Here is a 72,089-nt window from a genome sequence, read left to right as displayed (position 1 = left end):
GAAAAGAATATTTTAATGGAACATTAATAGACAAATGCACATCACCAATGCACAGGGATGTACAGTTTAGGAATTATAAAATTACGATAAAAAGGCCAAATAACTATTGTATCATGCGTGATGAAAGTGTCGTGATGGTTGAAAATATCACCTCAACAATGTTGCAGTAATTATTGGCAGAAAGTTGAAAGACGGGAAACCTTTTTTTCATTTGCCAGTGCCGTCGACGTGTTTTGGCATTGTACAATTTTCCCCAGAATATGGTAGCTTACAAGTATTCTCAATTCATGATATAAAAAATAAAGCTGTTCTTTTACCGATTTTTGATCCATCCAACCAAACTAAAGGCTGTCATAAAAATGTTGTGGCGTTTCCTCTCATCCATGGACACAATTAATATAGAAAATGTATATTATCATTATGAATCTACAGATGTCTTCCAAATTTTGTATCGTCAATTTTACGGACGATAAAAGTGTGGAGGTTGTACCTAATTTTTGGATATATGAGGACTTCAGCTTCTGGCCGCCACGTGATGTTATGTTCCCGAAATGTGTTAAAAATAGGATGGTGCCAAATGAGAAATGGCCTTCATTCAAATGCAGGATTCTGAATACTTTTGGTATGTAGTACTTAGTATATAGTTCTATTTCTGAAATTTTTATTTTTATTTTATGATAAAAGTTCCTCATTCTATCGTTATCTTTGAAAAGTTGCTTTTACAATACATATCTTCAATTTTAGCATATTATTTAGATTTAATTAAAAATATATTTCACATATTAAGTAAAATGGGGAAGTTATATAATAATATCAATATTTTTCACATCTATTTGAAACCCAGTAAACACAAAGTAACAGTAACATAACATCAATGTTATAATTTCCCATTCAACAATGTAACTGCGATGTAATATGTACATAAGTTACACTATTGAGTGAGAAGTTATAACATTGAAATTAGAACATTGTTATATTACTGTCACTTCCTATTTACTAGGAATATACATTATAATCCCCAATTGCGATTCGATATAATATACAGATTATTAGTGAATTGATGGCCTAAACATAATATGGAATATTGCTTGAAAAATGAAATACGAGGAATCTTATATGAATTTGCAAAAAAATAAACTGAGGCATCTGTTATGAAAATCTAAAAGCAAGAAAAGGAAGACTCCTCATTTCTTGGAAGATTACCAATTCTACAAGATTTTGTATATATTACATTCAAAAACAAACTTTTATTAATTTAGTACTAATATTTATTTTATTTCTAATTGCACAAATACGATTTAATCAAATAAAAATAAAATAAAAATATGATATTATTTTAGATGATTATGAAACAGCTCGGCGAAATTTACGATTGGCCGAATTAACCTCGGATTTTCCTAGTGAAGGCGAGGAAGAAGTTGTCGGTAAACGACAACATAAAAAAAATAAAAAATATTTTACAGAATCATCAGATTCCCAGGAAGACAGCATGAAATAAAAAAAATGTATGTCGCCAAAAATCGCAAAAAAAAATATTTGCAACAGCAATCAAAAATCGTCGAGTAGCTCAAATTTATCTGAGAGCGAAGAAAATGATTCCTCTACTATGAAAGGATACGGTCATTCTGAGCTGCCGATACCACAAAAACTTCAAAAAAAATCATAGCGAATTTTAAACAAAGTTTCTGCTCCGCAACCAACAAAAAGTGGCATACGTTCATTGTCGTTGCCTACCTACAAGAATCAGAATCAATATAAAAAAGGTAATTTTTTTTTTACTATTTTACATTTTTAATAGCTTTATTACACAAGTGGAATATCTAATCTAAAAAGTTTCGGTGAAAATCTATAATTTTCTTATTTTTAAGCTCTTTTATTATTAAAATGTCTCTTTATTTCTGAAACGAGTATGGAAAAACGAGTATGGAGTAATGAAACAAATTTTATCTGGCTTATCATCGCGCAACATAATAACATAGACATAATAACTTGGTTTTGAATTTCAATCTGACATTTAAATATATCTTCAAATAGGAATTAGAGTAATCATACTACTTTTAAAACTTACATTAAATAAAATATAGTATTGATATTACGATAAATTAAAACAGTTTTTTTATTTACGGTACTTTCCAAGAAACTTACCTGGATTAAAGCGAACATTTAATTATTAGTTCAAATTTATTTGATAAAGGTACAAGTCGGGCGGAGAGGAGAGATGAGATTTTTTATTTGGATGATGAAAGTAGCTTTTTTTTCATGAAAGGCTTGCCATAGATGTTAAATATGCAAATTTTAACTGTAAAATATGCAAATTTTAACTGTTAAATATGCAAATTTTAACTGTAAAATATCTCAACTTTTTAATATTCTGATAAAAATTAGTAAATTATTATGATTTTTAGTTAGTTTATATGAAACTTTACCTCAGTGCAATTTAGAGGATCAAGCAGTTCAAATTAAGAAATTGGATGTTCAACTTACTAAAGGAATTGAAACGTATGAAAATGAAAAAAAATCCTAATATACTGGACAGTCAGGTATTATGTTACTGTTCTGACTTACGTGATCATATTTTTTATATATAAATATTTTTATTTCAAAGTTATATGTATATTTTATAATTATAATTTTTTAAATAGAATTCGAGAAACAAGTAGTCCGTGATCTGACAATGATGAAATTTGAATTGCGTAGAATAGCGGAAATGATTACTAATTTATCTCTTAACTTGTCTGACAAACAAGAAGTCATCTCTATCAAACAAAATGAGAAACCGCCAGATGACAATATTCTGCCAGTGTTCCCACTGCAAAACTGGCAACATTTCTGTGATTTAGAAAACTTACTGCATTCAAATGAAGTTGCTAATAGACAACTTGTAAGTATATGCAGCATATTTCAGTTAATAGATGTTAATTATTATTGTGACAGTTTATTTCTATTTTCATAGAGCAAATACAAGTTATAGTTCTAAATAATTGTTTAAAAAAAATTAAATTGTTATAAACAATTATAATTTATAATACAATTATACATTAATAATTTTTTAAAGCAATTATTTCAAATTATAATTTCAGTAAGCAAATATCAACCTTTCATATCAAAACCTTTGTTTATTTTTTTATGTAAGGAAAAAATGCTATTTAAGCGTGGGGGACGAGACCCGAGCGAGTTCATTCGACGCATCCTGTCAAAGCTGTTTTCCAACGAATTAGCGATTGGAGTTTCGTGGCTTGGGCGAAAACAGAATAAGAGGCTGGAAGGCACTACAGTGGCGCGTACAATATTTGGTAAATTACATAAATATTTTTCTATGGCTTGATTTTTCTCGTTATTGTTATTAATTTCAGTTATTATTTTCACTATTAATATTTTTGTTTAAAAAATATTTATACTTAAATGTAAGAAGAGTAATTATTATGTATTTTCAATATGTGATTTTCTATTTACAGCTGTTATAAAACTGCGCTACAAAAATTATGACGATCGAGACATTGAAACAAAAATTATCGATTGGTTCAGGCGAGCAAATGATCGCATTCCAAAAAACCGAAATATTAATGACTGAATAGATTTTAATACATTGCTTTAATACATTGTTTATCTGACAAATATATCATCAGTGAATTATATTTTTGAAATATTATTTCTTAATTCAAGTAACTAATAATAAAAACTGCTTGTAAAATAATTCCTGTTTTTTTTGACAATATATTTATGCATGATTCAAAACTTGTTTAGTAAAAAATGATATTCTACGTAAAAGTAGTATTATTTATGTTCTTGTACAAGCATTATTTGAGAATATTAACACTATTTTTACTGTGACAAATATTATTTTTTACTAAACAAATTCTTAATCGCGCAGTGCACAATATATATCCAAACAATGTCCATAAAAAGTACATTTTACATACTGTCCAGACGTTTTAACAATGTCCATTGGACATCTAAAGGCGGTACATTGTACGTCCAAAAGACATTTGCTAGACGTCCTCGGGACATCTTTGGTACGTCATCAGGACGTCAGAGCATGCCGAACGAGACGTCCTATGGATGCCCGAAAGACATACATGTGTTATGTGGGTATTTGCTAATCTGGTCGCTTCCCAGATAGCACAGGACATTCTATGGACGTTCATTTTATGTCCATTTTACGTCCGCACATCCATGGACATGAAATGACCGTTCATCGTACATCCGATTCGGGACATCCCTTAAATCCGGCCAATATTTGGATGTCCACATGTCCGATCTTGGACGTCAAAGTTTCGCGCGAGCACACAAGGATGTGTTAGTTCGTTTGTTTACCGCTATGCGACGTGCGATGCGCTATCTTTCTCGTATTTAAGTTTTAGTTATGAGAATTATATTATTTAAAGTTTGCAAAGAGTAACAAATAAAATTAAAAATATACTGTCCAATTTAATTTCTGATCTCAATACAAGAGTTTCAGATATTAAATTGATTTTATAAGTCGGACAAGTAAATGTCCGGCAAATGAACAAAAATAATCCGGTACTTATTTAAACTTGCTTGTTGCACTTTACATTTTAAGTTACCTATTTAAAATGTAGAGTGCAATAAGCAAGTATAAATGTAAATGAAATTTTTACATGAATTTTATGTAAAGTTCTATATGAAATAGATAAATTATACTATTTTATTATATTATTTAATTTTATTGAGCCAAAGAAATTTTGTTTTATATGTTATAAAGGATGCATAATACGATTTATTTATGTATAATAAAGAATAATTTTTTATATATGATTAAATTAGGTCAAAATCCATACATAATTATATCTACACAATTATACATAATTAAATATACATTTTTTTCTGAGTTTATGAATTTTTGATGTTTATTCCAACAATAATTTGGAAGAGTAAGACACTGAAAATGATGTCCATTTTAAGTCCTTTTTTGAGTATTATTTTGAACGTCCGAAAGGCGTCCGAAGTTGTAACAAACCTTATGGACGTTCAATGGACGTCAATGGGACGTCCATGTGCTATCTGGGTTACGAACTGTTTCAAAAATTTTATTAAAGACAGATTTGCAAACACGTAAATAAATGATACAAATATCTGCAATTATATGTACCCAGGTAGCAAGCACACGTTATTTTGACATTCTAAACTCATTTTTGGTTATATGTCGTCAAAATGATTGATTTGTTACATAACTTTATATTGACATTGGCTGTATTCAGCAGAAAAAGCTGCTTTTCCTCACAACACATCAACATTCTAATAAAGTTACGGTAATCTTAAATTGTAAGATAGTAACATTCCACGAAGATTAATAAACCTACCATTAACTTCCCAATAATATAAAAACGTTCGTTCAAATTCATTCCATTAACAGAAATCTTGTAAGGCAATGTTGTATTAATATTCATGCAATATGCTAGGAACCTTCCAATATTATTTTTAATAAATTATTCTTGCAATAAAATTATATTGGCCTATTCAACTATTGGCCAAAAATCAATTGAACATTATTAGTTTTATTATATTACAATAATTTTCATTATTATATTAGTTTTCATTTGTTTTTTTGCCAATAGTTGAATAGTTCAAAATTAAATGAGTTTATAAGGAATTTTGCAATCTGTAAAAAAATCTATTAAATTATAGAAAATAAACTTTTATTTGTATTTTTGTATATATATATATATATATATATATATATATATATACATACATATTATATTATTTATTATCATATTATCATCTCATATATTATTTATTTATTATATAATACTTTTATGTTATTGTAATTTTGATGCACTTAATATTTATGTGTACTTATATATCTTATATATATGTGTATATATATATATTGTGACGTGATGCTTTTTGAGCTCCGTCACGGTTTCCCTGCCGAGGAAAACAGCGTGCGCGGGGTCGTCTCTCACGCCTGAGAGGAGACTACCGTTAGTTATTATTCATTTGTTTAGCCCTATTTTTAGCGAACTTTAAGATCCGCGATTCGAATACGGCTACCGTGCGTGCGTGCAAGATCGACAAGTTGTAAAGCAAGCTACCGCTAGATATCGAGGATACCGAAGATACCGAGGATACCGAGGATACCGAGGATACCACAGGAATAAGGTCACGTAGTAAGATCCCGCGCCACCGCGCTTTATAATGTAATAGGAGATTGAATCTGCATTATTTCAGATTGTAACAGAAACGGCAACCAATTCCGACGACGGTGATGAAGGCAACTGTCCAGGCAGCTGACTGGGAAAAACGGGAATCTCGGAGGGAGACGCGGAGACGGCCTAGCCAGCCGGCCGCGTCCCCGAGGATCGGCATCACGAATTACCGTCGGTCACAAGTACTGGGCCCCTGCGTAAGGGCAACGCCGTACAACAGCAACGTTCGAGGGGGCGGAGAATCAACCCCGTTTCCCCGAAATCGACAAGATGCGCGGAGGATCGGCGCGGGATTCGAGGGCCTTACGAGCACAGACGAAGATTGTCACTGTACGGCGAACTAGTGACCTGTGCACAGCAACCAGGATCTAGAAGAGACGACCCTGAGGGAGCAGCCACCGGAATAAAAGTGTAAGCCGTCGCACAGGTAGCTGGTTAGAAATTTCCATCCGGGATCAGCTGGTGCCATCGTGCCGAGATACCGTCGCAGGGCGGCTATCATATCGTAGTAAGGGTTACCGTTTGATATTTGTACCGTAGTTGTCGGACGCCAGCTGTCCCCGGAGTCGCGGATTTATCCCTCTCAGGGGTGCTCGTGCCGTCAGTCCGTGGTTTCATGTAACGTCTCCGTACCGTGTAAAATTGTATCGTTCCCGTTGACGTTTTTGTTGTATCGATACTCCGAGCGTGACGCGGAGATTTTTGATCAAGTATATCGCATACCGGAAGGCGGGATTTGAGCGAGTAATTTCTTCCGGTGTTACCGGAAGTAAGAGAACGGCTCTGCAAGAATATTGCCCTACGCGAAATCTCCGCCGAAAAGTAATTAACGTACCGCTTGTTCGAAATTTCCGTTACGCGGACGTTGTGATATTGTTAACGAAACGAAAGGTCGTGCTGCGACCGTTACATCGGGTAAACAATTTCCGTCTATCTCCTTGAAACTACCGTTAGAGAAAGCTTTTGTTTTCTATCAAGACTTTGTCGAAAGTCCTCGTTAATTGCCGTAAGAAAAGGTTCGATTCGAGTTATATCGAACTTTTATAAAATCCGTATACCGTATATTTCGGGTTAAAATTCCGTTTATTTCATAATTATCTATTGTTCTTTACCGTTAATTGTCGTTGAGCGTAGAAGTTACCGTCATTGTATGAAAATTCAGGTTCGATTTATATCGATATTGAGCACGAGGCTCGCGCCTCCAGAAGTGTTCGTAAACCATCCGCGTATCATCATCTGTTCGTAAAATCCCTGTACACTCTGGTTACCGCTAATTACGTGGGTTACCGCCAATAAACTGGTTGAGAATTATACCGAAATTTGTTAGCGCGACGAACGTCTCGGCGTACGAGCCGAAATCAGCCGTAATTCGTTCTCGAGTCTGGGAGAGACTCCGCCGCTAATGTTCACGGCCTCCGATTACCGTCATTATTGAAAGGCTAAAACTATTCTAATACCGTTTTTTTTTCCTTGTCTTCTTGTATTTCCGACTCGAAGTCAGTATTTCAAGTAACCTCTCTGAGATTATTGTATCTGACCTTCGCATCAGTCGTTATAATGTGTCCATTGTTTCCGCGGTTTATAAGATAACCGTTATATTTCAAAATTTATCTGCTTTCTTGTATTATTTTATCGTGTACCTCGCGTTCTTGTATATTCACCGGTATATTTACCGAGTTTATCGCTATTATATTGAATTTATCGCTCTGATATTGAAGTTACCGTTATTATATTAAATTTTATCGCTATTATATTCAATTTACCGTTATTATATTAAATTTACCGTTATTATATCAAACTTATCTGTATTATATTAAAGTTATCCATCTTATAGCGAAACCGATTATACGATTCATTGTGTGTATTCTAACATTTCAATATATGTAATTAATTGTGACCAAATAACTGAGTAGTCATTTCTCTCTCCTAACGATATTCTAGCGCTCTCTGTCCCGTACGATAAATACTTCGCAAAGAACTCTGCCCCTCTGCCATAAACTGAGCTTGCCGTTACCGTTTCGATATCGTGGCGCGGAAATACCGCGCCTGGCGCCCATATTCTATCTCCTTTTTGTTGGAGGGTCTGTTACCGTATTTTACCGCCATTTTAAGATACCGTACCGCCATTTTGAGATCCCGATACCGCCAATTACCGACACCGCCAAATTTGCACGCCACCTCCTCGGGAGCGGCGTTCCCGAGGCGGGCGACGGCGTCGCAATATATATATATATATATATATATATATATATATATATATATATATTATACAAATATATTATAATTATTTAAATATTATTCTTTATAATATGTTTATAATATGTATGTGTATACATATATATACAGGGTGACCCATTTTAACATAGGCAGTCAAATAACTCGAAAAATAAGCACACTACGAAAAAATGGTTAGAATCAAAATTTCGTCATTTCGAGGGGGACGTACAATGACGTTAAAATCAGCCCCCCCATCCCTCCCCCTGGGCAGTGAGGGGGGGCAAGTTTGAAATCTTAAATGGAACCCCCTATTTTTCATTGCATATTCTTGTAGCTTATCTCGAGAGCTTTCCAAAACACTATAATTAAGTACCTTTTTATTAAGTACTTTTTGAGTTATAAGGCTTGAAATAATTTCTTAATTTTACATAAACCATAAAATATCTAGTAAATCATTCATTTTTCGATTATCTTACCTTCATACTTTTATGTACAAAATAATGAGAGGAATCAATTGGTGTAAAGAAAACACATAGTTGTTTCTAAGAAAAAATATGTAATTTGCAATTAACAATTCCATATTTTTTCTTAAAAACAACTGTATGTTTTCTTTACACCAATTGATTCCTCTCATTATTTTGTACATAAAAGTATGAAGGTAAGATAATCGAAAAATGAATGGTTTACTAGATATTTTATGGTTTATGTAAAATTAAGAAATTATTTTAAGCCTTATAACTCAAAAAGTACTTAATAAAAAGGTACTTAATTATAGTGTTTTGGAAAGCTCTCGAGATAAGCTACAAGAATATGCAATGAAAAATAGGGGGTTCCATTTAAGATTTCAAACTTGCCCCCCTTCACCGCCCAGGGGGAGGGGTGGGGGGGCTGATTTTAACGCCATTGTACGTCCCCCTCGAAATGACGAAATTTTGACTCTAACCATTTTTTCGTAGTGTGCTTATTTTTCGAGTTATTTGGCTGCCTAAGTTAAAATGGGTCACCCTGTATACAGATACATATTCTAAACACATTATACAATAAAAATGCTGTAAAAGAAACATTGAGCGCATATCGAAATATCGAGGAGCGTGACGCGTCGCGTGTTGCCCGTCTTTCGATAGGAAGGAGACAGAAGACTGTATTCTGTCCTCTTCTTCTATCCGAAGTTAGCCGAAGCGCCGAGCTCACACGTATGCTTACGCTAACATCCTCATTACCCCCTCCACGCCGTGTTGCATGTTGCTTGCGGCGGAGATCTGGCAGTTTTGGTGCTGCCTCCGACGAGTGTTCTCGTTCGCACGGCGGAATCCCGCGACATCCATCCCCCGCGAAAAAGTTTAGAAAACGATTAATTTAAATCAAAGCGAAATCCGAACATCTCAAATATAGACCGTTATACAAGCCGAGATACGCGCCGCGACTCGCGAGGGCATTGTCCTCAATCAAAATAACAACACAGCTGACGCGCTGGTATATACGACGGGCTTTAAACGCATTCCGATTCCCGAACTTTGCGATATATTGACGATACCGAATTACCGCATTATATATAAACGATATCGTTCTACCGAATTATACTAACGATACCGAAGTACCGCATAAACGCTACCGAACTACCGCTTTTATATAAACGATACCGAGCTACCGATTGTACCCCGGATACCGTTGCCCTCGATTGATTCTCACGCGCAAAACTCATACCGAAAGTCACGCTGCACACGTTCTCGCATTTGCGTACACAGGCTCTCGCATTTATACACACGTATTCTCGCACTTATAAATACACGTTCTCACATTTATACACACATTCTGGCAGTTATACACACACGCTCCTGAATTTATTCATTTATATTGCGCCCACATCTTTGTATTCTTTTCTTTTTTTTTTAATAAAGACATTTTCTTTTTTTCTCTGAACACCGCGCCTGATCATTTAGCTTGCCTATCCGAAATCGCGAATCCTGATCCCGACTGCGTCTATCCGATACCGTTTTCACGGAAGTCGTCCGTGACATTGGCGCCCGAACAAAAATTTCAATAGAGGCAAGACGCGATAAGAAGGATGAAAGCGTGGGTGTATAAACTTAATAGAGAACAGTTAGCCGCATTAGCAAACTCATTCGAACTAGACGATACAGGATTTCTGGAGGAGTTACGTAAACGTCTACACCGATTCGCGGACGCTCACCCCGAGAAATTCGAGGGAATGGGAAAGGAGGCAAGTACATTGCCCCGACTAACGGTGACATCACCGGGAAACATGGATTTTCGCACCCTCACTGCGGTCGAACCAGATTTTTTCGAAGGAAGGGCGATTAATCAAATCCGGAAGTGGGGATGTCACTTCGACGGAAAAGACCCAGCCGCGTTCTTAGAACGGGTGGAGGAACTGAGAGGGGCGTACGGCCTTTCACGAACTCAGTTACTACAGGGCCTACCAGAACTACTAAGGGGGGACACGTTATTATGATTCCGTAATTATCGAGAAACGTGGGGACACTGGGAAGAATTCGAGCGCGATTTCCGGCAGCAGTATTTACCGCGCCGATATGCAGCCACCCTACGCCGCGAATTCATGGGTCGACACCAAAGATCGACCGAGAAATTTGTACCGTACGTCACGGTAATGATGACGCTGATGCGCCGGGCCGGAGGATACTCACGGGAGGAGCAACTCGATCTCGTATACGAAAATATGCACCCGGCTTACAAACACTATATAAGGATAGACGACATAAGGAACATGGCCGAATTACAGGCAAGGGCAACAGAATATGAAGACATAGTACAGGAACAGGAGGCGTTAAAACGAGAAAAGCCAGCAGCATCCGCCGTAGTGACCGCGTACAATATGAGAGAATGTTGTTGGCGGTGCAAACAGAGGGGACACACAAGAGCACAGTGCCAAAGACCGGCAAAAAAATTCTGCTCATGGTGTGTGGTCGCGATGGAGTTCTAACCAGGGAATGCCACCCGCGGCAGGGAAACGCCAATGGGGCCGAGGCAACTACGCCCGCGAAAACCTCGATCGCCTCATAAGATTCATACCGCGACCACACACAAAAATTAAGATCCAGAACAGAGAATACGAGGCATTAATAGACGGCGGCTAGGAAATATCATTAATAAACCAGGACACGGCACGGGAATTAGCTGAGGTAGGATTTAAAATCGAGGAAGGCGGGGGACTAATTCAACTGGCCGACGGATCGGAGGGAGAAACCGGCGGGAGTATAAACCTGCGTCTATGGAACAGGACCACAAAGCACGAGTTTTTCATCCTACCAAATATGGAGGACGAGATATTGATAGGGATAGACCTCCAAGCGAAACTACAGATAGGAGTCCCACCACCACCGAAGAAAATAATTCGGAAAATCTTGAGATGTAATGCAGCCAGGGGGCTAGCAGTACAAACAGCTAGAGAGAAGGAGGAACTACAACAATTTCTGGAAAAGGAGCTGAAATTGTTCAAGGAAGTTCACGGGGCAACGAACAAAGTGGAACATGATATACGGCTCCGCAATACAACGCCGTTAAAACAAAGATACCGACCCCGTAATCCGGCCATGCAGGCCATCATCAACGAAGAAGTAGGAAAAATGCTGGCAGACGATATTATTGAACCATCGCATAGCCCATGGAGCTCGCCCATAGTACTCGTCAAGAAAAAAGATGGAAAGCATCGATTCTGCATCGATTTTCGGAAAGTCAATGACGCTATGCACAAAGATGCGTACCCGCTACCGCAGATTCCCGCAACATTAGACAAATTAAGAGGAGCCAGGTATTTGTCCACGCTGGACTTAAAAAATGGCTATTGGCAAGTTCCCCTTACACCGGACAGCAGACCGATCACGGCATTCACAGTCCCCGGAATGGGACTATTTCAATTCAAGGTAATGCCATTCGGATTACATTCGGCACCCGCCACGTTTCAACGGTTATTAGACAAAGTACTCGGGCCGAATTTGGAACCGCATGTTTTCGTATATCTCGACGACATTATCGTCATCAGCGAAACATTTAACGAACACCTCGAGTTGCTCACCGAAACGTTCCGCCGCCTTCGAGAAGCGCGACTCAAACTGAACCCTGACAAATGCAAATTTTGTGTCGATCAATTGCGCTACTTGTGGGACACATTGTCGATCGCTACTTGTGGGACACATTGTCGACCGCGAGGGAATAAGAACCGATTCGGAAAAAGTCAGTGCCGTGGCAAACTGGCCGGAACCGCGAACTGTCAAACAAATCCGCCAGTTCATAGGGATGGCCTCCTGGTATAGGCATTTCATCGCGAACTTCTCCACGATCACTGCCCCACTCACAGCGCTCACGAGGAAAAATGCACGATGGGTCTGGGGCCCGGAACAAAGCAAGGCATTCAGTACAATAAAAAATAGATTAAATTCCGCACCAGTATTAACCTGTCCAGATTTCTCACAACGTTTTTACCTGCAAACCGACGCCAGTACATCGGGATTAGGCGCGGTACTGACGCAACAATATGAAGAAGGCGAACGAGTCGTGGCGTACGCAAGTCGTACTTTAAACATCGCAGAGAAAAACTATAGCGCCACGGAGCTCGAATGCTTGGCCGTCGTGTGGGGGATTCGACGAATGAAAAATTATTTAGAAGGATACGCCTTCACTGTAATCACGGATCATCAAGCCTAAAAATGGCTGCAGAAGCTAGAATCCCCGACCGGACAACTAGGGCGCTGGGTATTCGAGCTCCAGCAATATAACTTTGACGTCAAATATCGAAAGGGCGTTCTTAATAAAGTAGCGGACGCGCTATCACGCCCCGACCGTCAGCACCGCAAAGAAAGCAAACCGCTGCCAATGGTACGACCGCATCCGAGAGGAAACGCTACGAGAACCCGGGAAGAGACCAGAGTACAAAATCAAGGAGGGAAAACTGTACCGACACATTTTACACTCGCTAGATTTCAAGGAAAGGAGTAGCGACGAACAATGGAAAATCTGCATCCCAACGCCAGTGCGAAAGGCGGTAATACACCAGTATCACGACGAGCCCACGGCCGGACATCTCGGGATCGCGAAGACCATCGCCCGAATCGCCGAGAGGCACTATTGGCCGGGCATGTTTAGAGACATCGCTAAATACGTTCGACGATGTGAAACATGCCAAAGCTTCAAAGCAGCACAACAAAGGCCGGCGGGAAAGCTACACGCCATGGAAGTAAAGAGACCATGGGAACAAGTCAGCATCGATCTCATTGGACCATTACCGCGATCAAAAAAAGGGCATACATGGCTACTCGTCATGCAAGACCGTTTCTCAAAATGGGTGGAACTCACGTCGCTGAGAAAAGCGACCGCCGACGCGGTGACTCAGGCAGTAACAAATAATATCATTCTAAGGCACGGCAGACCAGAAATTATCTTATCTGACAACGGAACCCAGTTGCGTTCAAAACAATTAGAAAACCGGCTAAAGGAGTGCAACATCCGCCACGTCATCACGTCCGCATATGCTCCACACTGTAACCCGGTAGAGAGAACAAACAGGACAATCAAGACAATGGTGGCACAATTCGCCGGAGCAGATCAAAAAACATACGGGACGAGAAACTGCCGGCCTTACCTGAAAGTGGAGAGCATATTGTCCAGCGTCCCGAGTGACGCACATAACACATATATAAATAAAATAAAAAAAAAATTATGACAGCCCAAAGTCTCGAACCTGGGATCCCGGGATTACTAGTCTTGCGCTCTGCCGCTGGACTAGCGGCAGCGATCGAAAGTGTGTCTTTTTTTAGGCCTGATAACGAACCTGGCAATTTTTCTACACTTCGAGAAAAAAAAATTTTTTTACAAGGCGGATTGGACGAAAAGCTCGAACACGGATCAACTTTTTTTCGACGTAGATTCACCACACCAAAAGAGATCAAAATCGGTGATGAGTCAACCGCGACCTCCCCTTGTAAGTATACCTTCAACACTTATATTTTAACTTAATTATAGGTTTACAATAAGATATTCACAATAATTCACAATAAGAAATTCCTTTATATTTACTTTTTTTGATTGAGTCATTGTTGCTCTGTTTAGATTATTTTCCTTTGAAGATGTACTTGGTACTAGGCTATCTGTATTACTATCTGTGCTTGGTATCTCTGCACTATCTATATTACCATTATTGGTATTAAATATCTCAAAATCATCAAAATTATCTCTGTTTGCTATTGAATTGTCTATATTGCTATTTCTGTTAGCATTTCCATAAGTCTGCAAGAAATATTTAATAAATAAACGACACAATCTAATTATATTAATATAAGAAATAATGCTTATTTTATTATTATAACTAATTAAAGATATTATTTACTATATATTATTGATAAAAACTATTAATTTATATTTATATCATTATAAATTAACATCATAAAATTAATATTTACATTAATAATAAAAAAATTAATATTTATGTACTTACAAAGATATATTTTTCCTTTGATTTTCTCTTATAATTAACCCTTCACTACCACACACAGCCAATGGCTCTATATTATGTTTCGACCCTAGCAATTCAGTCAATTCTCTATAATAATGATATACAATTTTATTATGCATATTACCTTTGTACATTTTATACTTTTTAGAATCAATTTGTATATATATATATATATATATATATATATTTATATTTATATTTATATATACATATATATATATTTATGTAAATATTTATGTAAATACTTACGTTTCAAAGGTACATGACATACGACCTCTCCCTGTTTTTTTATTATTTAATTTCATATTCTTATATGATCGTTCAAGTGATTTGTATTTATTTTCTACTTGTAATGAGGTTGTGTTATATCCGTTCTTTTGCATTTCCAATGCTATTTTGTTCCACATCATCTTTTTCGTTTCAATTTTTCTACTTCGTAACAATTCGTTGCAATTTTTGTATAAACTAAGAAATAATTTAGTGCTTGAGTCACTCCAAGCAAATACATCTTGTGTAGCTTGTTCATGTGTAGCTTCGTTTTCCTTATTTAATATTATATTATTATGCAATGGTATAAAAATAGTTTTGTCATCTACACATAATTTTAAATTTTCGCAATTAAAATCTATTTCATCATAATTGAGTTCATATTCTATGCCACCTGTAAATATATTATATATTTCAATATTTTTTTTTGTTGTTTAAACATTTCTTAATTTTTAGATGAATTTTTTATACCTTCAGTAACACAGTAACAGTTCCATTGTTGTTAATGATGATGTTGCCATCCGAATCTTTTTTTAAAAACGCTAATTCCATATTTTCTTTTATAATAATTATTACCTTGAATAATTATGACTTTTTTCTAAACTTTCGATGGCGTATTTTTAGTTATGTTTACAAATCACTCTGCACTGAACAGACGGCACTACCTCACGACCAGTGCAGGCAGTACAATGAACTGCACTACACGCTATTACCCTTCGAAAACGAACAACATATCTGACGTCATTTTCGGAAAATCGAACGCTTCGGTGTACACTCTTTGCACTAGTGTACACTAGTTCAGAAAGTTCTTCGAAAACGAACAAACTTAATAATAGACCTCGCTTCGCACTCATCTTCGCAACTCATGGATAGTATATATATGGTGCCTACCAAAGTTCTGGGACGGATATTTTATAAACTATACACTTTAGAAAGAAACTTTCCAATGAAAGTTGTATCGCTTGAAGGGGGCCATAAGATGATGTCATTGGTTTGATCTTGAAAAGTCATTTGAAGGTTACGTGAAGATCACCTTCAATTTTTTAAACGGAATTACCTATTTTTTATTGCATATTCGTGTAGCTTATCTCAAGAGCTTTCCAAAACACTTTAATAAAGTATTTTTTTTATTGAGTACTTTTCGAGTTATAAAGCTTGAAATAATTTCTTAATTTTACATAAACCATAAATTATCGAGTAAAATATTCATTTTTCGATTATCTTACCTTAATACTTTTAAGTACAAAATAATGAAAGGAATCTGTTCAGGATTCGCCCTGAATTTCGAGCGAAAATATCACCCCCGGTAATACTAGCGCCATCCGTGCGCGCCAAAGCGAACTCACGAAATAATTCCGTACGGTATATTTTCAAAATCAGCCAGGATCCGCGTGATCGTGGAATAATACATGATCCTGGCCAATTAAGTAATCGGAAAATCACGCGATTCGACGTGCCTGAACCGGATAGGCTCAAATCGGATCATCCGATGCGCCATAAAATCCTTATTATCCGGGAGAAAGGCTCTCTCTCAAGCAGTCTTCGTCTAGTTCATATCCGAGCGATTACGAGTCATTGCGAGCGTCAGAGAGAGTTCTAACAAATTTTTACAAAGGTCATTGTCGGATTATCGAGCAGCGAGAATCGAAAGTTGCAAGCGCGTTTGAAACAGTGGAACGCGCAAATCGCGATTATATTTGATAGACGAATTTCTGTAACAGATATCGCGACGGATCAACGGACAGTTCAGTGAACGATAATCGATTCCGTTCAACACGTGAACGTTCCGAGCGCGAGTGGAATTCGTTTAAGCGTCTTCACTCTAAGTCAAAGGTGGAGCCTGTCTCTCATTGAGCCTCCGCTCATTCGTCGAACATTGGAAAGTGCGGTCTCGCTCGCTCTCACAGACAGCCCGATAGAGTGCTGTCTCTTTCTATCTCGCGCGTGCAGCCGTGGAAAGTGCGGCCTCGCTCGCCCTCACAGACAGCCCGATAGAGCGCTGTCTCTCTCTATCTCGCGCGTGCAGCCGTGGAAAGTGCGGTCTCGCTCGCTCTCACGCGAACCGTGAATAGTGCGGTCTCGCTCGTTCTCGCGAACAGCTGAAAAAGTGCCGTCTCGCTCGTTCTCACAGGCAGCCCGATGGAGCGCTGTTTCTCTCAGTTTTGCGTCGAACCGTGAATAGTGCGGTCTCGCTTGCAATCACGCGGACGGCTAAAAGAGTGCCGTCTCGCTCACTCTTACAGACAGCCCGATAGAGCGCTGTCTCTCTCCGTTTCGTGCGTGCACCCGTGAATAGTGCGGTTTCGCTCTATCACGCGGACGGCTGAAAGAACGCCGTCTCGCTCACTCTTACAGACAGTCCGATAGAGCGTTGTCTCTCTCTGTTTCACGTCGAACCGTGGAAAGTGCGGTCTCACTCGCTCTTGCGAACGGCCGATAGAACGCCGTCTCGCTCTCTCTCGCAGACAGCCGTTGAAACGCTGTCTCTCTCAATCTCGTACGTGCAACCGCGAATCGTGCTGTCTCGCTCGCTCACGCGGACAGCTGATAGAGCGCTGTCTCGCTCGCTCTCACGCGAACAGCTGATAACGCGTTGTATCGTTTTTATCAAGTAAACCAATGTATAGTGCGATCTCACCGATCGAGCGCGAATCTCGACGTGCTCATAGATCCGAACTAGCGTCGCATACGCAGCGAAAGTTCATAAACTCCGTACATATCGTGTATTTTACGCAATAAACTTATCACCACTTTTGTGTGGCTGTCACTGTGTTACCATCAAAGGAACAAATTTACGTTATTGCATCCCGTCACTCATCCAGTGCGAAATCACGTTAATTGCAAACTCGCGATACCCTCTCGGGTGTGTTCCAGCAAAACAAAATCGCAACTCACAGGTGCGATCCCGAATAGAATCAATTGGTATAAAGAAAACATATAGTTATTTTTAAGAAAAAATATGAAATTGTTAATTGCAAATTACATATTTTTTTTTAAACAACTATTTTTTCTTTACACCAATTGATTTTTCTCATTATTTTGTATATAAAAGTATTAAGGTAAGATAATAAAAAAATGAATGTTTTACTAGATATTTTATGGTTTATGTGAAATTAAGAAATTATTTCAAGCCTCATAACTCGAAAAGTACTTAATGAAGAAATACTTTATTATATTGTTTTGGAAAGCTCTCGACATAAGCTATAACAATGTGCAATAAAAAATGAGGGGTTCCATTTAAAAAAATGGAGATGACCTTGAAATCTCTGAAGCGCCTCCACTTACAAAAAAAATATTAGTAGCATATTACGGCCTTCTTGGTACCGTATAACTTTTATAAGTACAAAATTGTTGTATTTCTAAAAATAACGGAGATATTCCAGGTGCACAGAGTTATTGGTCCACCCTGTATATATATATATATATATATATATATATATATATATATATATATACATAGGGTTTTACAGACAATCCGTATTAGCCGAATATCTCAAAGACTGAGCGCGGCAGACAAAAATATTTCACACAAAAGTTGCAAGGTTTCAAATAACGCATTACATGGTAATATCAGTATAATCTTGAAGAGTGTTGTCAAGCTCACGTAAAGGTCACCTTGAATTCTGTAAATGGAAACCCCAATTTTTTATTGCATATTCTTGTAGCATATTCTTGTCTTATCTCGAGAGCTTTCCAAAGCACTATAATAATGTTACTGTGCGTTAAGTATTTTTCGAGTTATAATTATACTTGAATAATTATACTTGAAAGTTACGATGTTGACGGCTTCTGTTTTTACAAGTAAGTACACCGCGCTAAGATTGCACGGTCAGGGTTTGATTCTATTTTATGTTGTCTTTGTGTGTGTATGTGTGCGCGCGCGCGCTCGCGAGTGTGTGAATATTGCATCCATAGAATGATGATACCTAAAATCCGGATATGATTCGGCCAGTCAAGGCAAGATCAAAGTGGTATCCAGTCAGTCAAGGCAAGATCAAAGTGGTATCCAGCCAGTGAATGCATGATTCGGGTGTGATCCAGCCAGTCAAGGAATGTATGGCTACATGTGATTAGGCCTGATGTTCGAAATGTTCACTATTTGTTTCAATACAAGCGAGTACTCTTTTCTGAAAATTATTTGTTGCATGAAGAAAGGCATTTCATTAGCATCTAGAAGACGAATAACGTCGCGTATTCTACGAATCATATTATCTCTTTTCATAGGGCAGTCGGGGTATACCAGATCTTTTACTCTTCCCCACAAATAGTAATTCAGAACACTAAGGTTTGGTGATTGTGCTGGTCAATGATGTAGGCCATACTTGCCTATTCATTTATCTGGAAACATATCGTTCAATCATTCACGAGCAACTCTAGATGTATGCGTTGGATATCCATCTTGCTGAAAAAAACATGTTTAGGCGCAATTGTAAGGGAATATTTTCAAGTAAGGGCGGAAGATCACTTTCAATGAAGTTAGCATACCGAATACCGTTTAGGTCCTCTTCAAAAAAAAATGGCCCAACGACATCTTTTTCAAAAATTCCGCACCAAACATTGACTTTCCAAACATGTGATGGTCAATTTCTCAGAATCAATGAGGATTTTCTGATGCCCAATAACGACAGTTCCGTATTTACAGATCCGTTATTTTTAAATGTGCTTTCATCAAAAAATAACATTTTCTTATAAAAGGTTTACGGCTGTTGACATATCCAATTGCAAAATTCAAGTCTGTGCCTAAAATCGGTAATCAAGGTTTGGTGAAGAGTCATTCTGTATGGATACCACTTGTGTTCATGAAAAGTCCACCGGATCGTGTCACGACTAATACCAGAATCTCTTTCTGGTACGCCTTAGTGAATCGTGAGGATGCAATTGAGCTGATGCAATTGAGCTGATGCGTCCTTTCGTTTTACTGGGCGTCGAATTCGTCTACTTTTATTATGATCCGATTGAATAATAGCTCTGTTGGTAATTCGTTTAGCTAAGCGAGAAAAAACATTGTATGAGTGAGGAGCACGATATGGATATCGTTCTCATCACAACCTTGCAGCTGCCCTAAATTGATGATCACATCGCCTAAAATAAACATCATATCCAATGCTTCTGCGTTTGAATATGACATAGTTGGTTCAGAATTTCATGACGTATGGATGTAATGCTAGAAGTGATCTAGCGTTGTGTTCGCAATATTCAACATATGAAAAAAGTGAGTACGTGAGTTTGTGCGTTTTTGGTGTGTGTAGATGTCAAGGTATGTAAAAGTATTGATGTGAACGTGGATGTGTGATAAATAATTAGGGAACAAATAAAGACTAGTTATCCTTTCTCCTTTTAATGAATAAAAACTTTCTACTCCGTGTGGACCGTACAAACTCAGCGCGGTGTACCTACTTGTAAATGCTGATGCTGTCAACATCGTAACTTTCAAGCGTTATAACTCGAAAAATACTTAACGCACAGTAACATTATTATAGTGCTTTGGAAAGCTCTCGAGATAAGCTATAAGAATATGCAATAAAAAATTGGGATTTCGATTTACAGAATTCAAGGTGACCTTTACGTGATCTTGACAACACTCTTCAAGGTCATATTGATATTACTATGTAATGCGTTACTTGAAACCTTACAACATTTGTGTGAAATATGTTTGTCTGCCGCGCTCAGTTTTTGAGATATTCGGCTGATACGGGTGATCTTCAACACCCTGTATACAGGGTGTTTCTAAAACTATGTCGGAGATTTTAAGGACGTATTCTAGGGGTTAAAATAAGAAAAAGTTCATATAAACATGGGTCCAAAAATGCTTTTTTTCCGAGTTATAGCCCTCTAAAATTGAGGGGAAAAAATGGTCAAAACCACATAAAAATGAAACTCATTATTAATTATTACGCTGTGCAAAACTTTAACATTCTATGAAAAAGTCTCCGAAAGTTACAATACATTTTTCGATTTTTTCTCTCAACTTTAGGGGGCTATAACTCGGAGGAAAAGCATTTTTGGACTCATATTTATATGAGCTTTTTTTCTTATTTTAATGCTTAGAATACGTCCTTAAATTCTCCGACATAGTTTTAGAAATACCCTGTATATATTGTGACGTTGCCGTCACGACGGACGTCCACCCTCCAAAAAGACCGCGTGACGCGAGCCGAGCGGGCACGTCGATCGGGAAATCGATAGCCCCGCCGGGATTTCCAGAAAGGCGAGCGCGTTCGTTTGTAATCAAAAGTATTATTATTAATCATATTTGTCGAAATTATATTGTTTCGGATGCCATAAATCATCGCCGACAATAACGAAGAATAACCAGGAAGCTGGCAAGAAAAGCAACATCGCCGAATCATCACCGATCAAAACATCGGCCGAGGAAAACAAGGATCGGCGATACTCGCTCAGCCTCGCACGACTTCGGTCCATCGGCCCAGCATCCCAGGGCCGGCCGGCTACGACAGGCGCAGAAAACACCCCGCGATGAGTCTAGGCCTCGTCTGAAGAAATCCGGAAATTCACTATCCTCCACTGGAGAGGGACGGAGGCAGCAAATATCGGCCCCGACGGGAGAATTCCCGACCACCTTGCGTTGAAAACACGCGCAGGAACAGCGGACCGTCGAAGGCGCGGGACCGCGGGCGCGCGATGCGCCCTTGCACCGCGCTCGAAAATCCGAGCGCGCTAGGATGGGCCTAGCACCCCTCTCAGTAGTGATATAGGGCGAGTTCTAACTCAGGTCCTCTCAGGGGGGGTGAGGCGCACGGGGGATTACGATGGCGCGGGGGAATGACATCACGCGGGATGGAGGGGATTTCGGAGGCGGCGCGTGTTAGATGATTATCGCAATATTATATTACATATCCGGTTGATAAAATATTTATAAACAATATAAACAGCAGCATTTCTTTGAATGGCAACGCGTGCGAGAGAGAGGGAGCGATGGCGCGAAGACAACGTGTACAAAGAAAGAGAAAGAGATAGACTTAAGATTAACGTATGGGAGATAACGATACTTACAACTAGCGCAGGGATGGGAACGCAAGGAGAGGCATGCAAAATAAGTAGATTTTTTTTTAAATTAAAATATATGTAAAATTTATTTTAAAATGTGTGTGTGTGTGTATTATACATATTGTGTGTGTGTGTGTGTGTGTGTGTGCTTAAAATTGAAATAAAATATAAAATATAAAAATATAAAAATATGAAAATATAAAAATATAAAAATATCTAATTAAAATAAAAAATATAAAATAATGGGGGGGATGACCGCTTCTGTAACAGAAAAAGGATATTAGGTTAATATAAGCACAGTTAGAGTTAAGATTTATAAAAAATACTTACATATATCCACATTATGTACACCATTATGTACTCCATTTTGCATAACATTAGGTACCCAAATTTCTCCGGGCACCCAAATCTCCTCCTCTATGTAGGGTTCTTCTCCGAAGAGCCGCCGCAGCTCGAAGATATCTTCCTTGTCCTGGGGACTCTCCGGGGCGTCGCCCCACATATAGGAGAGATTGTATTTTCTCCACCGCCGCTCCATCCGCACCCTCTGGCGGTATTGTATATTCATAAAACCCGGGACTTCAACGTCAGTCTCGACCTGTATAAAAAATATAATTAATATAGATGCATATTTTTTTTGTTTTATAAAATATTCACAAATGTAACACTTACTTCCCAATGGAAGGCCAGCTTCATTAGTAACACGCACAATAAATCTGAAAATCTCCTCTTCCACTCAATACAATTTTCGAAAATGTGCTCCATTTTTCTTCTTAACTTTCGACTTTACTTCTCAACTCGATTACTCTCGGAGACTTTCTGATGCGGCAGCGAGATCTCGGTACGAGATCGTATAATAGAGATGCGGCATTATTGCCATATCACCGTAAACACCTCGTAAACGCTTCGTAAACGCTTCGTAAACGCCTCGTAAAAAATACGCGCGGTCCCATATATTTATCGAAAGTATAAGCAATATTGTATTGCATGCCCGGTTGATAAACAATATAAACAAATAGTACCTCAGAATCATCTTTCACGATTTTTTTCTCGGAAGAATTTTTAACGTATCAGCGCCGATGTTCGGCTGCTTCGTTTCCTTGCTTTCGCGGTACACCCCTCACCCCCGATATAAGTAACTCTATATTTTTTTCGTTCGACGTATCCATATCTCTTTCTTTCCTAGTGTTTGCTCTCTCTCATGATAACTCTCTCGCGAGGAGCTATGCATGAAAGCTGGGATAGGCAAACGCAAAGAAAGTACACCATGATATAGTAAACTTAAAACTCTTTATTCATGTTTTTACATATTTTTTTCGTCTTACATATTATATGAACTAAAAGCTAAAGCCGCCAGCTCGCAATCGACGAGTTGATGCTTTTTGAAAGCGTCACTCGCGCGTATTACATTCGATACTTCTTTAGGATCCGTTACAGCGGACGCAATATTGGAGAATTGCGTAAATTTGACATCGACTGTTTGGATAATTTTATCTAATCGATCAAAAGTTACATCTATGCAACCATCGAGATCGAACATACGGTGTAACGTCGATTCGCCCATCATCATGCATACGTTCGAAGATTCGAGACATATGAGTTTAGCGTTATTAATCGTACGAACTCCCACTGTTAGCGGTCCAACGCTTATAAAATTATAGATGTCGTGAGAGTCGTTCCGAAGAAGATTTAGAATATCGCGACGTTGCTCGCAGAGTCCCTTCCACGTTTCGAGAGATAATATCCCTTTCCCCGATGATCTCCTATGACAATCTCCACGTATCTTGGCGGACCCACGTTGATACCGATTTCGAGGAATTTGAATTCCGTAGCTGTCAATGTGTATCGTCTGCCTAATATACGAACCGCACGACGCTCCGACGAAATGCTACGGGAAAAATTAAAATTAAGTAATACTAATAATACAATTTGTAAAAATAGAAAAATAGAAAAATAGAAAAAAATGTTAAACGAAACTTACTCGTCACATTTGTTCTCAAACGATGGAGTTTTATCACGATTCGGCACGTAATTATTCACGTGTCTTCCGATGCCGCTGTTACTGCTGCTTCTTTCAACGTAGTACATTTTTCTGGGAGGTTATGAAAAGTGAATCCACGAGCGGTTAACGCGACACTGATCGTACAGGAATTAATCGATTATACCCGATGTTCATCTATCAAAAGTATAATGTAGTGGTGGGGGATCAATGCTTCTACGTATAACGAATTTAGGAGAAGGGGGAGGCGGTTCTCGAACAAAAGAATTCTTAGAAACGCAAGCAAAGGATTAGGGTGGGGGAAATAAAAGATAACGCATATTAATGTTTACATATTTTATTTTTCTCGCAATTCTTTCTGGCGTCGCGACCACCAGTTAAATATTTTGAATACATTTTGTAATGCGCAATTCTTAACATGCTTTCCACATCGCATACTATTCGTATCATCTAATTTATTTAGAGCATCGATATCTTTGTAATCCGCATCCAAGGTTTCAATAATATAGCCGTTCCCCGCATCGTCTAGTATATCGGCCAGCCATTTTCGCTTTTCAAGTCCTTTGACGTACACGACAGACGATTCTTCTTCTTCTTCGTGTATCGTACCAACGACAGCTGTTGTAATCGCACGCTTAGCCAAGCCATACGGAACGTTTCCGTCTTCCCATTATAATCCGTGATGATTTCTAATCAACCATGAGACTTGACATCGCTCAGATTTTGTAAGCACGCTCCACGGTACGGGACTTGCGAAAAAGTAATGCGATAGAACATATCCCTTTCTCAAGATTGCCGCTTCCTTCACGAAGAATAGTTTCCCGATAGTAAATCCTTGCAGATCCACAAACGTTGGTACGGACATGACGAGATCTCTCTCTCTTCGATACGCCAGTCGAGAGGAATGACAAAACTCTAAAACCATCTCGCAAGACTTTGATTTATCAAATATTGAAAAAAGCTCTCTTCAATTTAATAATAAAATGGAAGAACATAGGCAATAGAGAGCATGTAAATAAATAAATATATTTATTAAAGATGAAGTAAAAGTAATAACAATTTAATAAAGTAAACTATAATTGATATAAACATGTTAAATACGATATAAATAGATCAAAATAATAATAAAAATGTAAGGTACGGACGTTTCTGGCTCTTGCTTTGAGCCTTCTTCAGCGCAATAATATAACATAAAAAATTACAAATAATAATGTGGTGTAAGAATAATAAAAATGAGATTAATAAAAAAAATTAGTAATGATAGGTGTTATAAAATCTTTGATTTATATCATGCTCCTCTTCCCCCTCTCTCTTGTGTCGATGTTGTCGCAAACACTTAGATGATTTTGTACAACGTTGGTCAACGGATTGTACTGGATCACGCGATCGTGTATGATGAGGCAGTACGCAGTGGTATTCGCCGGCACGTTCTCCTTACACTCGAATTCCAATCTCACATCCACGGTTGCGCTCTTGACCGATTCGTTTTGTCGAGAACAATCGATAATCACGAACGGACCGTAAAATAGAAACATCTCGACGGAGAGACTCGGCTCGAGATACTCGTATCCGTAATACTTCTTGCAGAAGCGCATATACGTGTCGTACAGAATGGAATATCTGTTTTTATAGAAATCCAGATTCATATCGTCGTACGGATAATATTCCGAATTCAGATAGAGTTTCACGTTGATCAATTTGCAGTCGTCGAATTGACTCACATCCTTAGACATGACATTCTTCCGACCTGTCTGCAGAGCGAAGACAATGTGGTTTCTCCAGCTGAGTCGCGGTCTTAATGGCCCACGAATGCTTGATTGTAAGCTGCAATAACGGATACTCGTACAGATCCCACGAGCGAAAAGCCATGCTGAGATATCGTCCGTTTTCCAGATCACGCAGCATCGACAACTTTTTGATTTCGCTCAACAGCACGTGAGGCATTCGCCATTGTATCTTGAATATGTTGATCACAGGCTCCTGTGCCGAATTTCCAAATAGGCAATTGTTGTCGTTGCGCGATCGTATCAAGATCAATTCGTGACGAGCGTTAATCACCACGCGTCTGTAATCCTCGCAAAATCCCAGCAACATGTAGAGCGGTACGCAAAAATTGAAATGTCCATTCGCGTTGGTCGACGCATCCCAACCGGCATTTTTCAGCCGGCATAATCACGTTTCTATCGGATGATACCGTTACATAGTTCTTTAGCGTAGTAGTTATTCCTACATTTCTATTGCGATCAATCTCAACGCCGTCGAGTTCGTATCGAATCTCGAACATGAATGCGACGTAATTATTTCCCAGTGCCAATTCATTTTCTCCTTCGGCTGCTGGTCTGTTTTTCGTTAGTTGTCCCTCGATGTATAGGAAACTCTCATGCGGCAGCGTATACAGATCCTGTTGTTGTATGGGTATTCTTATCTCGTCATTGTGTCCGAACGTTGTATTGGCGAACGGGTTGTACGTGTGAGTCTCGATCTTGACGATACGATCGTCAAAGATAGGTTCGTCACCGATGTTGAGAACGTCGGTCATCGTTCAGCTGTTTCGCACTGCGAATCCCAAAGATTGCAAAAACGCAACATTCGATGCGCTGAGTTTATTTTTCAAAAATGGTTGGATATTAGCGAACGTCGATGTTGTTGTTGTTGTTGTTGTCGCTGATTTCGTAAAGATTGCGTTATCTCTCGCGTCTTTCGATCCATTCAACACGAGCATCTCACACGTCGCATACGTACGTTATCGCCGCAGCCGTCGTACGTGCAATCTTACGGTGATCTCTTCTCCTCGAAAAGCAATCTCAAAACCTCATCGAGCAATCATCCGTTCTGGTCGACAACGCGTAACGTTAAATCCATAATGCTCCGCGCGATAATCGGCAGGTAAATGATCTGCGCCGGCGTTTCCGATATCTTATATCCCGGCGGTACCCTCGGTGAAAATTCGTGTATCGTATGAACGAGTTTTCCGTTGTTGTACGCGCCCGCGGTCACGTTACATTCTACGCGGATAATATTAACGTTGATAATGTTAATCGGCATGTTCGATTCGTACCATTTTCCCGGCTCGAGAATACGATTCGAGAATCCTAACAGCGATCCAATGTTGTCGGGTTTGCTAAAGTTTAATCTGTATGCGCATTTGATCTCGCTCCTCATCGTATTGTAATTAGTGCGGAGCACTATCGGATATTCGCCATCTTTATAGTCACCGCCGTCAATGTGTTTCTTATCGCGATGTTTCCGTGAAATTGCACGTTTCAAAAATTCATGTATATCTCGCAACTCGTACGATCCCTCGGGAATCGTAATTTCCGCGTCGTCTTTGCCAAAGTAAAATTTATTATTCGAGGAATTCACGTTCGGTATCGTGTGATAAGTCTCAAAATCCGTTAGACCGAGTTCGTGTTCATCGTCGCTCAAATCTACAATGGGAAAAAAGTTTGCCGCGAGAACGCTACTCTTCCCAGTCAACGTGAATGTCATAGACATATCGACGAAACTGTTTAACGAATACTGAGTTAAATAGAGCTTAGATATCCGTCTTTAAATTCGCACGCATCGACCGTTCGAAGAAACTGCAAGCACAATTGTCCGCAGATGCTCTGATCGTAAGTTTGAACAGATGTGTGATTGTACTGTATCTTCGTTACGTTTCGTCCGAAATATCCCACCAATTCGTTCAGTGGTCGAAAATTGCCGAAATATATAACCCGATTCCCCCTCTTTGCGTACGCTACCCAATGAGTACCCGGTCCTTCGACGCTATCTAAATTTACGATACTGTTCTCGTTTTGATAAATACCACCGATCGGTAAAGAGTTGCGCATGAAAACACCTCTAAAATATGGAATGCGCATACGTTTCGCCAGTTGTAGCAATTGTACGTTGGTAGTTGCGCCCTGCGGCATTTTTAACGTTTCTTTGACGTTTTTTTTTTCTCGTTGAGACTCCTCGTCCGTGTTTGTAAGGAGCGAGATATAATCCGCGACCTTCCATGGCGCGATTGTGACGTAGCATCTCTTGCATCAGACGTTGCGCGGTTCTTCCGTCGTTCACTACCTTCGCTACATCCGCCGCTCCGCCAATCAGGGATCGGAGCGCACCCAGCATTGGTAGAATCGACAATATGCCGCCGCATTTCGCTACCGGAAGTATCCGTTTCTTCGCAGTTTTCTTCTTCGTCTTCGTCTTCGTCCTCTTCAGGCTCATACCGAGCTTCGTCTTGGCTTTCATCGCCGCCCAGACAGCTGTGGCGGCGACTCTCTCAGCGAGAGTCGAATCTCTCGCACCGATACGATTTCGCGCTTTCTCGTCGAGTATCCTATCCGCCGCGTGTCTCTCGGTGAGATCGCTGCTCCGAGAGTACGCTATATCGTGTTCGCGACACGCCGCGTCCAATAAATTTATACCTCGATCACCTCTGGCTAATCGCTTCTGCAACCGCATGTCTGGACCGCAAAACTGATAGCCGGGAATATGGAATTCGATCGGAAGCGCGTTTATCGCACGATTTAAGAGACCGCTGTCTCTTACGATTCTCGCTGACATACGTCGCAATCTTTTATCAACGGAGGCGGACCGTCGATGTGCGTTCGCTGCCGCGGCTGGTTGTAATATCGCATGCACGAACGATATTGTCGAACCTCCGGATCAGCCTTTATATATTCTGGAAGCTTGTCGCACAATCGTTCAACGTAATCACCGAAATTTTGCAGTAAAAGAATCTTCGGGATATATTGCAGTTGTTTGGCGGTAAGCCTGAGAATGTCTCTCTCGTCCGACAGAAGGAGAAACATTTTTGATACTGAGCGGTTTCGAGTCGAGACACCTCTATAAATAGGTCTCCCCCTCGCGATCATTCGCAAAATTGGTTCGAAACAGAAAACATGCGGTTCGTACGACAGCCTTTGACGATACGCGTGACGAATTGCGACGACAGATTACGATCGATGAGGGACAACGCGGAGATGCGTAGACACGGTACGATGCTACCGACTACTATACGCGCGATCGTTTGCGGTCCCTCGAATTGTGGTAAAACCAACGTTCTGATAAGTCTACTGGAAAGTGCACACGGTGTACGTTTCGAAAACGTGTACTCGAAGTCGTTGCAACAGCCGAAATATCGATATCTGGAGAATTTATTGACGCCGATCGACGAAATCGGCTACTTTACGTTCTCGAATAACAGTGACGTCATTCCACCGAGCGAGGCACGTCCAAACTCGATTCTTGTCTTCGATGACGTGGCGTGCGACAAGCAAGATACGATAAGAGAGTACTTCTCAATGGGTTGTCACTCGAACGTCGACTGCTTCTATCTGTGTCAGACGTACGCGAGAATACCAAAACATCTTATACGCGACAACGCGAACCTGCTGATCTTGTTTAAACAGGACGGTACAAAAAATCCCGCAAATTCCTTATGTAAAATGGCTCTCAGTCGATTTGCCTGAAACTGAAGTATGTTGCTGCTCGTGGCCTACTGATCAAATGTTCTCACGGGCGCAACTCAAAATAATGGGCCAGTTTCGAGCTAGAGAGCGCTGAAGTCGTCAACATACGTAATACGTTAAGGATTTGTGTAAATGATATTGTTAACGCGTAAGTGCGTCTGTGTATGTCTGTGCGTGCGAAAGATCAAAGGTCACCCTCTTTCTTGCTACAAGCAGACACTTCGTTTATTTGGGAATATTATTATTTCTTATATTTCACTCAATCGACATCATGGCTTTCCGCAACCTATTTACCTGCTTTGTTTGCGATGGTCGCTTTCAAGCGAGGCAAATGCGTCGTATTGACGGAAATGATAATGCCGTCAAGAGAGATATTGCTATCTTTCGTCGTGACATGACTGGCCGTCTAGCTTTAAAGGTAACTGATCTCACCAGATTATGCGTAAACTGTAACCGTTATATCCTTGACGAGATCGATCTTTTGGAGCGAGATCCTACATGTATGAAAATCAATGTACTGTCACAAACTCGCAGTGCATCATGCTTGATTTGTAACACAGAACACGGCGCACAGAGGCTTTCCATGCAAGCTCGAGTCAATATATTCATCACTTCAGACATTTACCTTCCCAGCAATGTTAGATCTTGTCAAAATCATTTAGATGGAAAAGGCTTTCTTTTGAGGCCGCTACATACTGGTTTAAGGTTTATCAATAGACCATATGTTATAAGAGGTCAAGAGCTGCAAATGTTTATTCAAGAACTGCGGAAAAATGTATTGACATCTTCATAGTATGAAGATGAAGAAGATTTTGATGAAGAAGATTTCAAGGTCATGACTTCTTTAACGAAAGCGCAGTTTCGTGACCTCTTCTTATTTTGCGATCCAGTACCCAAACAAGAGGTTAATTCATACGTCAAAAAGAAAGATCTTCTAACTTTTTTAACAAAAATGAGACAAGGTATTTGTGATGACGTTTTAAAGATTATCTTTAATTATTCCAGTCGACAGTTAGTCAGTTCTGTGATCCAAAAAGTGAGACAGTCATTATTATCAAGATTTGTGCCTCAGCATATCGGTTTCCAAGCTCTTACAAGGCAGGATTATATACAACAACATGTGACCGATTTCGCTAATACTTTATATAATGCGGAACCAAATATTCCCAAGGCTATCGCATATGTCGATGGCACCTATGCATACATCGAAAAAAGCAGAAATTTTCGGGTGTTGAGGCAATCTTATTGTGTGCATAAAGGCCATCATTTAATAAAACCGGTATTGGTAGTGGCACCAGACGACTATATCCTCGATATTCAAGGTCCCTACTTTTCCGATTCTCGAAATAATGATGCTGCATTGTTACGAGATCAGTTCGAGAGAGATGTTAATGGGATGAGAGAATGGTTTCAGGCAAATGATATTTTGATCGTTGACCGGGGATATCGTGATGCGGTTGAACTATTGGAACGATTGGATATACGTTATCACATGCCGGAACTACTTGAAAGAAGACAACGTCAATTAACAACAGCAGAAGCGAATTCATCCAGGTTAGTGACCAAAACTAGATGGATTGTGGAAGTTCGAAACGGTCATATTAAAAGTATTTTCCATTTTTTAGCCCAAGTAATCAGAATGCCGCATACTTCCTATATTGGTGATTTCTATCGTATAGCTGGTGGTATTATAAATCGATATCATGAGCCTATACAGATGGAGGGTGCTGATGCTGAGTTGGCTTTAACATTACTAGCGAGGTCACAAGAGGTAAATATAGTCCAGATACGGGTGGAAGCAGAAAATCTACAGCGTCGGAGAAGAGCTGAATGGATTCGTCTTGACCACAATCAACTTATAGATTTTCCTGAGCTTACTTTTGAATATTTACAAAATCTTACATTGGGAATATATCAACTATTATTGGCTCCCTCATATATTCAAGATACATTGCTTAGAGAGGAAAACGTTTTTCAGGTAGACATGCATGCGATCGAGCCAGGTTTCGTAAGATTTCGATTATATTCTCGTTTCAGAAATAACACTATTCACCAACAATGGATCGCTTATATTACAGGAGATGACAATAACGATGAAGAAGAAAATCCGATTATGGGTTATTATTGCACGTGCAGAACAGGAGCGAGAACTTTAGGTACGTGTGCTCATATCGCTAGTATCTTGTGGTACCTTGGATTTGCAAGACATCAACAACAGGTCAAATATCCAAGAATATCACTGTTATACCAAATACTTGACGCTGCTGAAAGGCCACTACCGGATTTGAATAACCTACCCGAAATCGTTAACTAACAAGATTAGTATAATATGTCCTATACCAATGGTGAGAGGCAAGGGGACTCACCTTATAATCAAGCACCCCGAAGGGATCATATTCTCAAAACGTCCTCGTCGTTGATCCTGGTTAACGCTAATATTGAGAAAATAGATGAATAATTCCTTATATGTCACTAGAGTGTACTACATATTACAGTGTATTACATATTAGAGTGTTACATATTAGAGTCACATATTACATATTACGTATGTTGACGACTTCAGCGCTCTCTAGCTCGAAACTGGCCCATTATTTTGAGTTGCGCCCGTGAGAACATTTGATCAGTAGGCCATGAGCAGCAACATACTTCAGTTTCAGGCAAATCGACTGAGAGCCATTTTACATAAGGAATTTGCGGGGTTCTTTGAAACACGTGTACAACGATCAAGTGAATACCGACATGTCGTAGGAGGATTTCAGTGAATTATGTTGTACTTGTTGGCAGCAAAAGTATGGATTCCTAGTGATTGATAAGGACAGCGCGCTTACGAACAGGCGATACAGAAAAGGATTTAACGTGTTCGCGATACCTCGAAACGATTAGTCGCTGTCGACATTCCGTCGAGAAGGGTGAAACGCTCGATATTCCGTCAACATAGCTGGAAGCGATAATATTCGCGAGCGTGAAAAGATTGCGCGGGAGATTGAGAAAACGAGCGAATCGATCCGCAAGAAACATCGCGCTTTGAAGATCAATAAGATCGACGAAGATATCGCGGTTACAACCCATTTTAGGCCTATTATCGAGCCACTGCAAAAGATCGTCGACAACTCTAGCGCAATCATGGTGAAAAATGAGTGAAAGCCGGAGAGTATCGCTGACGCTATAATTAAAACGTTACCCATCAAGCAATATAAGGAGGAGAAGGAAGAGGAGGAGGAGGAGGAAGATGCGACACCGAAAAAGAGGAAACGAAGGCGAAGCGTTTATCGATGCCGCGTATATCCGATCTATCGGATGCTTTATCGGAACCGCCGATAACCTCTACACCGTCCGCGACGCCGAGAATCGCGCAACCCGCGATATCCGAATCACTCGCGATCGAAGATGTTTTCGAAACCACGGGCAACCCGCTTGAAACATCCGTTCGAAACATGTTACAAACGTCGGAAGGTCAAGAGGTGTTACGAGAGCACTTGGGACCACTGGGGCAAAAATACATGGGCGCTCTTCTTAGCGGCGACGAAAGAAAAAACGCGATCGATCACGGCGTCTATTTCGACGAGAATGGAATGCGTCTCGGTAACAAACGATTCGACATTGACAAAGATGACTCTATAATCATAGACAATGTGAGATACATTGGTACACCAGGATTATACGAGTTGATCTTCAAGAAAATTCCCGATGACGTCATATACACTGAGGACGATGTGCAAAAATATAAGAGCATATTGATGGCGACGAGTGCGCATAAACGTCGATATGATGCGCAAGGTCAATTAAAGAGCAACAAGGGACACAAGTATAAACAAATAATCGCGCCGTTGATTTCGATCGAATCGAAAAGGAAAAAAACGGGAACGGGAGTATTCACGCCTCCCACGATGACGCTAACCGATAATAAGATCGATTACGTGCACTGGAACGATCCCAACGAGCTAGTGGATCGCCTACGATTGCTCGATGCTTCGCATCGAGCTGGTCACAACGCTCACGACAACGAGATCCTGTCGATCATAGAGGAACTTTGTGAAGCCGGCCTTATTATAAATTAAACGGTGTCTCGACGAAACTAATCAGTTGATCGACGTCACTAGCATCAAAATGCCTATCAACAAATTTGGATTATTCGAACGACGAAATGAAGAAATCAGCACGAGCGATCATTGGGGTAAATTGGTGACGAGTTACTTGCGTCAAAACGCTCTGTGTCGCGTCGCTACGGACTATGACGCGAGGTCGCGCAAGATTCGCCGTGTAGCGCAACTTGAGGCTGATACCGATGCAGTCAACAAACTGTACGTGGAAGAATGCGTTAAAACGTTGAAGAATCAACGGAAAGAATCAGACGAGAAGCTGACTGCGTTCGAGAAGGACGTGCGAGCTTTGCAGACTGCGATAAACGAGCTTCGTCGTACGATTAACGCTAATTCAGAAACGGCTATCAACCTGTAATGTGTTGTAGTGAACGGCTTAGGAGCGGCTATTGTATAATTATTAAACATCTAGAAAGGTTTATCGAACGGATACGAACGATTCAAGAATAGCTACGAACGGTTATCGAGCTATAATGAGTGGCAGTGATCGAAGAGGAAACGATCTCGAACAAGGCTATGAACACGTCAGGAACGGCTACGAACGAGTCAAAAACGATTGTCAACGAGGCTACGAACGGGTCAGAAACGACTGCAAACGAGGCTACGGACTACTTAAAAACGACTATCAACAGGGTCAATCGCGCCAACAAATGGCTCAAAAACGGCAGTGAACGGCTAAGGAACGACAGTGAACGGCTAAGGAACGACTATAAACGGTAATCAAACGGCTATAAACGGCAATCGAACGGGTCGACAACGGCAATCGAACGGTAGTGAACAGCTATAAATGGCAATCGAACGGGTCAGCAACGGCTAAAGAGTGACAACGAATAATAAAACGCACGGTGATACACGTATCATTCGATCGGCGAATCGAAACAACGATGAGTCGACGATCGGGAATAATCGAGGAAACGAAGAAACAACATAGTTTAGAGAAACGGCAGTTGGTGAACGAACTGCATGCACCGACGAGAAAAAAATTTCCCCCGAAGACACGTCATAGTGCGAGGATACGATGACCTGTGGCCGACATCGTCGAGATGCGTCCGTACTCTCGTTACAACTACATACTCACAGTCATCGAAGCGTTGAGTAAGCACGCGTGGACCGTACCGCTCAAGAGTAAAGGCGGAAGCGAGACAGCTGACGCTATCGCCGAGATAATTCGAGATAGCGAGAGGTGTCCGAAAAACATACAGACCGACATGGGGAAGGAATTTTATAACGCAGCTGTGCAACGGCTCATGCGAAAACATGGAATCAATTATTATTCTACGTATTCGGTATTGAAGGCATCGATCGTCGAGCGATTCAATCGGACACTGAAAAACGACATGTGGAAGATGTTTACGCTGAACGGATCTTACAAGTGGGTCAAGGTGTTGCCGGGACTCGTATCGGATTACAACGCGCGCAAGCATCGAACGATCGGTATGCGACCCGTCGACGTTACCCCCGCGATCGCCGAAAGACTCTTGGCTACTGTATACAACCGTGTAAATATCGCGGATCCGGCGAAATTCAAAGTAGGTGACTCGGTACGCGTTAGCAAGTACAAGACAGTTTTCGAGAAGGGTTACACGTCAAATTGGACAACCGAGGTCTTTAAAATTGTAAAAGTGCAGCATACTAATCCCGTAAGTTATCTACTTGAAGATTATCGCAAAAAACCTATCGCTGGAGCGTTCTACGAGCACGAGTTGCATCGCACGAATGATCGTGACGTGTATCTCGTGGAGAAAGTACTGCGCAGGAGGGGTGACGAGGTTTACGTGAAATGGCTGGGATTTGACAATTCGCACAACTCTTGGATACATAAGGACAATGTGATTTAATTTATACAGTGTTTATTTTTCAAGAAATGAAAATATAAAAATATACATAAAAATATATAAAATATAAAATATAAAAAATGTTTATTAATATTTCTTTCAATAATACTATATATGTATTTATATTCTTAATATAAGTATGTAAGATATGCGTTACATAAAATATATGAAATATAAATGTGTAAGATGTGTGTTATATAAAACTATATGAAATACAAAATATATACAGTAATCAATATATATATATATATATATATATATATATATATACATGTATTTACAAAGGTATCCTATAATGTCCCCATGGTAATGTATTTGTGGTTTCGGGTACGATATACCGCTTGTCATTATATGGACTCAGAGCAATTTTCGTCTCGCGGACGGTATACACTTTGTGCAGTTTAGATCGTATACATGACTGCTGGCGCGTCATTTCGATCTCTTCGTTCAAACACTGCGTGTAATCTTTGAAGATTACACGCAGTGTTCTCGATCTTATCGTTCTCGCGACAACGTTGCTCTTGACTCCTTTAACTTTCTTCGTGTCTTTCTTTCCATCCACTCGTAACGTGTACATCTTTGCCTTGAACCCGACGAATTCGGTCCTTATCGCACCGTTATTTTCGTCCTTCATCAGACCCGGCACTTTTTTATTTACAAGCGATATATCGTACGCATTGTCCACCGCATAATCGCTCGTGTCAAATCTGGCGATATCGCGCTTCATGTTCTCATAGACATCCGCGCACTCAATGTGATATATGAGATTGTCTGTGTCGGTGTACATGATCTTACATTTGTCGCGATACAGAGGATATATGTACTCGTGATGAAATTCGTACAGACACGTCTTGGATATGTCGAGTATGCACATACCCACGTAAATCGGTTTGTAAAATTTACCTCGAGTTTACGCAATTCTATCGCAATCAGATTTTTCGAAAAGACGCTTCTGCTGTGGAAATTCGGTTTCGCAATCATCGCTTCCGCGCCGAACCGACCGTCCCATTTTGTTAATAATTTTACATCGACCCGATTCCACACATTTTCCATCGTTTTGCCAAACACCATTGTTCATTAATTTGTATAAATTTTTCTCGAAATCGTTTTTCGCGAGTGTTCTGAAACGTGTATTTAATTCTATATAATTTCGAAGCAATGGAGATTGAGAAAACTGTAAAATTCTATGTATTTTTGTCACACGAAGGCCGTGACGCGTACACTGCTGTAGGTTACGGTAGTGTATCACGTAACGCTTCTTATCATATAACGTTGCGAGGAGCTTGTCTTGCCGCTTGCCGGGCGGCTTGTCGCGTATCGGACAAAACGGTAGGTCAGTGCGTATCGTGAAGATGTTGCGGGTACTCGAGAACGACTTCGAGGATATACCCCGTGGGTGAATCTAACGCTATAGATGATGCGTTAAAATTCGACGCGTCGTCGACCCATCGAAAATCGGCGTAAGGCAACGGTTGACACATTGCCCATCCGTATAACTTATTATTAACGTCAAAATACATCAAATACGACGATGGTTTCGATGGATCGTACGACTCCATGTACTTGTTATTAGCGCGCGCGTATCTGTTGGAAGATTGGCTCAGACCACCGTGTATACCGCGTTCTATAAACATGACCATGTCGATATCTGTAAGCAACTCGAACGTGATCTTTGTATGCTTTAACATGGCATCCCACGTGTATCCGGGGAGAGTATAGTAATACGCGGGGTCGAGTCCGTAACTTTTGATGCAGCTATCGCGAAAATTTTCGAAAATATCGGCTAATAACAAGACGTCCATTTTGAGATACATGTCGCTGTATTCGCCCAGCGTTCGAATGGAGAATCGCGTCCAGATGTTCTCGGCGTGCGCGTAATCGCTCTCGGATATAGTTTCACCGGTCAAGGAACTGTAAAACGATTCGCGCGGTGGTAAACGCGTATCTTGCAATCTATCTACCGAGTCGACGTATTCGTACGGAAAGACGCCTTTCCGTATTAAAAAACTGAAATTTTCCGCGGATAAATTTTGAAATTCCGATTTTAAAATTTTGAGCTTATCTTTGTCTAGATAAGATGCCAATTTGTCGAGACTCGATGTAAGAAATTTGTACGAATCGATGAAACGTAATTTTACATGATTTTTCCAATTGCCTTCCTTAAGGTCGACATTTTTCGTAAATGAAATATATTTCTCTTTTGTTATCGGAAGTAACTCGACGCTCCCTTCGAATGCTGTGGCTATTTCCTCGATAATAAAGTGCGAATTGTAACCGGATAAATTGTGGAAAACTATCGGAATACAAAAAGATTCTTTGTAATTTAAATTACAATTTGAATGCGCGGGGCCTCTGTACTGCCCGGTCAAATGACAATGATCGCGAACGCGTGTATCGTCTTCCGCGAACGATTTTTCGCATATGTAACATTGAGTGGCGTTGTAAAATTTTTCACACTCTTCCGATGTTAAATTTACCATAGGGACATTGGTCGTTAAAATATTTTTAACGCGAATCGCTAAATTTTTAAGATCTTCGACGAACCATGCTATACAATCGGCGCTACGACGCGAATGATACGCCGATAAAGATTCGTCGTACGAACAATGTACATAGTAAGCTATGCTAAATACTTGATGATGTTGGTACAATTTTTGTCGTTGTTCTTCCTCTGTTTTGGCCAGAACGCATTCCAGGTCGGCATACACGACGAATGGAAGCCGCTCTTTCCTGTTGTAATTGTTGAACTCGAGCCACTTGTCCTTATCGCTCGGCAACCGGATAGCGCAGTCGTTCATCTCCCCGCAGTCGACCGTATGCGCCTACAACTTGTCATCTGAACTAAAATAATGCATGCATCTGTAAAAGAAAAATTTTTTAATTAAAATTAGAACAATTTTTATATAAAAATTATTTAATGTAATTATTTTATATTAATATATACATACCGATCGCAGATATATTTGTGATTCTTGTGTTTGCTCAGTTGCGAGCTCACGAGCCGGGACAAATTTTTTATCCACGCGAAATGTCCGACGCTGTTGCCGTCTTCCACGTATAGCAGATTCACATGCTTATCTCGCTTCTGCTCCTAAAGACGTATCGGGACGATACTGTTCTTGTCTTCGATGCGGTACACGTTGATCGAGATACTGTTTGCGAGTTCAAACTTTTTAATTTGATTTAAAGTTACTGGAAACTCAATGTCCCGGAGATTCAGCACTATCGCGTAATACGGGTACGATGATTCTCGTTCCGCGTTCCTTTCTGCGGGATATAGAGCGGCGACCACTACCCACGCGAAACACGCATTGTCTTTAGACTGTACGTTAACCACCGCTCTTTTCATCATAATCTCCCGCGACAATTTAATGTGGCATCCCGCGCGCATTGGATTATATTTATTTACATTAACAGTCAAATTCTGTATTCGCGACAATGCCCAGTCACTATCGCGTTCCTGAAATTCCTCCAATGATGCTAAAGTGGACTCGATAACGCGGCGCTCGAACCACTCGCGTAAATCCGATGTGCGAAAGAGTTCACAGTTTCTCGTATTTATACTTTTATTCGCGCATTTATCACCCGACACAAATTCACCGTTGAATATAGTATTTACTTTTACACTGTTGTGTCTTTTTAGAACGTCTTGCTCGAGCACGATGTCTTCGGCATCCTCGAGAAATTGACGAGATTCGATATAATTTGCGTTAATCACGGCATCGGTCAGAATATGGCTGTCGAACGCGATATCGATCTCTCGCCAAACGAGTCTTTCCGCGTTATTGTCACCGCTGTAATCACCACCACTGGGAATAAACCGTCTCTGCAATCGAATCTTTGCATCTTCGAGTCGCGCGATTTTAGCCACCAGAGATTGTCTATTTCCGATCGAGAGCCGCGGACGCTTGACACGATTGCGTTCTTCGAGCTCTTGGATCAATTCCTCGCAACGTTGCAGCGACGCGAAATACTCGCCCAAGGTGGCAATTCGGCGAGATCCCTCCACCAGATCGCGTTCGGTCTGCTCGATGTTTTCCATTTTCCTGTCTTTTTCACACTCACACTTTTAAAACACTACGTCACCGTTTTCTACGGATGACTTTTGCACACGATAAACAATACCGTTCGCTATCTTGAACGTGAAATCGTGCAAAAATCTTTCTAACGGAACACCGCTATACTTTTTTACAACCGACGCGTCGATGGGCGTTCAAATCACATCCTATGATGATTTGATGCGCTTCAATCCTTCTTATATGAAGGAGAAAACAAAGGCGCAAAGCAGCCGAATATCAGCGCTGATACGCGTCGCAATTCTTCCGAGAAAAAAATCGCGGAAGACGATTCTGGGAGGTGCCATTTGTTTATATTGTTTATAAATTCGCATGCTGCGTAATTCAATGAGAGAGAGATAACGATATGTCGAACGGAAAAAAAATCTAGAATTACTTATATCTGGGGTGAGGGGTGTACCGCGAAAGCACTGATATACGAGCGGTGGAAGCAAGGGTACAAAGCAGCCAAACATCGGCGCTGATACGTTACAATTCTTCCGAGAAAAAATCGCGGAAGACGATTCTGGGAGGTGCCATTTGTTTATATTGTTTATAAATTCGCATGCTGCGTAATTCAATGAGAGACAGATAAGGATACGTCAAACGGAAAAAAATCTAGAATTACTTATATCGGGGGTGAGGGAGTGGGGGTGGGAGTGGGTACCTATATTGGGGGCGAGGGGGGTGGGGGTGGGAGTGTACCGCGAGAGTCATTTTGTTTTGCAAAAACATCGCGTTAGGATATGTAATACAATATTGCTTAAGGAATATCGCTGTTTATATTATTTATAAATATTTTATCAACCGGGCATGTAATACAATATTGTGTATCATTGCGATAAAACATCTAACACGCGCTGCCTCCGAAATCCCTTCCGTCCCGCGTGACGTCATTCCCCCGCGCCTCCGTAATCCCCCGCGCACCTCACCCCTCCTGAGAGGACCTGAGTTAGTATCCGCCCTATATCACTCCTCTCGATGGGGTAAGGGGTGGATAATTGGGAATAAATATCGCGATTCCAAGAGAAAGTGATCCTTGTTCTTCGAGATTTACTGTCAAATCAGATCGAGAGTATCGCGAACGCTCGGCACGTGAGAAGACGAACTGGAGGAAACGGCACGTGGCGACTTCAACGGTGAGGTCACCCGGCTATCTTCGTGTGTAATTGCCGAAATTTGTACGCCGTCCACCGATACGGCTCGCGGGTCGACCCCTCTGGCCGGTCGCGATTAGTGTTTCGTTTACGAAAAATTTGCGGTAGTGTGAAGAATTTGAGTGCGACCGTAGCCAAGGGGCGACAGGGAACCGTTGATCGGTCTCACTCGATATACTCGTTCGCCTCTCCGTTATCCGTGTGGCGTGTGTTGGTATCAACGTTCCATATTTTAAAATCGAGGCTGTCGCCGGTCGGAAGTGCACGATTTCGACCGACCGGAAGTGCTGTCGACCATCCACCGAAAGTGAAAGTCCCGCTACTGCTATTTCTTTTTGTGAGCGTCTTCGAGAGACGGCCGTGACGAGACGTTCCCTTCCCTCAACTGAAAAGGGTGAGTACCTTGGAAATTATTGTAGCGGGCCGGAAGTTACGCGATCTGAGTGAGCCTCGATTCTCGACCACCTCTCTTTCCGTGCGTTCCGTTTTGCGACTCGCGACCCGCCGTCCTCGGACGCGCGAGCAATCGGCTGTCGGAGGCGCAAGCTGTCGACACCCGCCGCGCCGTGTGCGCACCGGCGGGAGCGCCTTGTCATTTCAATACGCGAAGTCAGCGTTCAGATTGATTAGATTATACAGCCGTTCTTTCCGCATACTATATCGTCTTGTCGTTATTTCTGTCCCCTGCAATTAAATATAAAGTATTACGTATTCATTTCCGTTTTCGATAATTATAAAATCTTGTATTTCTTTCTGTTCTCCGTAATGATAATATTTGGTGCATTTCTTTCTGTTCTCTGTAATGATAACATTTCGCGTACCTCTTTCAGTTCTCCGTGATTATAAAGTCTTGCGTATTTGAGTCTGTTCTCCGTAATTATAGAGTTTTGCGCATTCGATTCTGTTTTCTGTAATTGTAAAATCTTACGTGCTTGACTCTATTCTCCGTCATTGTAAAGTCTTGCATATTCGATTCTGTTTTCCGCGATTTTAAAATCTTACGTATTTGAGTCTGTTTTCCGTAATTGTAAAATCTCACGTACTGGATTCTGTTCTCCGTACTTATTATATCGTACGCGCTTGATTCTGTTTTCAGTCATTGTAATCTTTTACGCGCTTGATTCTGTTTTCAGTAATTATGATCTTTTACGCGCTTGATTCTGTTCTATTCTCTTCTGGCTCATGGAGTCAATTTTTGCAATACACGCTTATATTTTATACCATCTTCAACAACGTGTTCGCTTTCTTTTCTTTCTTACTTTCCTTGTTGCGTTCCCCGCTTCCTCCAGCAAATTATTAACGTTTATCCCTAGACCCCGCCCCTCTACCGTTAGGTGAGCTAATCGGCCCGTGGCGAGTGTATATGTATATAATATGTATATATATATATATACAGGATAGACCATTTTAATAAATACACGCGAATATCTCAGAAACACTGCATTAAATCGAAAAATGTCTCAAACAAGTTGTACAGCTTGAAGAGGGACATAAGATAATGCCATTAATTTGACCTTGAAGAGTTAGTTGAAGGTCACGTGAAGATCACCTCCAACTTTTTAAATGGGACACCCTATATACTTCTACATGTTCTTGTAGCTTGCCTCAAGAGCTTTCCAAAACATTATAATAAAGTATTTTTTCATTGAGTACTTTTCGAGTTATGAGGCTTGAATTAATTTCTTAATTTTACATAAACCATAAAATATTTAGTAAAATATTCATTTTTCGATTATCTTACCTTAATACATTTATGCACAAAATAATATGAAAAATCGATTGGTGTAAAAAAAAACATAGTTATTTTTGAGAAAAAGTATGTAATTAATTGCAAATTACATATTTTTTCTCTGAAACAAAGCTTTCAAAAAGATCGCGACGGACGCTCGGCTAGTCCCGTCTTGAAATTGGCAGAAGGGAGGTCCGTTAATAATTAACAAGGAAGAATCGAGAATACAAGGTGACAAGGTAAATAAAACATAATATTATTAGTAACAAGAATGAATATATTTAACATATGGATGATATTCAGACAGATTCGCGTAGATGTAGAAAATTTTATACAATCGATTATTGAAATATTAACCGGCAGCGACGGGCCGGTATTCGAGCGCGATTACCGCGGTATCACGTGTAACGCGGCAGGAAGAAAGCGTAAAAGAAAAGTCCCGGAATTCCGCGTTAAACAAGACTTGTTAGAATTTCGCCAGACACGAATTCCAAATGAATTTTTAATAACAAACACCGCGATGTTGGCTCTATTAATGAGATCCGTCTGTTGTGAACGAAAATATCGAATTATAATAGTAGATCAATTCGCTGAACGCACGATTAACAGAATCGATTATTGGTGTGAATCGATTATACAAGTACAGATCTACTGCGTTAATGAAAGAATTGAGCGACTATGAAATTATATAATATAAACGATCGAACAAGAATACGGACAATTATAACCGATAATAAAGTATCACATGGTTCGAGTCCCGGAGATATGCGAGCCGACGCCGCGATGCAGTTGCCGACTATTGAATATCACTTTTGTGTGTGAGTTCGTTGTATCAAAAATGATCGTTGACAAAGATTTTCACAAGGCAACAATAATCATACAAAAGCGACAATTAATTTGACTGTCGAAGCTTACCCGGAAGAGAAGGCACTTAATTTTACTTGAGCTCGAACAAGGTATGTCGGCCGGCCGTCGTACTCTAATACGCAATTATCGAAAGCACGGATTAATCTCTAAAAAGAATTTTACGACGGCAGCAATTCGGCACCGACCTTGTTCAAGCTCTTTCTACCTGATAACATAAACGATAAAACGGCCTGATGAAATCGATGCTCATCTCACCGATAACTTCGTGAGGTCCTCGATGCTCTCGGCATTCGCACGAAAAATCGATGGTTCTGGGCCGTCGTACTCCTCGCTAGTCCGCCAAACAGTAACGAGCGAAAAGCCCGTCAGAATCATGCCAGCAAGTTAATCCGTAACTAGGCCACTTATGGCACTTCCGCAACCCTCAGGATCGTCGCGGATCATAATTAATCCTGCGGCCTTCAGGGCCGTATCTGCGCCTGTCGCAACCCTGTCTCTTATCAGATTTTTTTTGGCCCTCCAGTTAAAGCCCGGTGTGAGGAGTTTTTCCAGTAGCCGCTCGCCGTGACTTTTAGAGTTCTTCGGTAGTGGAGTGGCTCATTGGCGTACAGTACAATTGGACACGTTGCAATTGGGCATCATGCTATTAGACACATAAGATTGCGCACCGTTCGATTGGACACGTTACATTTGCCCACCGTCCAATTGGACACAGTTCTTTTGCGTACAGTTCGACTGGACACGTTACATTTGCCCATCGTTCAATTGGACACAGTTCTTTTGCGCACAATTCTTTTGTCACAGTTCTTTTGCCCACAGTTTTTTTGTGCACAGTTCTTTTGCGCATATTATTTTTGCTCACATGTTTAATTGCGCACATATACTTTTCCATGCAAAGAGAGGTTTCATATGGGTAGGCGAAAGGGTGTGCAGTCTATGCGTGTACTTTGCAACGCAAACTGGGATTCCACATGGGTTTATAAAACTGTGAGCAAAAGTAATGTGCACAAAAGATCTGTGTCCAATTGAACGGTGGGCAAATGTAACGTGTCCAATCGAACGGTGCGCAATTGCAACATATTCAATTGTACTATATGCCAATGAAGGTTTCTCCTTCGGTAGCGCTTATTCCGGCCGAAGTAGCCGTTTCGGGGTTCCAGTGTCTAATCTAATTTACTGGTCGGCCTTCCCCGCGATTGTTCCTCGTACCTGCTGAGTATATGGAGGTTTACAGGAGCGACAGTGATATTCTTAATTTGACGTTACGATTTATAAAAGCAGAGAGGGATACTTAGCTCGGCACTCTCCTTCTAGTCGACGCCTCCGCTTGTCTCATATCCTTTTGGCCTGATCTTCTGCGTTGGGTCGAGTCACCGGATAGGATCCCGCTAGCGTCCTTCATCACGTTCGCACTTAATCCTTATCTTATTTTCGCAAATAAATAAATCTCTACGCAAGAGAAGCAAGTCTACGCCCGCCTCCAACATCCGCTCTCCCTCCCTAAATCAGAGGAGAACGAAGGCCCAAATTACTCTTGATCAGATCTCGCGATCCTTGTGACCGCCAAGTGTCACGTCACAATATATATATACATATTATATATATATATATATATATACACAGAGTGATTCAAAATAACCCCTGTGTCCGTAAAATGACACATTGTTGAGTCAATTTTAAGACGATTTTTCCTTTTGCAAAATTTCGTCCGAAGCTTAGTTTTCGAATTATTAAAGAAAGTAGTTAACGCATGACGGATCGGATACAAGAGGCAGGCAAGGGTGATGCGAGGCCCGTCAGACGCGGGCGCTTACGCGGGGCGCCTGCTGCGATCAGCTGGTCGCTATACACATACAGACACACATGCGGACACATACATTCAATTTGCAATTAACAATTACATATTTTTTCTTTGAAACAACTGTGTGTTTTTTTTACACCAATTGATTCCTCTCATTATTTTGTACATAAAAGTATTAAAGCAAGATAATCGAAAAATGAATATTTTATTATAGTGTTTTGGAAAGCTCTCGAGATAAGCTACAAGAACATGTAATGAGAAAATGTAGGTTCTATTTAAAAAATTGAAGGTGACCTTCATGTGACCTGTTTTTTCGTGAAGTACTTTTCGAGTTATAAAGTTCCAAATTTACAAAATTTCGATAAAAATACAAAATATTTCGTAAAATATTCACTTTCCGATAGTCTTATCTTACATGATCCAGCCGGTCAAGGCAAGATCCGAACATGATCCAGCCAGTCAAGGTAAGATCCGAACATGATCCAGCCAGTCAAGGCAAGATCTTCTTTTGTGTACAATTACTTTAAGTATTCAAAAACTTGACCATTTACTTGTATGCATAGCTCTAGTCTATGGTGAAAGTCCTAACTTTTTCAAGAACACCTATATTAATACTTCTGCAAACCTGTCTGATCCGATTTTTCATATTTTCAACGGTTGTAGGCTTTTGCGAATAAACTATATCTCTAATGTAGCCCCAGAAATAAAAATCTAGGAGCGTCAAGTCGGGTGATCTTGGGGGCCATTTTTGAACTCGGCTGCCCATACCAATCTACCTATTCGGGAATCTATTGTTTAAATATTGTGTAACGGCTCGAGATCTATGAGTGCTCCATCTTGTTGGAACCACATTCGTCTGAGTAAATCATTGTCGACATATCTCAAGAAGTTGGGCAGGTCATCTTGAAGAAATCTTAGATAGATTGTCGCATTGAGATTTTCTTCAAAAAAATATGGACCAACAATAACATCTCCCAGGATGACTGCCCAAACGTTAATGGACCACTGCCGTTGGAACTCTTGGCTTCTCTGCCAATGTGGATTAGCATCTAAATAATAATGGCAATTATGTCTATTAATGCTTCCTCTATTACAAAACGTGGCTTTATCAGAAAAAAGCGTATCAGCAATGAACCGGGGATTTTATTGGATTTGATCTCGAGCCCAGTTACAAAAACATACACGGCGTTGGTAGTCCCTCTCTTCCAATTGCTGAGTTAGATGAATGTGATATGGGTGAAACTTGTTGAACTTGAGCACACTGGCTGTTGATTTAGATACACCGTGTTGTCTCTCAATTTGTCTCGTAGAGATTTGAGGATTCAAAGCAACGGCACCTGTAACAGTCAATGACGTGACTTCATCAGGGTCCGATTTTCGCCGGTTTCTTCTAAGAAAATCCTGTTCAGCTCTATCGCAAAGTCTTTTTATTACTTTTCTATCAGGATGGCATCTGTCTGGAAATCTTTCAGAATAAAACCTTTCTGCTGGCGAGTAATTATTCCTGGCCTCACCCAAAATGCGAATCATGTCCACAATTTCATTTGATGGATAAGCAGTCATAATTATAAAGAAAAAAAGCGCCAAAATACCAAAAATTCCTGTCTTATCAAAAAAAAGTCAATGGGTAATAATATGCGTCTGTCTGAGACTTCGCCAAAATACCGAAAGTTGCTCAAGTAAGAAATTTGAAACAAGTCTCTTGATATTTGTTTCATTAAAAAAATTGATAATTGCACTTTCACAATTGTTAAAGTTCATTGATTATCAGGCAATACAGGATCTCGCCTTGACTGGCTGGATCATACTCGGATCTTGCCTTGACTGGCTGGATCATGTAAGATAAGACTATCGGAAAGTGAATGTTTTACGAAATATTTTGTATTTTTATCAAAATTTTGTAAATTTGGAGCTTTATAACTCGAAAAGTACTGCACGAAAAAACATTTGGTTATAGTGTTTTGAAAAGTTCTCGAGGTCAGCTACAAGAATATGTGATAAAAAATAAGGGGTGCCATTTAAAAAAATTGAGGTAACCTTCACGTGACCTTCAAATGACTCTTCAAGGTCAAATCAATGGAACCATCTTATGGCCCTTTCGAAACCATACAAAACATGTCTGAATCATTTTTCTCTAAAATAAAAAATGAGAGAGATATTTGGGGTGGACACTTAAAATGGGACACCCTGTATGTATACAGAGTGTCCCATTTAACTTGACACATCGAAATATCTCGTAAAGTCTAAAAGATACGAAAAAATGTTTCAGACAAAAGTTGTATGGTTTTAAGGGTGACATAAGATGGTGTCATTAGTTTGACCTTGAAGAGCCACCTAAAGGTTACGTGAAGGTCAGCTCCAACTTTTTAAATGGGACACCTATATGCTTTTGCATATTCTTGTAGCTCATCTCAAGAGCTTTCCAAAACACTATAATTAAGTTAGTTTTTATTAAATACTTTCCAAGTTATGAGGCTTGAAATCATTTTTTAATTTTACATAAACCGTAAAATATCTTGTAAAATATTCATTTTTCGATTATTTTACCTTAATACTTTTATGTACAAAATAATGAGAAGAATCAATTGGTGTAAAGAAAACACATAATTGTTTCGAACAAAAAAATGTAATTTGCAATTAACAATTACATTTTTTTGTTGAGATGAACTACAAGAATATGCAAAAGCATATAGGATATCCCATTTAAAAAGTTGGAGGGAACCTTCACGTAACCTTCAGGAAGCTTTTCAAGGTCAAACTAATAACACCACCTTATGTCCCCTTTGAAACCATATAACTTTTGTCTGAAACATTTTTTCGTATCTTTTAGACTTTACGAGATATTTCGATGTGTCAAGTTAAATGGGACACCCTGTATATGAGGTGCAAGGGGATTCACAAAAATAAAGCACCCCAGATGTGAGAGGCAAGGGGACTCATAAAAATAAAGCCTGAAGGAAACAGAACTTACTACGTTCACGTCATTGTTTCCGGGTAACGCTAAAAGTAAGAGTAAAAAAAACAAAAAAATTAATAATTAATGATTGACCTTGATTTTGACCTTCTTGAGCTCAGATTTTTTTTTCAAATATCACTTCTAACGTAAAATTTTACGCTCTTTTCAAATCCGGTGTCAAAAATAGGGGTTCTAATTTAAAAAAATGACTTTGACCTTCAAATGACCGTGAAAATTGATCTCAAGGTAAAAGTTATTGGCACAGTCAGATGTCTCCCTTCATCCTCTTCAATTTTCATATGAATCATTTTTTTGTATCTGGCGTAGTTTTGGAGAAATTTGCAATTATAGATTAAAATGGCTCACCCTGTGTATACAGGGTGTTTCAGAACTATGGGATCAAACTTCTAGGGGTTATTCAGTGCAACAGTAGAAAACATTTGAGTATAGGGACCCATGTCCGGAAAAGTGTCACTACCGCACTACGGCCCTAAGACGCGTTAAAATTTAGAAAGACGATGAATTGCCTAAATAGGATTTAATGCATTTAATTTTTGCCTTTTGTACAGTGCGGTGCAATAATTCATGCGGGTAAAACAGATAGATTTACCGACTCAGCATTGGTAAGTCAATCTGTAAGTCGGTAAACCTATCTGTTTTACCCGCATGAATGTTTAAAGGTCAATGTCAATGTTTATCTCTAAAACCAATAACAGAGATTGTGTGTTGTTATCTTTAAAAACGATAACAGAGATTGTGTTTTGTTGCTAATGGAAAACTTTACCAATCAAGAATTGGCGGATATGCATTTGGCATACGGAGCAACAAGCTGCAATGCACGAGCAGCAGCGCGGTTGTATCAAGAACGTTATCCCGAACGACAGCATCCGGGATACAAAAAGTTTATTGCTATTCATCGGCGGCTCTCCGAGACAGGCATGTTTAAAACCAACATGCATGATACTGGTGTTGCTCAAACCGTAAGAACGGTTGAATTTGAAGAAGAGGTCCTTCAGCGAGTTGCCGAGGAACCATCGAGTAGCACACGTCACATTGCTAAGGCTATGAATACGAGTAACGCTTCCGTCTGGCGGGTGCTACACGAGCAACAACTTTATCCTTACCACTTCCAGAAAGTTCAAGGATTGACTGCAGCCGATTATCATCCTAGAGTTCAATTTTGTCAATGGCTTCTTCATCAAATCGCTGCACAACCAAACTTTTTACGCTTTTACGCTGTTTTATGGACCGATGAAGCCTCGTTCACAAGAGACGGTATTTTTAATAGTGGGAATAGCCATGTTTGGGACGAAGAAAATCCCCATGCAATTTTTCCTACAAAACATCAGCAACGTTGGTCTGTCAACGTATGGGCAGGCATTGTTGATGATTATTTGATTGGGCCATACCTTCTACCGGAACGGTTAACAGGACCTATTTACCGGCGTTTTTTGGAGGAAGTTCTTCCAGAACTTCTTGAAAATGTTCCAATAAACGTTCGACAGCAAATGTGGTTTCAGCATGATGGAGCGCCGGCTCACTTTGCTGTACAAGTACGTGAGGATTTGGCTCAGCGGTTTGGGCACCGTTGGATTGCCAGAGGTGGAGCAATTTCTTGGCCTTCTAGGTCACCCGATTTAACGCCGCTAAATTTTTTCCTGTGGGGACATGTAAAGTCTTTGGTCTACGAAACTCCAGTAGAAACAGAGCAAGACTTAATTGGACGAATTACAGCAGCATTTGAAATCATTCAAAACGAGTATCAAATTTTTAGTCAAGTCCGAAATCACGTGCGACGTTTAAATCGGTGTATTCAGGTTGGAGGAAGACATTTTGAACAATTGTTGTGATGATATCATGTACAAAAGGCAAAAATTAAATGCATTAAATCCTATTTAGGCAATTCATCGTCTTTCTAAATTTTAACGCGTCTTAGGGCCGTAGTGCGGTAGTGACACTTTTCCGGACATGGGTCCCTATACTCAAATGTTTTCTACTGTTGCACTGAATAACCCCTAGAAGTTTGATCCCATAGTTCTGAAACACCCTGTATATATATATATACAAGGTCTACCAAAAGTGTGGAAACCCCTAAATATCTCGGAAAATATACGTTTTACAGAAAAGTGTTTCCAACAAAAGTTGTAGGGTTTAAGAAGATCTATATACTGATTCTATCAGTTTGACCTTGGATGGCGTCGTCAAGGTCAGGTCAAGGTCACATTGACTTTTTTAAATGACACCCCCTACATTTGATTGCATATTCTTATAGCTTAATTCAAGAGCTTTCCAAAACACTATAATAATGTTCATTTTTATTAAGTACTTTGCGAGTTATGAGGGTTGAAATAATTTCTTAATTTTACATAAACCATAAAATATCTAGTAAACCATTCATTTTTCGATTATCTTACCTTCATACTTTTATGTACAAATTAATGAGAGGAATCAATTGGTGTAAAGAAAACACATAGTTGTTTCTAAGAAAAAATATGTAATTTGCAATTAACAATTCCATATTTTTTCTTAAAAACAACTGTATGTTTTCTTTACACCAATTGATTCCTTTCATTATTTTGTACATAAAAGTATGAAGGTAAGATAATCGAAAAATGAATGGTTTACTAGATATTTTATGGTTTATGTAAAATTAAGAAATTATTTCAACCCTCATAACTCGCAAAGTACTTAATAAAAATGAACATTATTATAGTGTTTTGGAAAGCTCTTGAATTAAGCTATAAGAATATGCAATCAAATGTAGGGGGTGTCATTTAAAAAAGTCAATGTGACCTTGACCTGACCTTGACGACGCCATCCAAGGTCAAACTGATAGAATCAGTATATAGATCTTCTTAAACCCTACAACTTTTGTTGGAAACACTTTTCTGTAAAACGTATATTTTCCGAGATATTTAGGGGTTTCCACACTTTTGGTAGACCCTGTATATATATATATATATATATACACACAGGATGATTCTGAACAAACGTTTATCTTTATAATATCAAATTCTTGAATGAATTCTAAGACGATTTTTCCTCTTGCAAAATTTTGCTCAGAGCTTAGTTTTTTAACTATAAAAGAAAATAGTTCACTACTTATGGAACGAGTACAAGAATGAGGCAGGAATGGCGCGATATAGGCGATTACGTGAGCGCTCGCCGCGATCAGCTGATTACTATACGCGACTGTAACAATCAGTGTGTGTGTGTGAGAATGTGTACGCACACACATACATACACACACACACACACACATACACACAAACTGATTGTTACAGTCATCGCGTATAGCAATCAGTTAATCGCGGCGAGCGCTCACGTAATCGTCTATATCGCGCCGTTCCTGCTTCACTCTTGTACGCATTCCATAAGTAGTAAACCATTTTTCGTTATAGTTTGTAAACTAAGCTTCGGCTAAAATTTTACAAGAGGAAAAATCGTCTTAGAATTCATTCAAGAATTTGATATTTTAAAGACAAACGTTGGTTCAGAATCACCCTGAAATTATGAAATTATGAACATTTGCACTTTATAAAAATATTCACAGAACATTATATGCTATCTGAGATATATTGTACACATAAATATGTAATTTGTTGAGAATAACAATACAATAGATATAATAGATTAATTATCAAATTACTGCCTTAAAAAAAAATGTGGTCCTAGAAAAGACACATATACAGAGTGTTAAAAAACAACCACCTTGGCTATATACCATTGGAAAAAGCGAAAAATTCTAAGAAGAAAATGATTAAGAACATTTTTTAATTAGATGCTTAATTTTCGAGTAATTAAGCGTTAAATATTTAATCCAATCAGCGCGCACCGTCAGAGGCAAGAGTACACCGTGGCCGCTGGCTATCTGGCGACGGCTCTCTCTCCTCCCGTCACGGTGTACTCTTGCCTCTGGCGATGCGCGCTGATTGGATTAAATATTTCATCTTTAACGCTTAATTACTCGAAAATTAAGCATCTAATCAAAAAATGTTCTTGATCATTTTCTTCTTATAATTTTTCGCTCTTTCCAACAGTATATAGCCAGGGTAGTTGTTTTTTAATACCCTGTATATGTGTGTGTGTGCGCGCGCGCGTGTGTTTTGTATTTTTTTTTTCTTATTTTTAATCTTATATGAAATCTTATATGAAAATTCTCTTTGTATTGCAGTTTTAATATAAGTCAGTAGGTATACTATGTCAGTTCTAACTCAGGTCCTCTCAGGGGGGTGAGGCGCGAGGGGAACCGCGGTGCGGGGGGAATGACGTCACCCGCGGGGAAGGAGGAATCGCGGCGCGAGCGATGGACGAGGGGGTCCGCGAGGTGAAGGGGGATCCGCGGCGCGATCGATGAAAATATCCCGGAAAGTCCACTTTAAATTTTAAGTTAAAATTATTTTTACTTTTAATTCAATTGATATGTAATACAACTGATGTTACTAATAACATAATAACATCAGTTATATATCAACTTTACTAAAAGTAAAAGTTATTTTAACTTAAAATTTAGAGTGGACTCTCTGAGACATTTTATTTTTTTACTGTGTAACTACATGAAATACATCATTTTGTAATAAAATAATATTTTATTCTGTTTTCAGAACAACACATATGGACTCGTGCAGAAACATTACTGTTATTAACTTTATACAAAGAGTACGAAGAGGAATACCATAATCCTAAAACACCATCAAAGAAATTCTGGCAGATAATTTCAAATAAAATGGCTGTTCAAGGTTATGTAATATCAGGAACAAAATGTGCGACAAAATTTCAATGTTTAAAAAGAACATACAAGACGATTAATGATCATAATAAAAAATCTGGGAACAATCGAAAGAAATGGGAATATTATGAGGTATGTTATTAATTAAGATTATTATGATATATACAAAATCAAGCTTTTATTTCAAATTAATAAAGTACATACATTACTGTTATGTCTCAAGAAATTACAAAATATTTTTATTAACTAATGCTTAAAATTATTTTATGTTAAGTATCTAAAGTTCTGAACAAATATAATTTTGTGTGTTATTTTATGTGTTATAGATTATGCATGATATATTCAGTTCTCAACCATGGATTGAGCCCGTAGCAATAGCTGGAAGTAATGTCATAAATGAAAATATAGAAAACGAAAGCCAATCAAAACCAGGTATTCTACTATAAAATAGCATTATATTACATATTCTCATTAATACATATTATTTAGTCTTGTTGACAATTTTTTACTGAGTTTACTATTTAAAAATATCATTAAGTTGATTGTATTAATTTCTGATTATTTTTTTTATTTGTAGTATCAAAAAAACGAAAATTGGATAAAATCTTATAACGATGCACCCATGCACCCCTGATTCCCAGCAGGCGATCGCTGGAAGCTGCCGCCCGGCATAAGAACCGCCGGGCAAGGGCAGGGCGCTGAGCGCCACATTTTTAAACATTAAAAACGAAGCCGTACGGTTGAGCTTCGAAATAACGAAGCGCGCCGAAAACGGCCGACGAAACCCGAACGATCGGGTTAAGTCCCCTCGCGTCCGGCACCACCGCGCGCCACGAACGGAGCCGTCACGTTTTGCGGCCGCTCGACGGGGGTAACGTTGTTTTTACGCCGGCGCGGGCTAATTAGTCCCATATAAAAAGGGCCTGTCGAGCGAAGAAGACTCACTCTTTTCCGAGTTTCTTCAGCGCACCAGTCGCCAGAGCAAACTCACCTAAGACGCCGAAAACAGTAAAATCAGCGGTGGGGAGTACCCCGCCACACCTGGGAACTCTCAGGATTTGCAAAGGCGCAATTCTTTCTAAAAAAGTGCATTTAGAAATTGGGGCGTTCCTCAATTTCTAAATGCACTTTTTTAGAAATTGGGGAAGTCTCTCCGGGAGTTCTCTGCAGACGCACGAAACCCGCTTCCGTCACCTTTCCGACCAGTGCATCCGGAGGTAGAGAGGAGAGCTACCCCCGGCGGGACGTTCTCGTTAGCACGGTCTTCCCGAAGGGAAATCCCGTCATTTCAGTTCCACGAAAATACGCGGTTTTACGAGCAATCTCGCATCGAAAGAAAAAGCGGTCGAAAAACGCCGGCGCGCGCCGTGACGTCACGCATCCATCGACCGACGATTAAACAGCTGATTGATTTAAACTCTTTATTACTCGCGAACGCGGCGTTGCATCGGCACCCGGTCTTCACGACCCGCTGCGCGAACTCGTAGTGCATCCGACCGTGCAACATCAAGCACAAGCACCGATTGCAACCACGCTAAAACACGTTGCAATTATTAGCGCATTTCTGACACGAGCCGCGAGCCCACGAACGAACGCCCGCGGCATATCTCGAACGCGTCGAGTTCTTGCGATATCAACACGAACGCAATTGTATATACGCGCCGAGTTTCGTTTGCGATAATTACTCGCACACGCACGCAACTGTATCTGTACAAACTCTATTTTTTAAATATATTTTCTTTTTTTTTGTTTTGTTAATCGAACACCGCGTTACACTTATTTCTACGCCTGCCTAATCGAACCCGATCACTACGACTGCCGTTATCCGCGGAAATAAGCCCGTTACATTGGCGCCCGAACAGAATTCAATAGAGGCAGGGAAAATGAAGGCGTGGGTATATCGATTAAATAAGGAGCAACTGATAGAGTTAGCTTTCAAGCTACAATTAGACGAGTCCGGTTCAATCGAGGATTTACGCAAACGAATAAACCGGTATTCAGAGGACCATCCCGATGAGTTTGAGGCTCGGGCGGGGGGCACACAACAAGCACCGGTGCATCTCACGGTAACATCGCCCATGAATACGGGTTATCTAACACCCACCGCGAACCCGATTGAGAATATATCATCGGAAGGGAAAACCATGAACCAGATCCGGAAATGGGGCTGTCATTTTGACGGCAAAGACCCCGCAGGATTTTTAGAAAGGGTGGGGGAGCTCAGAGAGGCGTATGCGTGTTCTAAAGCGCAATTACTGAAGGGCCTTCCGGAATTATTACGAGGGCATGCGTTATCATGGTACAGAAACGTACGCGATTCATGGGATACGTGGGAAGACTTCGAACGCGATTTCTGCCAACAATTTTTACCGCGACGTTACGCCGCAACATTAAGACGGGAAATCCTGGCAAAACGGCAAAAAACAAACGAAAAATTCGCACAATTCGTCACGGGCATGATGACATTAATGCGCAGGGCGGGCGGATACTCTCGTGAGGAACAATTAGAGCTGGTTTATGATAATATGAATCCGGCATACAAACATTACGTGCGAATTGATGACGTCAGGAGCATCGCGGAGTTACAGACACGCGCCTCAGAGTATGAGGATATTTTAACTGAGCAAAGAGAAGCGGCAAAACAAGAAAAACATGCAGTAGCCGCTGTAACGACGAGTTATAACAAAAAAGAATGCTGTTGGCGGTGCAAACAACGAGGGCACACACGCACCCAATGTAAAAGGCCGGCACTGAAGTTCTGCTCACAATGCGGACGCGACGGAGTATGAACGAAGGAGTGCCATCCGTGGTCGGGAAACGGGAAAGGGGCCGGAGGAAAGGAGGACGCGCAGGCCACCCCGAGCCCCGTATAAGGTTTACACCGCGCCCACACACGACAATCAAATTACACGGACGCGAATTCAACGCATTACTTGACGGGGGGTCAGAGATTTCGCTGATCAACCCCCGAACAGCAGACATGCTGGTTACGGATGGAATAACGATCCAAGAGGATCAAGATGAGATCCAACTGGCGGATGGATCGACACGGGTAACGATGGGCACAATAAAAGTACAAACGAACTTTTATGAGCATACTGAGCCGCACATTTTTACCATTCTCCCAAACATGGAGGAAGACGTGATTTTAGGAATAGACGCACAGGCGAAATTTCAAGTGAGTATACCACCGCCACCACGTTATCTGGGAGATAAAGGAAACAGGTGCAACGCAACCGGACTAGTCACTCAGACACCGAAACAAAAAGAACGGCTGGAGGAATTCTTAACAAAAGAGTTCAAACTCTTCGAGAACGTGCAAGGCCAGTCGAGGAGAATACAACACGAAATACGACTCAAGGACGAAAGACCGATTAAACAGCGTTATCGACCAAGAAACCCAGCAATGCAGGCAATTATTGACAAGGAAGTTGACGAAATGTTGCAGCAAGGAATAATCGAACCTTCCCACAGCCCGTGGAGCTCACCAATAGTCATAGTCAAGAAGAAAGATGGGAAATACCGTTTCTGCATCGACTTTCGACGAGTAAACGAAGTAACAACAAAGGACGCATATCCATTACCGCAGATAACCGCAACCCTGGATAAATTGAGAGGGGCAAAATATCTGTCGACACTTGACCTCAAAAACGGATATTGGCAGATACCTTTAGCACCAGCGAGCCGGCCCATAACAGCATTTACGATTCCAGGAAGGGGGCTATTTCAATTCAAAGTAATGCCGTTCGGCTTACACTCAGCACCGGCAACGTTCCAAAGGTTATTAGATACCGTATTGGGGCCCGAGTTAGAACCAAACGTGTTTGTATACCTGGATGATATTATCATAATCAGCCGAACATTCGAGGAACACCTCGAGTTACTCACGGAGACGTTCAAACGCCTACGTAATACGCGCCTCCGTCTGAACCCTGACAAGTGCAAATTTTGCGTAGATCAATTAAAATACTTAGGTCATATAATCGATCGTCAGGGGATAAGAACAGATCCGGAGAAAGTAAACGCGGTAGCTAACTGGCCGGAACCGCGAACGGTGAAGCAAATTAGACAATTTGTCGGGATGGCCTCCTGGTATCGGCGTTTCATTTCGGGATTCTCAGAGATTGCGGCTCCATTAACGAAACTCACGCGTAAAAACGCAAGGTGGTCATGGGGCGAGGGGGAAAGCAAGGCGTTTAAGGAATTAAAGGCAAAACTAATATCTGCACCCATATTGGCATGTCCGGATTTTACGCGGGAATTTTTACTACAGACCGACGCCAGCACGTCCGGTTTAGGCGCAGTGCTTACGCAAATGTATGAGGACGGCGAGCGAGTAGTAGCGTATGCGAGTCGAACACTAAATAAAGCAGAACGTAACTATAGTGCAACGGAACTAGAATGTCTCGCGAGAGTGGGGGATAAAGAAAATGAAAAGTTACTTGGAAGGGTACAAGTTTACGGTGATCACGGATCACCAAGCATTAAGATGGCTGCAGAAAATGGAATCACCATCGGGGAGGCTAGGACGCTGGATCTTCGAACTTCAACAGTATGAGTTCGACGTAAAATACCGACGAGGGACGCTAAATCGGGTGGCCGACGCATTATCGCGGTATCCACAAACGGCGGCAGTAAAAAAGCAGGGATGTCCTTGGTACCAACGGCTGCGAATCGAGGTGGAGAAGGATTCGAAAACAAGGCCCGAATACAAGCTGATGGACAATAAATTATATCGTCACATTTTCCACTCATTGGACTTTAAAGAGAACAACGCTCAAACGCAATGGAAGGTGTGCGTACCGACACCAGTCAGAGAAAAAATAATGAGAACTTTCCATAACGAACCAACGGCAGGACATTTAGGAATAGCGAAGACCATCGCCAGAATAGCAGAGAAATACTACTGGCCAGGAATGTTCCGAGATGTAGCCAAATACGTGCGGAAATGCGAAAACTGCCAGACACACAAGGTGGCACAACAACGCCCAGCAGGGAAACTCCACGCCACGGAAGTCAAACGGCCGTGGGAAAAAGTCAATATAGATCTGGTCGGACCACTACCAAGATCAGGGAAAGGCCACACCTGGTTGCTGGTAATGCAGGATCGTTTCTCGAAATGGATCGAGTTAGTCCCGCTAAAAAAAGCGACAGCAGACGCAGTAACACGAGCAGTCCCTTCGAAGACCATCTTGAGACACGGGAAACCGAACAGCATACTTTCAGACAACGGAACGCAACTCAAGTCCAAGCAACTAGAACAAAGACTACAAGAGTGCGGCATTAAACACATCACGACGCCTATTTACACGCCCCACTGTAATCCAGTTGAGAGAACTAATAGGACAATTAAAACTATGGTGGCACAGTTCGCAGGCAAAAATCAGAAAAATTGGGATGCAGAAATAGAAGCACTGCAATTCGCATACAACACGGCGGTGCACGACGCTACGGGATACACACCGGCTTATTTAAACCACGGTCGAGAACTCATTTCACCAGCAGACGACCAGAAGAACGAGGAGACAGCACCAACACCAGGGGAATTACATCAACAACTGCAAGATGCACACGAATTGGTGCGAATTAATTTAGCTAGAGCCTTCCACCGACAGCAGACGCATTACGATTTAAGAAGGAGGGATTGGAAACCTAAGCTAGGAGAATGGGTGTGGCGACGAGAACATCCGTTATCAAAAAAGAGCGAAAGCTTTAATGCAAAACTGGCGCCGAAATTTAGCGGACCGCACGAAGTACGTCGGATAATTTCGCCAGTAATCGTCGATCTTCGGAGCAAACGCGGGAAATGGCTCCGACATATCCATATAGAGCACTTAAAACCGTTAAACAAAGAGATCGAGGAAGAAAACAACACAGGGGAAGTAAACATCACCAATGTCAGCGCCGAGGAGAACGACGACTAAACGAACGAAATCTGAACACAAGCGTTCGAGATGTCAAGCGAGCAAGACGTATTAGACGCGATAAACGAGTTCCTCGGCGAACCCGCCGAAAACGAAGCTCCGTCACCAGAGCCAGCACCACCACGGCAACCACGACCACCACGGGTCGGCACGATCGTTCAACGATCCGATCGTGAGAACGCCCGGAAACGGGCAATGCTTTTAACACCGCCACCGCCTCCGCCGGCAAAAAGACCACCACGGCCGTACGAAAAGGAGCCGACCAGGGTTAAGCCATCAACCGGCCCTCCAGAGGAGATCCTGCGTCCAATGGGCCCCCTCACGGCGCCTCCAATCAAGGTGGAAGTCGAGCCCGGCCTCATTTTCGACGTATCACACTTCGCGGTGCACGTGAGCCGGAAATATAAGGTCCGGAGTCCACAAGGAAGGTGGATTTTGCGGATCAGCAGCAACGGCCAGCTGCGGTATCACCGGAAGATAGAGTAGGCGTTAGCTGGCTAGTAACATAGGGGTCCGACTAGCCGACCGCACAAATAAAAGTGCCTCAAATTCAGGCACATTGTATGAGAGGGGTGATATAACGATGCACCCATGCACCCCTGATTCCCAGCAGGCGATCGCTGGAAGCTGCCGCCCGGCATAAGAACCGCCGGGCAAGGGCAGGGCGCTGAGCGCCACATTTTTAAACATTAAAAACGAAGCCGTACGGTTGAGCTTCGAAATAACGAAGCGCGCCGAAAACGGCCGACGAAACCCGAACGATCGGGTTAAGTCCCCTCGCGCCCGGCTCCACCGCGCGCCACGAACGGAGCCGTCACGTTTTGCGGCCGCTCGACGGGGGTAACGTTGTTTTTACGCCGGCGCGGGCTAATTAGTCCCGTATAAAAAGGGCCTGTCGAGCGAAGAAGACTCACTCTTTTCCGAGTTTCTCCAGCGCACCAGTCGCCAGAGCAAACTCACCTAAGACGCCGAAAACAGCAAAATCAGCGGTGGGGAGTACCCCGCCACACCTGGGAACTCTCAGGATTTGCAAAGGCGCAATCCTTTCTAAAAAAGTGCATTTAGAAATTGCGGCGTTCCCCGATCTCTCCGGGAGTTCTCGGCAGACGCACGAAACCCGCTTCCGTCACCTTTCCGACCAGTGCATCCGGAGGAAGAGAGGAGAGCTACCCCCGGCGGGATGTTCTCGCTAGCACGGTCTTCCCGAAGGTAAATCCCGTCATTTCAGTTCCACGAAAATACGCGGTTTTACGAGCAATCTCGCATCGAAAGAAAAAGCGGTCGAAAAACGCCGGCGCGCGCCGTGACGTCACGCATCCATCGACCGACGATTACCATAAACAGCTGATCGATTTAAACTCTTTATTACTCGCGAACGCGGCGTTGCATCGGCACCCGGTCTTCACGACCCGCTGCGCGAACTCGTGGTGCATCCGACCGTGCAACATCAAGCACAAGCACCGATTGCAACCACGCTAAAACACGTTGCAATTATTAGCGCATTTCCGACACGAGCCGCGAGCCCACGAACGAACGCCCGCGGCATATCTCGAACGCGTCGAGTTCTTGCGATATCAACACGAACGCAATTGTATATACGCGCCGAGTTTCGTTTGCGATAATTACTCGCACACGCACGCAACTGTATCTGTACAAACTCTATTTTTTAAATATATTTTCTTTTTTTTTGTTTTGTTAATCGAACACCGCGTTACACTTATTTCTACGCCTGCCTAATCGAACCCGATCACTACGACTGCCGTTATCCGCGGAAATAAGCCCGTTACAATCTTAGAAGATTATCTTGAGCAATCATTAAAAATTCAAAAAAGTAAAGAAAATAACGCGCAAAAACTTCTTCGATCTTAGCTAATCTAGTCATTTTTTCATGAAGAAGAAATGACTAGATTAGCTAAGATCGAAGAAGTTTTAACAGAGAGTATTAAAATAATTATATCGTATTTTTAAATGTTATTATAAAGTATTATAGTTTATACTATATAGTATATTAGAGAAGTATAATATTTATTTTTTTATTTAGAAGTATATGTACTGTTTCTACACAGACTGTGATTTTATTTTGTTTTTAGAATTAAAATAATACTAAGACTCTGCTGTTTTCATATGTAAAACATTTTATTAATGTTGTATTTCATACATGGTAAATAAATACAGATTTTTATATAATAGAAAATTTTTTATTATAAAAATCATTTATAAATATAAATTATAATTATTTCTTTTATTTATTTACTTTATTTTTTTTAATAATTTCAATTTTATAATTATAAAATAATTTGCGATATATTCACGTATAATAACGTTACAATTCATTTTGTAGATGATATACTATGGCATTCCGTTTGTTAATTCCTTCTTCTCGCAATATTTCAGATACGTTTCCTATTTCATGTTGTGTAGATTCATTTGTGTACACAATGATTGGAATGTCTATCGGATCATTGCGCATTAAACATATATTATGTAAAATACAACATGCGCACACATATTTTGGTATTAAATCGGTTCTTTGCATTGGCAGTTTATCTAATAGACTTCGGAACCTTCCTTTCAACAAACCAATTGATTGCTCTATCATCATCCTTGCTTGAGATAAGTGGGTATTATACGTTATTTGTGCTTGCGTCAAATGTCCATTGTCCTTAAATGGCACCATTATATGTTTTTGAATGCTGTATGCAGCATCGCCTAATATATGACTGTTTTCGGGAAAATTTACGTCAGTACACATGTTCTCAAAACCAGAAAGTCTAAAAACTCTCATATCGTGTACTGATCCCACTTGTCCTACATATACGTGAGTAAATTTCAGTTCATGATCACATATTATCTGGAAAGAACGAATAACATTATAGTTTATTTAAAAAATTTTTATTTATAAAATTTTGTAATTCTAAAATAATGGATTTAATATTTAAAAAATACCTGTAATTGCATTGAATGGTAGCCCTTTCGATTTATGTGGGCTTCTGGATGCTTTTTCGGTGCAGTAATTTTTATATGTGTATCATCTATCGTTCCTATAACTTTCGGAAATTTATATTTATTTTTAACATGTGTCCAGATTTGTTCAGCTCTTTATCTACTGGGCCATGTGATAAATGTGTTGAGATGTAAATACAATGCTTTTACAACCTTATGGACACATCTCCAAGCGGTTGCCTTACCAACGTCAAAACGATCTGCAACACACCTAGAAGAGTACATAAATGATTAAATGTCAAATCTTTGTATATTAATATATGATGGACATACAGTTCAAGTTTTAGATCTCAAACTGTTCCTAAAGTATTAATAATATTTTCTCATTTCAACTTTTAAATGAATGATTTATAAGTAAATTAAGATATAACTAAGTACTAAGTATACTAAAGTTAATACGCTAGGCACTATTTAATTTGAATTGGAATGTAAGATAAATTTCAGAAGACTGATGTTTTGCTACAGCATTTTAGTTCAGTGAAAATAACCGATTACATTAATACATTTGTAAAACATGTACCTGTATGAATTTGGAGTTGCCATCATCCATATAGCCAGTAATAATATTTTTTCTGGATTAATAGTCTTTCGACCAAGACTCCCAGACTTTGACAATTGCGGAGTTAACAGTTCCAACAAAAAACAGAATGTTGATCTGCTCAAGCTATGAAACACAAAAATGTAACATGAAATTTACTGCATATAAAAAATAAGCATTATATATATATATATATATATATATATATATATATATATATATACCGGGTGTTTCAGACCACCCGTACACCCCATTTTAAAGCAAAGGAAGTGGTTATATTGAAAAATGTTTCAGACAAAAGTTGTTGAAGATAAAGTAATGCATTACATGGGTAAATTTGATTGACCTTGGGTGGCGTCGTGAAGGTCATGTCAAGGTCGACTTGAATTTTTTAAATGGGAACCCCTATTTTTCATTGCATATTCTTGTAGCTTATCTCGAGAGCTTTCCAAAACACTATAATTAAGTACCTTTTTATTAAGTACTTTTTGAGTTATAAGGCTTGAAATAATTTCTTAATTTTACATAAACCATAAAATATCTAGTAAACCATTCATTTTTCGATTATCTTACCTTCATACTTTTATGTACAAAATAATGAGAGGAATCAATTGGTGTAAACAAAACACATAGTTGTTTCTAAGAAAAAATATGTAATTTGCAATTAACAATTCCATATTTTTTCTTAGAAACAACTATGTGTTTTCTTTGCTATATATATATATATATGCTATATATATATATATATATATATATATATATATATATGCTATATATATATATATATATATATTTATGTAGGGAGGCAGTTTTCGGGACGATTTCTGTCACGAATCGGTAGTTTTGAGGTCTTTTGACACTTTTCAGGTCGGTCCTGAAAGCTATATATGTTGATCGGCAGTTTTGGGGACTGTCCTTGAAACTACCGTTAAGTCAATTTTTTATATAAAGTCCTTAAAACCACCGCAACATATATAATTTTTATACTATAAATGTAATAATTGTTATTATTTACAAGGTAAGCTTTATATAAGTTATATATATTTATGAACAGTTTAATTACAATACTAACTACTTAGAAAATCATATATAAAGTAAATATACAGTCTCTTAATACATAACATTGATCAAGTCCTTATAACTACCGTTACAATATATATAATATATAAATAAATGGTTAAGGTAAAATTACAATTTTGGTTTACATTTTTTCGAAGGAAAATGATTAAGAATGCTCCAAATTGGGATTAATATAGGACATGTAATTATTCCTATGTTAGAAATTAAATGATCTGAAAACTGCCATTCTGCTACTATATATAATTCTGAAAACTGTCATTCCGCTATTATATATAGACCCGAAAATTCCCATTTGTGCAAGTTCAATACTATCGATCTTCTACACGTGATTTAATTAAATGCCACTGATTATGAGCTTATATTACATGTTTTGCTTTATATATGATTATTAATATGTCGCACTATCAGTTTAATATTAGTGACAACTTTAGCTTTAAATATCAGTTTTTAGCAATCTGTGGAACGAAATCGGTTATTTAAATGAAAAAGAAGGATTTACTGAAGGATTTACTGAAGGAAACTGAATTTAAATTCAGAACTTGAGAATAACAAATCACTATTTGTCTAAAATGGTCAGATCTCTGTCAAAGTGATCATTTAAGAAATATTAATAATTTTGGTTTTTTCTTGTCGAAAACTAAACGATCTGAAAAGTGCCATTCCGTTACTATATAGACCTGAAAACTACCATTCCGTTACTATATATAGACCTGAAAACTGCCATTCCGTTACTATATATAGACCTGGAAACTGCTTGTATGAAAAACTTTAATAATATTGAGATGGTGTAATATACATATAAAAGTAATAAATATTTTTAAACAACATAATAATTTAGTATCGAGCACTAAGAGCCCATAAACGCGGTTGGCAATGCGTAAATTTTTACGAACATTAATTGTTGGCGAAAAATTTTATAAGACATATGCACATATGCCAGGTTATAGATTCTCTTGGTTTGAGACTTTTATAACAACCCCTTTTACCCCCCTGGAGAGATGTAGACAGGAAAAATATCGGGGTAAAAATTTACGCATTGCCAACCGCGTTTATGGGCTCTTAGTGCTCGATACTAAATTATTATGTTGTTTAAAATACATAGAGCCGAATTATATACCAATTTATTTAAATATTTTTAAAATTTAATTATGTATCTCCTTGGTGCATCAGTTTTTTACAGCGAATTCTATATTATACTGGAATGTTCATTTTTAAATAGAAAAATATAAACTAAGAGAGAGAAAAAAAACTATTTCTATCTTTCTCTAACACAGCGTAAGCGTATTATATATAGCATGTTATATATAACTAATTAAAAATAAGATAGAATAAAAAAGAAAACTTGCTACTATCTCTTCTATTTTCGTGTCCGGTTTTTCATAATGCACTGATGCCAACATAATATAAGGTTTATTGATTTTTTGTTATACATTAATTTTATTATTTTATGCACTTTTATAGAATTTTTACTTGTTTTAGTATTTACATTTTTATTTATTTATTTTTTTTTGACAATAGAAAATACAAAGAAATATTTAAAACTTGATTTAAAATCCCATGAAGAACATGAATCTTACAGATTTGAAAATATTTTAGAGATTTTAAAATTTTATACAATAAATTTAATAAAAATATTAATAAAGTAACATATTACATCTTATTACATGTCACAATAAAAAAATAATCATTTAATGATAATTATATTTTTCATAAAAGTTATTATTATTGATAGAATTTTATTTTTTTCAGGAAATATAAAAGAAATATCATTTTACTTTTTTTCAGGATATATTATAGAGATGTTGTCAAAAATGTTTTATATTAATACTTTATGTCAAACCAAGTTTATTTATCACATACATTACATATTTTTTCTGAATCAATCAATTATATGTAATACTTTGCACAATCTTATTGCATATCATATTATCATAGTCTTATATATATCACAAAAAAAATCTTTTTTAAATTTTACAGTTTGTTTCGCAAAACAGTTAATTCGTAGATCTGACAGAAAAAAATTATATTGTATTTAATATAATAAAAAATAAAATTTTAAAAAAGTAAATCTTATCCGGTATACATATTTTTTCTGGATCTATTAACTACAATATATTTTGCAATCTTATACAAATCTATTACAAGAAAAAAAATCTCTTCTATTATAAACTTCTTTGCAATTTCACAAATACTGCAAAGAATTATTTTCTTAAAAAATAATTATTGCTCAAGATATTAATATAAAAAGAATAGAAATTTATAACTTGACATAAAATTTGTAAATAAATGTATTTAAATTCTATTATCTTTTTCTAATTGATAATTGTTTTTTAACTCAAAATTATAAGAACAATGATTTCCGTTATTTTCTAAAACTGGATTTGGATATAAAATTCAGTTTCCATAAATTCTTTTTATTCAAACAACCAATTTCGTTACACAGATTGCCAACCACTGATATTCAAAGTTAAAGTGGATCATGTTAAATTAAAAATGCGTCATGCTGATAATACACTATAGAGCAAAACATTTAAAAAGGACTCCATAAGACACTTAAATCATGTGTAGAAGATCGAAAGTATAAAAGTTCTTGCTCATGTGGCAGTTTTCGGGTTTATATATAGTAGCGAAATGGCAGTTTTCGGATCCATATGTTGTAGCGAAATGGCAGCTTTCGGGTCCATATGTTGCAGCGAAATGGCAATTTTCGGATCGTTAATTTTCGACAAGAAAAGACTAAAATTATTAATGCTTCTTAAATGATGAGATTTGATCATTTAGGACGAACAATGATTTCCGTTATTCTCTAAAACTGGATTTGGATATAAAATTCAGTTTCCATAAATTCTTTTTGTTCAAACAACCGATTTCGTTACACAGATTGCCAACCACTGATATTCAAAATTAAAGTGGATCATGTTAAATTAAAAATGCGTCATGCTGATAATACACTATAGAGCAAAACATTTAAAAAGGACTCCATAAGACACTTAAATCATGTGTAGAAGATCGAAAGTATAAAAGTTCTTGCTCAAGTGGCAGTTTTCGGGTTTATATATAGTAGCGAAATGGCAGTTTTCAGGTCCATATGTTGCAGCGAAATGGCAATTTTCGGATCGTTAATTTTCGACAAGAAAAGATTAAAATTATTAATGCTTCTTAAATGATGAGATTTGATCATTTAGGACGAACAATGATTTCCGTTATTCTCTAAAACTGGATTTGGATATAAAATTCAGTTTCCATAAATTCTTTTTGTTCAAACAACCGATTTCGTTACCCAGATTGCCAACCACTGATATTCAAAGTTAAAGTGGATCATGTTAAATTAAAAATGCGTCATGCTGATATACAGTATAGAGCAAAACATTTAAAGAAGACTCCATAAGACACGTAAATCATGTGTAGAAGATCGAAAGTATAAAAGTTCTTGCTCAAGTGGCAGTTTTCGGGTTTATATGTAGTAGCGGAATGGCAGTTTTCGGGTCCATATTTTGTAGCGAAATGGCAGCTTTCAGGTCCATATGTTCTAGCGAAATGGCAATTTTCGGATCGTTAATTTTCGATAGGAAAAGACTAAAATTATTAATGCTTCTTAAATGATGATATTTGATCATTTAGGACGAATAATGATTTCCGTTATTTTCTAAAACTGGATTTGGATATAAAATTCAGTTTCAATAAATTCTTTTTCTCCAAACAACCGATTTCGTTACACAGATTGCCAAAAACTGATGTTCAAAGTTAAAGTCGTGGATCATGTCTAACTCATAGTGCGACATGTCGATAATTAAATTTAATGCAAAATATTTAAAAAGAACTCCATGAGATATTTAAATTATGTGTAGAAGATCGAAAGTATAAAAGTTCTTGCTCAAATGGCAGTTTTCGGGTCCATATGTAATGGCGAAATGGCAGTTTTCGGGTCCATATGTAGTATCGAAATAGCAGTTTTCAAATCTATACATATTTAGTAGCGAATTGGCAGTTTTCAGATCTATACACATTTAGTAGCAAATTGGCAGTATTCATGTCTACATATAATGGGATGCAGTTTTCAGGTCTGTATGTAGCAGCAAAATGGCAGTTTTTAGGTCTATTTATAGCAGTGGAATGGTAATTTTCAGATTATTTTGTTCAATATTGGAAAATGTTTAAAGTAAGATAAACCAAAACTGTAATTTTCCTTTAATCATTTATTTTTCTGTATTCAAACGGCAGTTGTTAAATTCATCGAAATTTTGAGTAAAATGTTATATTAGGTATTATATTATAAGACCTGAAAACTACCCTAACGTACAATTTATTTTTAACAAAATGGTACATTTCAGGACTTGCACTTTTATACGAAATTTTTACTTAATATTGCATTTTAGTAATTTATTACATTATCAATTAATGTAATTTGTTATATTCAATTGCAAAAAACTCAAATAAAATAAATTATTTGCTTTTTTTATTGAAAAAATGGACGGTCTGAAAACTGCCTTTTCTCTAAAGAATAATTCGGTAAAATGGCAGATTTAAGGACTTATGAAAAAATCATATATAATTTATTAATTTTTTTATTTTACTATACAAAATTGATCAAAATCTACTAATTGGTATCAAATATATAGAATATAATCGTTAAATAAAAAGATACTTGCTGTTTTAATTAAAAATATAACTGACCTGATAACTGCCAATCCATACATATTTCAAAATATTTCGAAAAATATTGATTTATATCAACAAAAAAGTCTTCCAAACATAATTTACTTCATTATTATACACAAAAATCACGTTTTTAAAACACGTCCTGAAACCTGCCTTTCTACATAAATATATATATATATATATATATATATATATATATATATATAGCATTATACATCTCAAAAGAAATCTTGCAACATTTCTTTGATGTATATATTAATCTATACTAATGATATACGTAATAATTTTAACTGTACGTAATAAACATATTAACTGTATAAATAACTCACCGAAAATGTGATTTAAACTCATCATCAGTGTATTTCCAAACAACTTTTTCAATGTAATTTTTACAGCGTATTCTAGGTACACGTGCTACTATAGATTTTTTTATTAAGATAACCTTTTGTAAAACAAAATCATCATCTGATTCATCGTCAGATTCAACAATATCTTCCAGTATTCCAACAAAGAAGAATATTTCTTGCTCCTTTCTTTCCATATTTTTAACACTTACGAGTTACGAGACTTTTGTTTACTTCACTGCAAGTACTGAAAAGAGCGTTCCGTAATGACTAAATGTTTAAGCATTAGCAGCGCGCTGACAAAAATGGAACGCTCTTGGAGAGCACGCTTTATGACGTCACACTCACAGCGCTGGCAGTGAATTTTGGAACGTACCCAAGGACGACGCATAGGTGGAAGAAGGACGACGCAAAGGTAAGTGAGCAACGAGTATATCAAAAGAGAGAGAACGATAGCGCAAAAACAACACATGCGAGAGAGAACGATAATATCGCGAGACTTACAATTAGCGCGCGCGAAAGGGAGAACGATAGCGCGAAGACTTACAACTATCGCGTGCGAGAGAGAGAACAATACCGCGAGACTTATAACTAGCACGTGCGAGAGACAGAACGATAGCGCGAAGACGACGTGTACAAGAGAGAACGATAATATCGAGATTAACGTAATACTTACAACTATCGTAAAAGAGATGTAGGGATGGGGACGCAAGGAGAGGCGCGTAAATAATCACATTTTTTAAAATTGAAACATAACATTTATTTATTAAAAATCTATACATTTTTTTCTGTGTCATAGCGCGAGAGATTATTTATTGTAAGCGCGAGAGAAAGAGATAGACTTACAAGTAGCGCGAGACTTATGATTAACGCACGAGAGAGAGAGAACGATATCGCGATACTTATAACTAGCGCAAGGATGGGAACGCGAGGAAAGGAATAAGTAAGCAAATAAGTAGATCTTTTTTTAAATTAAAATATATAATACAAATTTATTATGTGTGTAAATACAATTTTGTCTGTGTGTGTGTACTTAAAATTAATAATAATGAAAAAAATTTTAAATATAAAATAAAAATTTTAAAATATAAAATATAAAAATATAAAATATAAGAAATATAAAATATAATATAAAAATAATAATATTGGGGGTGCGGGGGTGGGGCTGGGGGGATGGTGCATCAGGTCAGGGGATGACCGCTCCTGTAACAGAACAAAAAGATATTGGGTTAATACAGCGTAGTTAGAGAGTTAAGATTTATAAAATTACTTACATCTGTGCTCCCCATTACACATGCCATTGGGTGCCCGAATCTCCCCGGGCACCCAAATCTCCTCCTCCATGTAAGGCTCTTCCCCGAAGAGCCGCCGCAGGTCGAAAATGTCCTCCTCGTTCTGCGGACTCTCCGGGGCGTCGCCCCACATGAAGGAGAGATCTTTCCTCCTCCACCGCCGCTCCGCCCGCACCCACTGCCGGCGCCGTATATTGATAAATTCGGGAATCTCTATATCGTTCTGGGACTGTATAAAAAAAATATAATTAATATAGATACACATTTTTTTAATAAAATATTAGCAAAATCGATACATACCTCCCAATGGAAGGCCAGCTTAACCAGCAGGACACAAAGCAAGTTGGAGAAGGACTGCTTCCATCCGGCGCAATTTTCGAAAATGTACTCCATTTTTTTTGTTTTTTTTTACTTTTCTCTTCTCGACTCGTATGCGCTCTGAAACTTTCTGATGAGACAACGAGGTCTCGGCACGGGATTTTATAGTAGAGATATCGCATTATCACCATGTCAAAAACGTGTCGTAAGACAAAAGTACGCGCGATCCCACGCAACTCAGCGCGGTATAATATAATAATATTATCATATCGCGACTTCGTGAGCAAACAAACGGTACGAAATTTTAGAATAGGGACGTATCATTATCGCTTTACCAAAAACGCGTCGTAAGACAAAAGCATGCATGTTCCCATGCAAATTAGCACGATATAATGTGTCAACTCCGATCAAATGGTAATTGAACGGAAACGAACGCTCGTCGAACGGTCGTCAAACGCCCGTCGAACGGAAACGGACGCCCATTGAACGGAAATGAGCGATCGGTCATCGAACGGAAATGAACGCTCGTTGAACGGTAATTGAACGGTCATCGAACGCCCCGTCGAACGGAAACGAACGTAAATCAACACCCGTTAAACGAAAATCAAACGCAAAACTATATTCAATTATTTAAATATTTAAATATTACAAATTATTTAAATATTACAATGTATCACAATGTAGTATCGAAATACAATATATGTGGTAGCTGTGTCACGTATGGAAACACGATACTGCGCATGTACAGATAAGGATGAGAAAAGAAAGGAGAGAATAAGAAAGACGATAAAAATATATCGCAACATCAATTTAATATAAATATGGATTCGGAGAATCATCATCATGATGTTTCAACCACCAATTATAAACCCTAAATACATTTTGTAAAGCGTAATTTTTTACATGATTTTCACAACGCATAGTATTCTTAACATCTAACTTATTTAAAGAAGCTACATCCTCATAGTCTGCATCCAAAGTTTCGATAATGACATCGTTTCTCGCATCATTGTCCAATATATTGGCTAGCCATTGCCGTTTTTCGTGTCTTTTAACGTACACAAGATGACGCATCATCCTCCTCCGTTGCACCCATCACCGCCGTCGTGATTAAACGTTTCGACTTCCAATATGAAACGTGTCCATCATTCCACGATAATCCATGGTAGTTTTTAATCAACCATAAAACCTGACATCTTTCAGATTTTGTGAGCGTGTGCCATGGACATGTAAAAATGTAATGAGAAAGTACGGATCCTTTTCTCAAAACTGCAGCTTCCTTCACGACAAAATTTTTCCCAACGATAAATCCTTGCAGATCCACAAACGTTGGCGCAGTCATGATACAAGATCCGATCGCAGACTAATGTCGATTGTCAAACATCTCAATCTTTTATATTTTTCTTCATGAGCAATGGAGGGGATATTTGCTGACCTATGTAATTTTGCGGACTACATTAGTCAATGGATTATATTCGACAACCCGATCGTGCAAGATGAGACAATAGGCGGTAATATTCGCCGGTATATTTTCCATGCACTCAAACTCTATTCTCACATCCACGGTAGTAGTTTTGACAGACTCGTTTTGTCGCGAGAAATCAATGACCGCTAGAGGACCGCAATGTAGAAACTTTGGAATGGTTAATAGCGCGGTGCTATTATCGCATCCGTAATAAAATTTACGAAAACAAGAGTACATGTCGAATAGAACGGCGAATCTATTCTTTTCAAAATCTAAATTTAAATCATCGTAGGATAAAATTCCGAGTTTAAATAGAGTTTAACGTTGGTCAATTTGCAGTCATCGAACAATGTAACATCTTGTGACACTGAATTCTTTTTACCAGTTTGCAGTGCAAAGATCACGTATCGCGGTTTCTCTAGCTGGGAGGCAGTCCACGAATGTTTGGTCGTGCTATGTAGCAGAGGAAATTCGTACAGATCCCAAGATCGGAAACTCATGTTCAAGTATCGTCCGCTTTCCAACATTCGCAACATTGATAATTTATTAATCTCGTTCAATATTACATGAAGCATACGCCACTGTATCTTGAGTAATTCAATCTCAGCTTCCAATGACGAAATTCGA

General features: G+C 39.2%; 2 protein-coding genes across 2 annotated transcripts; both read left to right on the top strand.

Annotated features, from left to right (window-relative positions):
* Positions 1-1,741: 1,741 nt before the first annotated feature.
* Positions 1,742-3,587, top strand: LOC105249491. The gene is made up of 5 exons (XM_011255044.3): positions 1,742-1,763; positions 2,406-2,540; positions 2,643-2,881; positions 3,134-3,293; positions 3,456-3,587. The coding sequence occupies exons 3-5, from the start codon at positions 2,675-2,677 to the stop codon at positions 3,569-3,571; spliced, it is 483 nt and encodes a 160-aa protein (XP_011253346.2). The 5' UTR covers positions 1,742-1,763; positions 2,406-2,540; positions 2,643-2,674; the 3' UTR covers positions 3,572-3,587.
* Positions 3,588-11,680: 8,093 nt separating this feature from the next.
* Positions 11,681-20,042, top strand: LOC112637817. Its single transcript, XM_025408386.1, has 4 exons — positions 11,681-12,599; positions 12,661-13,046; positions 13,183-14,038; positions 19,837-20,042. The coding sequence occupies exons 1-4, from the start codon at positions 11,681-11,683 to the stop codon at positions 20,040-20,042; spliced, it is 2,367 nt and encodes a 788-aa protein (XP_025264171.1).
* The last annotated feature ends 52,047 nt before the right edge of the window (positions 20,043-72,089 follow it).

Source organism: Camponotus floridanus, unplaced genomic scaffold, assembly GCF_003227725.1.
Source record: "Camponotus floridanus strain SB8 unplaced genomic scaffold, Cflo_v7.5 scaffold206, whole genome shotgun sequence".
Lineage (NCBI taxonomy): Eukaryota > Metazoa > Arthropoda > Insecta > Hymenoptera > Formicidae > Camponotus > Camponotus floridanus.
This window is presented reverse-complemented; position numbering and strand designations above follow the sequence as displayed.

What these genes read in the sequence shown, in the direction of transcription:
- LOC105249491 (XM_011255044.3), top strand. Translation starts at nt 2,675, where the DNA reads ATGATGAAATTTGAATTGCGTAGAATAGCGGAAATGATTACTAATTTA. An exon ending in AAGTTGCTAATAGACAACTT is followed by an intron (nt 2,882 to 3,133) that starts GTAAGTATATGC and finishes TTTTTATGTAAG; the next exon opens with GAAAAAATGCTATTTAAGCG. An exon ending in AGTGGCGCGTACAATATTTG is followed by an intron (nt 3,294 to 3,455) that starts GTAAATTACATA and finishes TTCTATTTACAG; the next exon opens with CTGTTATAAAACTGCGCTAC.
- LOC112637817 (XM_025408386.1), top strand. Translation starts at nt 11,681, where the DNA reads ATGGAGGACGAGATATTGATAGGGATAGACCTCCAAGCGAAACTACAG. An exon ending in TAAGAACCGATTCGGAAAAA is followed by an intron (nt 12,600 to 12,660) that starts GTCAGTGCCGTG and finishes GCCAGTTCATAG; the next exon opens with GGATGGCCTCCTGGTATAGG. An exon ending in TAGAAGGATACGCCTTCACT is followed by an intron (nt 13,047 to 13,182) that starts GTAATCACGGAT and finishes TTAATAAAGTAG; the next exon opens with CGGACGCGCTATCACGCCCC.